Here is a 72,089-nt window from a genome sequence, read left to right on the forward strand (position 1 = left end):
CTGGCTTTAACAATTCACTGGTTCCAACTTGGGGCCTAAAAGCAGAGCCAGGCTTCCCCAGGAGAGGCTGTAACTCTATGTAACTATAAGAGTCCCATGGCCTTCCCCACTCTAGAAGCCCACCTCCAGAGCCTGCCCCCAGGAACTGCTCCAGAACTGTCTGCAGAGACCCAAGAGGAAAATCCAGAAAGCTCTGACCAGAGGGAGTGAGTGCGGCATAAGAGCTGAGCACACATGCTGTGAAGCAGTCTGTGTGTCTGTTCTTCACTTTAGAATTACTATTAAGTAATGTGACCCCTGTTAGCTCATTTATTTGTTCATGTATCCATCACATATGTTTCAACGGTAGAAGAAAGAGAGATGATCATGAAGTCCAGCTTTGAAAAGAAGAAGGTCATAAGCAAGCCACCAAAATATCAAAGAGGACATATATTTTCAGCTTATGTGGAAGAAACTAACTCTGTCTGAGGGAATCAGAAAGGAATTATGGAGAAGGTCTTTTTAAACTGGGTCATGAAGGATGAGTAGGAGTTTGTGGGGGTGGGGTGGGGAGTAGAGAGGCTATGAACAGGGTTGGTGCATTCTGAATAGAAAGAAAAATATGCCAAGCAACAGGGCACATGTGTGTTTTCATTAATAATCCCTAAAGTTTTATTAAATAACTACTAGGTGCCAGGTCATTGGTTAAGTGCCAAGAGTGCAGAAAAGAACAAGGCAGACATTATCTTTTCCTCTTTCTAGTGGAAAAACTAAAATTAAAAACAAACAAACAAACAACAACAACAGAATTACACAGATAACTATGCACTGACAATTGTGCCAGGTCTGTGAAGGGGAGGAAGGAGCTATGGGAACATGAAGGGGTAGGGAGGGCTCATTAGCTCTGGGGATCAAGAAAGACCTGCCAAAGGAGGTGACAGCTGAGCTGACTCCTGAGGGCTGTGTGGGAGTGGCCAGGCCAGGCATCCCAGGTCCAAGGAGCATGAGTCCAGACCATCTGAAGTGATCCAGCATGGAGGGAGGCCCAGGCTCCCTGGAGGCCAGAGGAGTGAGGTAGCAGAGGAGTCCGAAAGGCTGGAATCGTGATTTTAAGGGCCAGGGGAATGACACAATGAATGTGCATTACAAAGAAGACTCCCAGACTGCGGTGTGGGAAATGGAGCATAGCTGTAATGACTGTGGGGAGACCAGTTAGATCAGTGATTCTCAGCTCCAGATGCAAGTTAGAATTACCTGGGGAGATTTAATAAGGATGTCTGGAGCCCACTCCCAGAGATTCAGCTTTCCTTGGTTTAGGATGAGGCTCCCATACTAGCAATTATTTTGAGTCTTACAGGTGATTTCAACATATATCCAGGGTTTAAAGCTGTTGGGTGAGAAGGACATTCCTTTAAGGAAGAAGGAGGAAAAGGAGAGGAGGAGGAGGAGGAGGAGGAGGATAATGATGATATTACTCTAAATGATAAAAGATATACCTATGGTCCTACTCTAGCTTGGCCTAGAGTAATGGTGATAGATAGCAAGAATAAATAGTTGGCAACCAAGAACTGCCATATTTTTGGTCTGGGTGGGGTGCAGACACAAATTCAAGTTTGGTCATGTTGGGTCTAAGGTCCCTGTGAGTCACCTAAGTGGACAGTGGGCAGTTGGAGTTACAGACCTGGAGCTCAGAGAATTCTGGGTTACAGTTATACATTTGAGAGTTACAGAGGTAGAGATAGTGTCTGCAGGAAGCAGGGGATTGCCTAGTGAAATGGCAAAGCACAGGGCTGGGAGGACAGAAGAGGGCCCGGGTCCTTGCCTCGGAGGCTGAGGAGAGGCAAGGAGCCAGCAACTGAGTCTATAAATGAGAGGCTGGGGAGAGTCCTGAAGCCCAGAGCAGTCAACACATGACATGTTCCTGAACATGAAAGAGGGGAGGTCTGAACAATGTTGATTTGATTTAGTATCTTGTATGCCATTGAGGACTTTGGAGAGAGAGGCTTTGGCGAAATGGGCAGGGCTAAAGCCAGGACTGGAGTACACGGGAAGGGAGGGAATGCAGAAGCTCCCTCAAGAGTTTGGTTGAGAGAGGGAGTAGCAGTTGATAGAGGGGATTGTGGCACCAAAGAAATGTTTGTTAAGATGGGAGGAGAGCCAAGTGACTTGAAACGTTATTAGAAAGGAGAGGGGGTTGAAGATGCAGAAGAAAGATTATTAAAAACATAGGGGGGGCTGGAGATGTGGCTCAAGCGGTAGCGCGCTCGCCTGGCATGCGTGCGGCCCGGGTTCGATCCTCAGCACCACATACAAACAAAGATGTTGTGTCCCCCGAAAACTAAACAAAATAAAAAAAATAAAATAAATATAAAAACATAGGGGGATGTGATGGGGTCTAATCCCTGGAGGGGGCACTGGGATCAGCTATCAGGACTCATCTTCTATTGCACCAGGAGGGAGGATTGCCAAGTGATTAGTGTTAAAGTGTGGAGCTAAGGGACAGCTTTGAATGCTGTCAGGTGGGAGTCACATCCAAGGGGGTCACCTCCCGGGTCGGAGGGAAGTGTGTATGTTGGGGAGATCTTGAGAGGCCATTTGTACCAACGTAAGGATTTGAATTTCATCCTATGGACTATTTTAAGTTGGGGTGATTTTTAGGCAGGCAGGTGATAGATCAGTTTGTCAAAAGTCTCACTCTAAGGATAGGGTGGAAGATGGTGTGGTTAGGAAGAGAGAAGAAGCCGGAGTAGGGGGCTAGGAGGCTGGGGCAATAGGTTTGAGAGAAGATGGTGACTGAAACTGGAGGATAGTGAGGAGGAAAACATGGATGCAGGAGATCACGGAATGATATTACAGGTTTCTTAGCCAGCCTTCCAGGTTGTGAGCACCAGCCCTGACGAAGAATCGCACTGGGCCCTTGGGTATTGCAAACCTCGGGAGGAAGGACAGGGCTGAGGCTGCACCACACACCAGGCTCTCATCTCCGTGGCAGGAGCACGCGCTGGGGTGGGAGTGGGGAGTTTGCAAATGGACTGAGTCATCCAGCCTAGGGTGGGGGCTTAGAGCACAGGAGCCTTAGCTGGGGAAATGCAGGTTGTTGAGAGGCCAGGGATGAGTGGGCTGATTCAGAGTAACCAATTCAACAAGAAAACTTGAAGGCTAAGAGAAGGAGGAAGCAGGAAGGAGGGGCTGTTGGGTGGAACCTTGGCTGGGCAGGCGGAGGTGGGGCTCAGCCACAGAGCTGAGTGGCAGGGCGACTCAGCCCAGGAAAGCCAGCTAAGACTGGGCTCAGGCTGAGGGGGCCGGCGGCAGGCAGCTGATGACCACCTGCCTTTCTATGGCATGTGACACCTGGCAGATCCTTTCCACAGAGGCTCCATTGTTAAAACCTCACGACAGCCAGGAGAGCAGGCAGGGCGCCATATAACCTCCATGGTAGAGGTGAAGGAAGAGAACAAGGGACTCCAGTACTTGGCTACGCAGCTGGGACATGGCAGAGCTGGAGGGCAAACTTGTGGTTCCTCTCCACTCTGCCACGCTGCCCAAAATCACTCCTTGGGGAACCCTAATGGCCAAAAGGGAGGGCTTCTTCCAGATCAGAGGAAAGGCCACTGTGGAAGATTCCCAGGAGTGACGCTTTACAACTCAGGAGAAGCCGACACGGCTCTAGCTCCTGGAATCCAGGGGTGGAAGCACTGGGCCTCTCCTGGAGGCAGGGACCCTGGAGTCTGAAGTGGTTAGGAACCCAGAGGTGGTCTTCTTCCCAGTCCATCCTCCCACCCCCACCCCACCTCTATCTCTGTTCTTTCATCACTCTTCACCAACTATTTTCTCTGCTTCTCTGTGTGTATTTGTTGGGGGGTTGGAGGGGGGTGCAAAAGGGGCCATCTCATGGCTCCAGAGGACACATCACAGCTCTAGTAGCAACTGACCAGACTCTCCCTAGACTCTTCTGGAAGAGAATCTGAGAGACCAAGGGACAACAAATGCAAATGCCACCCCTGGTGGCTCATAGAAAATGAGGTCACTGTGAACTGGGACCCAAGAACTGCATCCTCATCAGGCAGTATGAGATTGTTCATAATGTTAAGAGGAGTCAGCCCACAGGGACACATCAGAGACCTCAGCCAGGCGTGGGCAGTCTCAGAGCCTTTTGTACATCCAGACACTTCTCTTTGGAGTATCACACATTCACAGTTTATCCCCTCATACTTTTCAGATCTTTACTAAAATGTGACCTTCTCCATGAGACCTCTGACTGCCCAATCTGAATTGCACCTGAAAGCTCCAATCCTTATTCCACGTTCCCTGCTTTCTTTTTCTCCACCACATACAGCAGTTAGGCCCACTGTGTTTTGCCATTTCTTTATGTTCTATTGTCTAGCTTCCTGTTAGAATATAAGCTCCATGAAGGCAGGCAGGGACTTTTGATTGTTTGGATCACTTTGGTATCCCCAATGCCTACACACAGGATAGGTGCTCAGTGGTGATTTTCTGAACGAATTCATAAATAAAATCCATCTTCTCTTCCCATATGCTTCTCCCTGCACAAGTGAATGTGCACGAACAGTGCCCCATGAATTGGGTGGGGTCAGAGTAGCATGGGGAGGGGCAAGTGGGTTTCCTTGAATTGGATACAAAATAAGAAAGATTCTGCATCAGAGGGAGACCCGTAGAAAGGAACCCTTTCCTCGCTCTTCTGGTTCTTTCAGGCTGGTAGAATTAGCAAATGGTTCAGGAATGAATACAAATAGAGCCCTTCTCATAAAATCAGAAAAATCACAGCTGTAGCAAACTCTATGGTGTGGAATTAGGACTAATGGCTGTTGTGGGGTGGAGTTCACAGGGGCAAACACCCAGCCTCTTTGTGACTAATGCTGGTCTTCTTCCACCTGACTCTTTCCCTCAGTGACACAAAGCATGCTGCCAAGTGTGGAACTCATGCCCCAAAACGTTCTTGCCCAGTGTGCCATGGGGAACAATCCAGCCAGGTCAGGACTCGGGCAGGGCAGGCCTTGGGTGAGCAGCCAGGGGCCCGGGGCACAAAAGTTAAGGAGGCACTCATTCTGGAGTTCCTGATGGCACGGCTCAGTACTTGCAGGAAGCTGGAAATGAGAACTTCCTTAAATCTTGTGCCCAGGGCTCTGCAAGATTAATAGGGGGCCAGGGATTCAACTCAGTGGTAGAGTGCTTACTCCAGTATGGCAAACAAAACAAAAAAATGAACAGGAAGCTCACTCTCAGAGCAAGGACCACTATGGCTTCTGGGGGCCCTAAGCACTTTTGCCTTTGTGGACCACTTCCTCTGTTGAAAAAAAAAAGTGTGTATGTGTAATTTCATTTCAGAACTGTGTTGATACAAAGACAAATACAATCCAAGATGGATTATAATTACTTTTTTTCTGATTATTAAAATAAATTAAAACATGTTCAAAGGCCGGAATTATCCTGGGCTCTGGTGTTGCCACTGCACGCAGTGGATAAGTTGTCCTTTGCAAGGGTGTGATGTGGAATATGGGAGGGAGTTCTCCATATTCCATACCCTAGGTGTCTCACTTGTCTCCCTTGTCCTAGTCCTGGGCACAGAGATTTACAATCCCAAAGTTAATAGCCTTCCTTGAGGGAACTGATTCCCTTTGTTTTTTTGAGCTTCAGTGTTCCCATGCTTAAAATGGCTGGAATAAAGGAACAGTTGGTCTGGGGATGGGTCACTTAGTGGTAGAACATGTGCTTAGCATGTGCAAGGATCTGGGTTCAATCTCCAACATCAGAAAAAAATAAATAATTGGATCACAATATAAATACAAAAATAAATAGAATTGCCATATAACCCAGCAATTCTGGATTAGCATATACACAAAGGAATTAAAAGTGAGACTCAAACATACTTGTATATCAATGTCCATGTCCATTGACAGATGAGTAGATAAACAAAAAGTGACTCATACACACAATGGAATATTATTCAGTCACAAAATGAATGAAATGCTGACACAGCTAAAACATGGAAAAATCCAAACACATTATGCTAAGTGAACATAAACCATACACAAAGGACAAATGCTGTATGATTTCACTTGTATGACGACATACCTGCAGTACGCAAATTCACAGAAACAGAAAGTAGTTGTGTTTCTGTTGGAGAGAGGTGAAAGTTCTGGAAATAAAGGCAATGTTGTACAATATTGTAAATGGGCTTAATGCACTGAATTGTATACTTATTTAGCTGGTAAATTATATGTATATTTTCCATAATAAAAAGACGACATCTACATGAAAATACTTTCTACGGGGTAAATAGGCAGACAAATCATCATTGATATTTACTGTATTGCTATGGTGAAGAAGTGTTCCAAAGTTCACAGACAGACTGGCAGGCATGAAACTGCTGTGTAAACACAGACTTCTCCAGTCCGTACATGCTACTCACCACCCACTACAGCCCACAGAGCTGATGACCAACTTGAAGAATGAATGGATGGTGGCCAAGATTCTGGAAGTACTGAGCATCACAGGGCATGCACTTTCCCCTGGAAATATATTATTCCCTATTCTCTAATAGCTTTCCCTTTGGGACCAGGGATTATGGTTTTGGCTGAGATATCTAAGATAGCCCTGATGTTGGAAGAATAAGAATGACCTGGGAGAGGCCAAGTTAGCCACCAGGCCCCAACCATGGGCACTTTGTGCTGAGGTTGATCTGATCTGATTTCCTAGTGTGAAAAGAATGTCTTGATCTTTGAAATAGTTGAAAGGGCAGCTCCAGGGGAGGGGTGTGGTGGTCACAACTTGGGACAGGGACCCATTGGTCTCAGTAACTGAGCTGCTTCTCATTCCATACAGCAAACCCTACTTTCAAAGATGAAGTGTTTAAAAGCACATATGGAAGGGGTGAAGTGGGATAAGGGATTCCAGGGTACCAAAGGCACTTCACAAACACATTCACCATAGGGTTTGCTCAGATCGAAGACTGTCAAGTACAATTTGGGTTCCAGGAATGCCTCACCTCCCAGGGGAGCCTGTGAACTCCCTGGGCTTTCTAAGCGATATGTTGGTTTCTGCAGGGAGAATGTCTATATCTTCCATCAGATTCTCCGAGGGATGCCAGCTCCAAATGCTCTGAAACAATTGTTTCTGTGAATTTAAAATGTGACCTTGGAGATGCACATTGAACTTATGCCCAGGTTTTGGGAGCATGTGAATTGCTTCACATGCTGTTTTGGGCTGTACACACCTGGGGGCAGGCCATGCAGTGCTTCAGTAGGGGCCACTGCTAAATCCTCCTACTCTCTTCTCAATAAATGTAGAGATTCATTTTTAAACAAGAAAACTGCGACGATAGAGCTGTTATTTCACTTCTGCGTGAAAATGCCAAATGGCAGCAATGTGTCCTGGTTGACTGTGATTCCTCCTCTTGCTACCTGGCTTTGGTATGTGTGTGAATGACATGCCCTACTCACCAGTTCAGCCCTGAGTATGGAGCAATTGTCCACAAAAGAATGACCCTCTAATCCCCACTGGTCTCTTTAATAGCTTGTTGTGGTCTCTGTTAAGCCCACAGAGTTGTAGGTGGTCTGCAGCGTCTGGCCAGGTTGTGAAGCATCTGGCAAATGGCAGCCTAGATGGTTCCACCCCTTCCCCTGTAGGGAGGGCACTTGGTAAGGAGAAGGGTCACAGTGAACGGGTAATTCAGACTCTGAAGAGTGACTCAGACATTCCAGTGGAGCTTTGATTTTTCCTTTGTGTTGATGTGTGAAATGTAATTGTAGTCATTTTTTCCAATGAGTAGATAAACAGTGATTATCCATGGCAGCTTGTGAGCAGGGGCCATTGAGAACAATCCATGTGCCAACATTTCTCTCCCCAACCCCCCAGCACATAAGATAACAGCCCCCAAGCCTGGCCTCAGAGGTTTCTGGATCCGGAAAATTTGAAAACAAATGGGGAGATGGAAGCTTGTGAGCTCTGGCCCCAGCCCTACCAGACACTCCTTTGTTATCTGGGATAAAGAGAAATGGTTTGTTTGCCAAGCTGGTCATCAGGAAAGAGACAGAAGGCAATGTTCAAGGAGCACCTCTGTCATTCTGTGGGCAAGGTGCTGGGCTAATCAACCCTTGCCATCAGCTCATTTCATGTCATCCCCACAATCATACAGAAGTGGCTACCAGAATGGGCATCCACGCCTATTTTTACTATGAATGGTTGACCCTCTGCATCTGTGGGGGTCCTACATCCTTGGATTCAACCAACTCTGGATCAAAAATATTCTATATAAAATTGCACTTGTGCTAAACATGTACAGGTTATTTCCTAATATTATTCTCCAAACAATATAGCATAACCATTATTTATACAGTATTTACCTTGAATTTGGGTATTATAAATTATCTAGGGCTGGTTAAAACATGTGGGAGGATTGTGAGCATTATATGCAACTAGTACTCCATTTTATATTAGGGACTTGAGTGTCCTCAGATTTTGGTCTCCCCAGGGTATTAGAGATCCTAGAATCAATCCCCTGCAGATACCGAGGAATGGCTATTGCAATACAAAATACAGTACAAAATAAAATTATTTTACAATAATTCCTCTAATGAATTATTGCCTTTTCCTAACTTACAGATGAGGAAACTAAAGCAAAGAGAATTAAGTCACATGGCCACTTAGTGAGCAGGGAAGGAATCAGGATTTGGACTCAGGATTGTCTAACTTCAAAATCTATTTTCTCACCATCACACAAAACTGCTTCCTGTCACAGGCTGGCCTCACCAGCTCTAGTGACCCTGTAAAGAAGGCAGTCTTTTATTCTCAGCTGCGACAATGTAGCAGAGCCCCCAGGGAGGTCCTTCTCAGCAGTTGCAGTCACAGGCTGCCAAGGAGAATCTACCTAATCAATCAACTGGTTGCTTGTTGACAGACCTGCTGGGAATGGCAATGGTCAAAACTGGCTCTGGAACCAGGCTGGGTGTCACTGCTGTCTGCTGTCCTTTTACCTTCCCAAAGCAAGTGGAGAGGAGGGCAGTTCCTTGGGGTAGCATCACAATTGTATTAGTTAGAGGTCTTCTGAGAAACAGAACCAATATGTCCAAAGAACATTATCAGAGAAATTGACTCACACAGTTATGGAAGTCAAGGTCCCACAATCTACCATCAAAAGCTAGAGAACTAGGTATAATTCAGTGGTACAATTCAGTTCAAGCCTGAGAGCCATGGGGCTGAAAGTGAATGTCTGAGTTTAGTCCAAAAGCCCCAAACTAGGATGCCAATGTCTAAGGGCAAGAGTGGATATTCCAGCTCAAGCAGAGAGAGAAAATTTATCCTTCCCCCACCTCTTCATTTTATTTGGCCCTTAATGAATTGGATGATGCCACCCCCACTGGGGAAGCCTGTACTCATTTCACCAATCCAAATGCTGGTCTCTTCGAGAAACACCCTTCCAGAGAGATACTCCTGGCAATAATGTTTTACCAGCTATCTGGGCATCCTCTAGTCCAGTTAGGTCGACTTATAAAGCTAACCATCACAGCTATGCTGAGATGTAGCCTTCATCTCTGTGGGGGAAATTCTTTTTGGTGGCATGTGGGAATAGCAATGCACAAGACTTCTGGGGGACGTCCAGGCTAGAATGCCAGCCCAAATCTCACTCCTGGTGCTGATAAAGGATGAAGAAGCAAGCTGGGCCTGGGGTGGTCCTTTCGGGGGCTTTTATGTTCTACCTGGACTCCTCTCTCTAACACACTTCTTGAGCACCCCTCCTATAGTCTTGATGTACAGTGGTGATACAAAGTGAGTGGACAGAATCAGGATAGAAGGGACACTGGGAAAGGAAGAGTTGGTGAAGTTTAGGCTGGATAGGGCAAACAGTTAGGGAAATCAGATGTGAACAAGTGATCTGAAGCAGAGATTAGGAAAATGAAAGGACCTTAAGTTTATACTAAACATTACATGGGGCTTGACCTCCAAACTAAAATTTTAATTAGCTCCAAAATCTTGCTACTCACAATTGTACAAAATAGATTGAGTAAGGGCAAGTAAATGATTTAATCAAAAGAGCTTGGGGTTGGGCTGGGGTTGTGCGATAGAGCTCTTGCCTAGCAAATACGAGGCCCTGGGTTTGAGCCTCAGCACCACATAAAATAAAATAAAAGTATTATGTCCAACTACAACTAAAAAATAAATATTTGTAGAAAAGAGCCTGGGGAACCTTGGGGTTAGAAATGCCATGAACATCATGAAACTCTGAGCTACAGTTTAATGTTATTAAAATAGGGGCTCTACCCCCTCAGAGTTGTTGAGGACAATATTTGGCACATAGAAAGCACGTGATAAATCCTTGTATCGTTTCTGGCAAGGCAGGTAAATAGGTAATTATTTAAGTGGGTGAGGAGCCATATGTTTAAGAGACACTGAAAGATAAATCATTTTAAAATATATTTATGTGGAGAATTGGGAAGGAAAAATACAGAATGGTTTTCTAGATTTTTGCTGCTCAGAGTGTGGTTTGTGAATCAGTACCCTCTTCATCACTTTGTAGTTTGATAGAAATGCAGAATTTCAGACCTCACCCAGACCTGCTGAAACAAAATCTGCATTTTAACAAGAGGTCTTAAAGATTCACAGGCACTGTAAAGTTTGAGAAGGGCTTCTCTTTCCAAACTTGGCTGGGAATACTGTTATTACTTGAGGAATTTTAAAAGTACCAAGGCCTGGGTCTCACTCCCAGAGGTGGAGTGGTCTGGGACTCAGCCTGGCCACTGATATAGTCTTAAAGCTTCCCAGCAATTTTGACATGCAGTTAAGTTTAAGAACCACCCCTGTGTATCCTATCAAGGTGCGAGGGGTATTTGGCAGGGGTGAGGCAGAGGAAACAGAGGGCACCCTCTCAGCCCAGGCAAAAACCTCCTACCTAGAAAAAGTTGGCCCTTGCTTTCACTCGGAGGGCACCTGGGGGCTAATAGAAAGGAGGTTGCCCTGGGATTCTGAGTTCAAATCTTGATTTTGCCTGCCCAGCTGGTGGTGTGTCTCTGCATCCAATCAAGTTAAAGAGTGATCAAGTGAACTGTCTCCGTCTTAATCCTCAGTGTCCTCACTTGAAAATGAGGCCACTTAATTTCCCCAACCAAGACATCCTTTGTTTCCCCATTTTCTTCATCCTGTTCCTGCTTCCTGGTCTCACTAAAGTGGTATAGTTCACAGCCTACAACGGATGTGTTCCCGAAGGTCACAAATGGCCTCGTTCCATTGACGTGAAGGTCAGCCTCAGCTATGGTGATAGGGTCAGAAGAATGGTTAACCCTCAGAGGTCCAGTTGAAGGTGCTAGGGAGGTTTCCGGGGTGGGAGAACATTCTACATCTTGAACGCAGGTAGTGAGTAGTCTCATGGGTGTATAAATATTGGCTGAGTTAGTCACCTGGGAATTGAGCACTTTATGTAAATTATACCTCAATTATCAACAAAGCCTGAGTAGCGCTCCACAGGCCCCTAGGGGAAAGACAAGTAGTCAAAGCACTTGGCAGACATTGGCAAGCCTGGGAGCTAGAGCAAAAATTGGGTAGAGGGAGAGACAGAGAGAGACCCAGACAGACAGTAAGGAATAACTTGACCCAAATTCCAGGCAGTCGAATTAATCCTAGGTGGAAGGGTGGGGTTTGGCTTCTGAGTAGGGTGACCAGCTCTACTGGTCCAGCTTGTCCTGGTTTTAGCAAGTTCTATGTCCCAGGAAATCTCTCAGGCCAAGATTAATGGGGACAGTTCATCATCCTGTTCCCAGGCTGGGGCTCTGAGTGGCGTCTGTAATGTTGGGGAGGAAACGAAACAGGCCCAGTGAGCAGCTGCTCCCACCCAGGCCATGGAGTGAGCAGTGCAGGAGGAGTTCGAGACTGGTCAGCTAACGGGTCTACTCCTCCCGAGCTGGAAGTGGTCCATGCACCCACATCTGAACTGAGGCAATGGACACTCACTTCTTGACACTCCAGATCCCACCAGCCCCCATAGACTTTCCCCAGCCAGTCCTCCATCCTTCCATCTTCACCTGCACACCACCATCAGGTCAGTGTGCAACTCTTTATTTGCTTATGGGTATTTCTGTTGAGCTTTGAAGCCCTTGGGGTATGGGCTGATCCTTTTCATCTTTGCACATTACAGTAGTTCTGCTTAGGACCACGCCAGCTCCTTGGGGATTCTTAAATCTTTTTGTGCCATGGCTCTTTTTGTTAGCTTGAAGAAGTTGTAATCCCCTTCTCAGAATAATGCTTTAAATAAGATACAGAGGTGGCAAAGAAAATCAATTATGCTAAGACATGGCTGTCAAAACTTTTTTAAAAATGAAAGTATTTGTAAAAAAGTCATAAACATCCCTCTTTATTAAAGCTTTGCCTAGTGAGTTCCAGCAGCGGGTGTATATTGAGGTAGCCATGACTACAAATGATATTTCATGATACCTGCAGCAAGTGCACTGTGAAAACGAAAATACTCGTGATTTCTATTGGTGACAGTGGCAAGTTCTGCTGACACTACTGTTTTTTTGTTCCCTACACTCCTAATAACAGGAAATGTTACACTTTACTTGGTAGTGTGTGACAATACAGATGTCATTTTTTGTTTCTTCCAATTTCACATGCACCTCTGAGTTCTGTGCACTCTAGTTTAAGAAATGCCTATAAGGGAGTAAAAGATAAGAAGCATGCTTCAAAAACTGTACAGTGCCGTGTCCTGGTGAACACGATTGGTCTTTGCTGGATGTGGATGTGGTCTTTCCTATCCTGGGATAGGAAAGCTAGGCTAAGAGTCAGGCTTAAACCAAATTATTAGTCAGAGCTTTCTGAGACGAGAAGAAAATAGCAGACTTGGTCTCTATTTCTCAGTCACCTGCTGATTCTCAATAGGTCTTGTAGTAAAAGGACATTTGTTGTAACCTCCTCCCCACATGGTTCACTAGTGTGCAGAGCTCGGGCACTGGGAGGATAGAAGTTTGTCTCCTTGGTCTGAAGAAAGGTCTTTGGGGACTAGTGAGAGGTATGCTTGGGTCAGCAGGGTCAGAGTCAGAGCCTGCCTTGGCCAAAGGACAAGGCAGGGCTTCTGGGAAAGCCTTGTTTCTTCATAATGCCCTGAACACCTGCTTGTGAGAAAATCCTTTGGGAAGAAACTATTGGGCTTTTTGTGAGGCTGCGTCCATCCTGGAGAGGGATGCATCAAGACCTCAAGGTCTTGGCATAAGAGATTTTTTTTTTTTTTTTAATATCACCCTGAGCAAGAGAACAAGGGAACAGAGACCCTGTGAGCAAGTAGTTTTATTCCTGGCCCCAGCCCAAATAACCTTGGACAGGAAAACTGACCTCTAATTAGCAATCGGGAAATGAAGGCCCAGCACAACAAGTGACATGACCACAGCCCTAACTTTGTGACATTTCAGCCCTTTGGACAGTACACCCTTTCTCACTTCTACACAGCAGGGCTGAGACCCCGGGTTATTTTTATGTGATGGTGCTACTGCTGGCTGCCTGGGAGCTGCTGCGGTGGGCTCAGCCTAGCAGATGTGCAGCAAGAGGGCCTGTGCAGCCTCTTCCTCCTTCCTCATGTGAGGCTCCCTCTCTGCTCCACGGCTCAGATCAATTGCTGCCTGGAGCCTAATCTTGGCCTTGCAGGAGACCAGGGGCATAGTGGCCTTCCTAGGCTTGTCCCTTACACATAGGCCACCCAGGCTCCACCCTTGGTTGCCCCAGCTTAATTTCCGCTGCAGAAAAAGCTATCAAAGTACTTTTCATCGTTGCTTCTCTCCCACCCACAACTCTACTAAGTAAAAGTACAGCTTCCTGGAAAGCCAGATTTGCCAGGCTGGCTCTTTGCCAGGCTGTCTTTTGACCATGAGCCACAGGAAAATAAATGTTTTTTTGTGTGTGACCCAGTACACATATTCATCCACACGTAGGAATAAAACAAAACAGAACAAAAATATAGGGAATAGCATTTATTCTTCCTCTGTCTGCTGCACTCTGACCTTTCATCTTCTATTCTAGTCTTTTCTATTTGTTCTCTTTTTTTTTTGTTTAAAAAAAATTCTGGTTGCACCCTGCAAATAAATTGATTTCACAACCTAATAATGAGTCATGATTCAGTTTGAAAAATACTGGGCCAGATTAACTTTCGGGAGCTGTTTCTCTGTTTGAATAAAGGAAAGGCACTGGAGTTTATAGAGGCCCACCGACCTAGGCACTGCCCTGGCTTTTGAGGTATGCTCATTTGACAGAAAAGGAATTGGAGCCCATGTTCTTATAGTTTGGAAGGGGAGGATCAGCGTTTGAGAGACACATTGAGCAGGCTTATTTCAACTCCCATCTTACCTCAGTTTCATTAAATCAGTCATGGTGGGAGCACTTACACCATGGAAATGGGCAAAGAATGCTCTCAGAGAGTTGGCTGTTGCACATTTACAAGCACATCATCCATTCTAATCCTGTTCTTTCTGGTTCCAAATGCAGCATATTATGAAGCCCTCTGATCTCAACTTCTTAGTCTGTAAAATAACATTAAAAAAATGCCCACTTCATGGGGGAAAAAAAAATTATTCATTGAGTACTTTCTGGTAAGTAGGAGGCAGAGTGACTGGAAGGAAACCAAAATGCAAATAATTGATTTATTATCATAAAGGGATTTTTATATACATGAAAACTCACAATTTGCAGAAGTGTGGCAAGAATGAGAAGAAATGGAAGGAAAAGATCACTCAGAAAATGGCAGCCACTAGTGGAAAAGAATGAATTTGTGTTTTTCTGTCTGAAAATGGCAAAGAAAACCTAGAAATGAATTGCATTTCAAAGTAGGACTTCTCTTCAAGTAGACAGAGAGAAGGGAGAAGTCTGATGAATATTCTGGTTCAACGACTATACGGATGAACACATCTAATTCTCAAAACCCTAGAGAAAGGACTTTACATTCTCAAAGTTATCCAGTACCAGACAAAGGCACCCAAAACATACATTGGAGAAAAGATAGCCTCTTCAACAAATGGTGCTGGGAAAACTGGAAATCCATATGTAGCAAAATCCATATGTAGCCTAATAGAAGAAAAAGTAGGCCCAAATCCCCACCAGGTTGCCTTGGGAACTGACTTCCTTAACAAGACTCTTAAAGTACAGGAATTAAAATAAATGAGATGGAATCAAACTAAAAATCTTCTTCTCAGAAAAGGACACCATCAATAATGAGAAGAGAGAGCCTACAGAATGGGAGAAAATCTTCATCACATGCACCTCAGATGGAGCATTAATCTCCAGGAAATATAAAGAACTCAAAAAAGTTAATACCAAAACAAAAACAAAAAACAAATAACCCAATCAATAAATGGGCTAAGGAACTTAACAGACACTTCACAAAAGAGAAATACAATTGATCAATAAATATATGAAAAAGTGTTCATCATCTCGAATGATTAGAGAAATGCAAATCAAAACTACACTGAGATTCCATCTCACTCCAGTCAGAATGGCAATTATCAAGAATACAAACAACACTAAATGTTGGCAAGGCTGTGGGGAAGAAGGCACACTCATAAATTGTTGGTGGGACTGCAAATTGGTGCAACCACTCTGGAAGGCAGTACGGAGATTCCTCAGAAAACTTGGAATGGAACCATCATTTGACCCCATCATCCCACTCCTAGGTTTATACCAAAAGGACTTAAAATCAGCATACTACAGTGACGCAGCCACATCAACGTTTATAGCAGCTCAATTCACAATAGCTAAACTATGAAACCAACCTAGGTGTGCTTCAACAGATGAATGGATAAAGAAACTGTGGTATATATACACAATGAAATATTATTCAGTCTTAAAGAAGAATGAAATTATGGCATTTGCCAGTAAATTGATGGAACTGGAGAATATTATGCTAAGTGAAATAAGCCAATCCCCAAAAACCAATGGCCAAATGTTTTCTCTGATATTCTAATTCACAATAAGGTGGAGAGAATAGAAGTACTTTGGACCAGACAGAGGTGAGTGAAGGGAGGGGAGGGGATATAGGGGTAGGAATGATAATAGAATGAATTGGATATTATTACCCTGTATGCATATAGGATTACACAACCTGTTTAACTCTACATGTACAACCAGAAGAATGAGAAGTTATACTCCATTTATGTTTGATGTAGCAAAATGCATTCTACTGTCAGGTATAGCTAATTAGGACAACAACACAAAGTTATTCAGTCTTGGGAAGGTTGCCCATTCATCTGACAGATGCCTCTGCCTGCTGACACCCGCAGTTCCCTGAACCTAAGAAGGCATGGACTCTGACTGCTGGAGAGTGGTCTCAGCCCTGTTTCATTTTTCACCACACTGCTCTCTGAAGCCATACAGGAAAAGTCTACTGCACTTTTATCACCATAGTTACGATGACCACAGTTGAGCTGGTTTCCTATTGTGGCTGTAACACATTGTCTCAAAATTTGTGGATTATAATAAAACAAATGTATTATCTTATAGTTCCAGAGGTCAGAAGTCTAAAATAAGTAGTTAAAACCACTTTAGTCTGGGACAGTGCTGAAGAGATTGGCCAAACATAAAAATGATGAAAGAACTTTTCTCAAATGAATCCTTCTTCTCTTTAAAAGGTTACACGGAGAGAGTGGGAGACTGAAATGGAGACTCATGTTTCCATCCCCAGGGCCTCTTTGCCTATGGATGTCCAATTTTTCCAGAACATTTGTTGAAAAGATTATCGTTTCTCCATGGAGTTGCCTTGGCACCATTGTCAAGAACAGATTGAGCAGAGTGTGGTAGTGTACACCTGGAATCCTAGCATCTCAGGAGGCTGAGGCAGGAAGGCAAGTTTGGGGCCAGCCTGGGCAACTTAGTGAGATCCCATCTCAAAATTAAAAGTAAAATGGCTCGGGATGCAGCTCAGTGGTAGTGTGTCCCTGGGCTCAATCTGTAGTACTACAACAAACAAACAAAAACCCAATTGACCACATATGTGTGGGTTTATCTCTGGCCTCTGTTTCATTGATTTATTTGTCTGTTTTGATGCCAATAGCACACTGTTTTGACTAATAAGTTTTGAAATCATGAATCGCAAGTCCTCCAACTTCATTTTTCTCTTTTAAGGTGGTTTTGACTATTCCAGATCTTTTGCATTTCCATATGAATTTCAGAATCAAATTGTCCGTTTCAACCAAAACATCCAGCTGAGTTTTTTGTTGTGTTGAGTCTAGAGATCACAACAACATCAGTGAACATGGTATATCTCTTTTATGAATGTCTTCTTTAATTTCTCTTAGCAGTGTTTTAGAGTTTTTGTTAACCTGACTTTAGCTGTCAGTCCCTGGCCTACTCAGGTTTTATATATCATTTATTAGATTTATCCCTAAGTAGTTATTATTTTTGATGCTAATGTAACACTATTTTAAATTTCAAATTGTTCATTACTGGCATATAGATATATAATTTTATGTATTGAACTCACATCCTATGACCAGGCTACCCTCCCATATCAGTTCTCATAACTTTTGTTTGTTTTTTTGGTAGTTTCATAGAATTTTAACATAGATGATGTTATCTACAAATAAGGACAGATTTCTGAGGGGCTGTGTTCAAGAAGTCTACACTGATAAACTCCATTCTTAAGTTGTTGGAGAGAAATAAAGGAACAATCCAATATAAGGATGGACAAATCCTCTAAGTTATTCTCAGGGCAGAAGATCCATAGATCTAGTGGCCTCATGAAGGCTAATGTTAATATGGATTGTTATTCTACTAATATCAGGAGACACTCTCAACACAAATCACTTGATTATCTATGCCCACCATGATTAGGAGCCCAGATGAGTGAAGGCAAAAATATCCAGGTTGGGTTAGAAAAATGTCCACAATTCCTTCTACGGTACCACCTTCTCTCACTCTGTCCTTCACGAAGCCCCCTTCCTGGACTTTGGCTTCTCATTTTGTCCTCTCCCATCCCATCTCCATTGAACCAGGTTGTGTCAAGTGCTAATCATATCATGCTGGGCCCTGCACTTCAGATATAATCCAAACTCCTCACCCAGTCGAAGGCTTCCTGTGACTTTCCCATCCATGTAGGTCAAGTTGACTCCAAGCTGTTCTCCCCACCAGAAGCATCCTCTCCATGCACTCCAAACCCCTCTCCTCGCTGCTACTCACTACCTGCACCCCTTGCCAACTCCTCGTCAATTCTCCTGAAGCCCTTCCTGACCTGGCCTTTTCCTTCCTTCCACTTACCATGCTTATTACTCGATTTTACACTCAAATAGTGCCACAAGAGCCAGGACCAGCTCTTGTGCTCCCCCCACCCCTATCTCTCATTTGAAAGGCAATGGGCCTTTGATGAATGGTTTGAACGACTGCTTGACTCCTTCATTTATCGATATCTGTGCACAACTACCTGCCCCCACTCCACCTGTCTTTGTGAGCAAATCTTAGGATGATACATTGGGGGTTTCTCTTCCTTAGGAAGGGTAGTTCAAACCATAGCTGCAGGCTAAAACCTCTCCAGGTGATTCTAGAAAGTAGTAATGCTTAGACCCCACCCCAGACCATTGAAACCCAAGTCTCAGCTGTAAAGCCTCAGCATTTGTTTTTAAAACTCCCCTGATTCTAATGTGCATCCAGAATTGAGAACCAGTGATACAGAAGGAAAAAGGCTGCTTTCATTCAGCCAGGGATGAAAAGCCTTGGGTGGGCTCACGTGAAACACAGGAGGCACCGCACTGGGGACTTCCCCACCCCGGCCTCCTGTGCGCGCTCATCTTCCTCCTGAGCTGACTCCATTCCGACGCAGCAGGAAGAAAGAAGGGAACCAGACCAGAGTGGAAAGCATTTTCAAACTTTATTTACAACTGTCACAGTGACAAAAAAGTAGTTTGGAAAAAAAAAATATGCTAGTTTCTCCCTGAGCCTCAAAAAAGAACAGATAGAAGTTACAGGAGGTTCATCTCACAACAGGCGTTTTACTGAAGTACTAGGGTTTTTTTTTCAATACGATCAGTTAGAAATACACACAAATTACTAAAAAAAAAAAAAAAGAAAAAAAGGAAAGAAAAATAAAAAGGAGGCCAGACAGGAGCTCAGCCACTTGTCCATGAGCAGCTGGTCCCCCCCCCCCCAGCAGGCCCAACTGCTGAGAGGCCTGACTTTAGGTGTCAGCCCCTGGCCTGCTCAGACCACGCAGGGTCGTACAGAGTGGTCTAGTGACCAGCAAAAGGAACAAACCACCCCCATAAACATACATATACACAAAGTCGATTTGATACGCAGTTTACAAGCACGTTCCCATCACACAGCAAGATCGGGACAGAGGATCCAGGGTGGTGGATGAGAGAGGGAGAGACACCGATACACAGGAACTGAAAAGGCAAAACCCTCATCCACAAAGGGAGGCAAGAGATGAGGAACACTGCGCGGGGACGAGGGTAAAGGGGAACAAGTCTCTGTAGCCAAAACAGAAGGACAGGGGCAACAGGAGAGAGAAGCCCCTCAGAGCGCAGACTGCAGGCCTCTCCCGCTTCTGCCAGGAGCTGGAAGAAGTTATTGCCATCGGTATTTGTATCACAGGCGGACGACAGAAGGAAGGGGGAGGGGCAAGGGGTGGGGGGGGGACCATGGGCTTCCCAGAACCAAATCCTGCCGACTGCCTGGTCAGTCCCCATGCTCCTGCCCCAATGTGCCTCAGAGCCACACTGCCCTTGAGGTATTAAATACAGCTAGACACACAAGTCCAAAACCGGGGGTCAACCTGGACTGTCCAGAGACCTGAGGGGACATTGTAGATGCCTTGGTTGGTCGAGCGCAACCCAAGAAAGGTTCTGGGTCCACCTCTTGGCTGCACAGTTCTGCTCCGATATAGAGATGTGGGAGAGTCTGTCCTGCAACCTGCTGCTGCAGAAGGTTTTCAGCTATGACGAGAAGCTCTAAGTCCAGAGGCTGATTTCTTCAGGCAGCCGCTGCCCTTGCCGGAAACAGGTGGGAGGAGGACAGGGATGAAAAGCCATCTTCCACAGGGACACAGAGTTCTCCACCCCCACACCTTCCTCCCACCTGCTTCCAGGAACTACATGGGGAGAAGCAAGGATCTCATGATCTGATCTCAGCCTGGATCCCACTGTTATTCCTCGGGAGCCTTGGTACCCCTGGGTAGTAATCCCAGGCTGTGTCAGTCCCTGGGATCTGCACAGAGCTCCCCCTCCACCAAGAACACGCTCTCCTTCTCCTCCCACAAGAGAAACAGGCTAAGAACCTACACGGGAGTGGCTGCTAGTGAGCAGGCTGCAATCCACAGCTGGGGAGGGTGGTAGAGGAGAAGGAAGGGCAGGCTGGGAGCCCCCCTGCTCTGCTGCCTCTGTCCCCCTGGCTCCATTGAACTCTGAGAGCAAGTCTTGGGAGGGGGCAGTGGAAAGAGGGGCCTTCTTGCCCAGGCATCAGCCTTGGGGCCTCCAGCAAGGGCAGGAAGTGCTCTTGCCACTCTGCAAAGTGCCAGCAGGCAAAAAGGGTCCTTCTGGGGAGTAAAGCTCAAAAGCACTGCCTCTCACAAACCTCCAGTCTCCTGGGCTCGGAGAGCAAGCTGCAGCTGGGGGCAAATCCAGGGAAGGACAGGTTTCCTTTCCTGCACATCCCTCCAGCTGGCCCTGCAAGCAGCTCCTTTCTCTTTCTCCCTGTCCTCTCCTCTCCGTCACTGACCAACACTCCTGAACAAAAGGGGAAGGCTGGCAGTGGGTGAGACAGCAGAGCAGAGTGAGATGAAGACTTGGTTTTTCTGATGCCCCAGCAGCCAGTGCAAATCCGCCAAGCACTTCCTGGGTGCAGATCTCTGCTCAATGCTTTCTTAAAAACCAGTATCTTTCTCTCCTGGTGTTGGCTTTCTTACACCAAAGGTTCCTGGCCGGCTTGCCCATCCCCCTCACCTTCCTGGACCCCCACTGCCTCTGGCTGTTGGAGTTCAGATACTGATCTCAGAAGCAGCACCCCTTCCCCACACCCCCGCCCCCCTGCTCTCTGCAGCTTCATTTCTCAGAAGGCCTTGCAAGTTTTTGTCAGAGGGCTCCACTGCTCAGCGGATTTAAAAAAAAAAAAAAAAGACAAGAAAAGAAAACCAATTTGGTGATTTGCAGGTGCAAAACGGAAGCCTCGTTTGACATTTTCAGAACGATTGTGGCTCACTCTCTTCTTCCATCCAGATGGGAAAAAACACAGTTCAGGAACAGACGCTGGCTGGCAGGACCCAGGGCACCCACTAGGACCCTACTGCTCCTTGTTTTCTTTCGCTGTCTCTTCGCAGTTGTCGTCCGGCTCATCCTCCTGAACCAAGAACTCCTCGGGGGGCCACCGGAGCTCCCCGCTCTCCACCTCCCCCTCGGTGGGTTCCACCACTATGGAGGGCAGGCGGTCCTTCAGTTTGCAGCAGCGGTCAAAGTCTGACGGGTCGGGGAAAATCTGAAATAAAAGCAGAGCAGGCACCTGGTCACACACACATTTGAAAAGAGAAATTCAGTTCCTTCCTTTCACACACGCATGGCAAGCTGAGTGCTGGCCCTCTGCCAGTGACCGTGCTAAGCCTCTGGGACCCTGGGAGGTAAGGCTGGAGCCAGGGGAATAAGTTTTGAGGGAAACTGTCCCTCAGGCAGACTTTGTTTTAGTCCTGAAGCAAAAAGTTTGCGGGGCAGTAGGAGAGAGCTGGAGAGAGGAGTCCTGGTCTGGGGAACTGGGCTCACCAAATCTCAGACACTCTGCACCTTCAAGGCCATCTCCTCTCACCTCTCCATTTCATAACTGAGGAAACCCAGGCCCAGAGGGGTCAGGAGATTCACTCAAGGTCACACAGCTTGTTCATAGTAAGAAAACAAGTGGAGTCGGGGGGGACACATTAGAAGAGATTCTGGCAGGCTGCTCACTCCTGCAAGCATGGAGACAGGCCCATGGCAGCCTGAGATAGTGCTGAATCTCTAACTGAATTCTTTATTTCCAGATAAAAGAATTAGAAATCATGTCACCACAGTCTTTCTTTGTAGCAAGTATTTTATACCTGCAGAGCAAAGCATGCAAGTACCCAATCATAAAGCTCCTGCCAGAATCGTTAGAGGCACCCAGTAGAAGCAGACAAACTACTAGGTTCTTTATATTGATAATTTCAAACCAACACAGTTGAAAACAGGTGTTACCCATGCTATCTTAAAGAATCCCAGGCTTGGGCAAGTAAGTTGACTGAGACCATACAGCCTGGAAATGAATGATACTCAAACCAGGTGTGCTTGACACCCAAGCCACAGTACTGCCCTGTCCCTCAAGTAGAGGGGTCCTGACCCCATTGCTACTATCAAGTCAAAGCCAAATCCGGATGAAGGCAGGGCCCCCAGTCACAAGCCTGCTGGAAACAAAATCCAAGGCCCCCGCCTTTTGCACCTGTGAACAACTCTTGGCTTCTTTCCAGCTCTACACCTGGGAGAGTCCACTTCTCGTCCCAGAGTCCCATCAGGAAGGCTGCATTTGTTAACACCTACTGTGTGTCCTGCCCAGAACTACAGAAACCCCGAGCCACGCTATAAAATCAAGGGCCAGTCTGGCTCTTTGGATCCCTATGCGCACACTGCCCTGTGACTACAGCTGACCCAATTTCTTTGTCCAGCAGCTTAAGTACTTAATCTACGAGGCTGCTGGTCCCTTGCCATTCACAGCTCTTGGTGACACACCTGAGAGCAGGAGAGAGGAGTCCTGGTCTGGGAAACTGGGGCTCACCAAATCTCAGACACTCCACACCTTCAAGGCCATCTCCTTTCACCTCTCCATTTCATAGCTGAGGAAACCCAGGCCCAGAGGGGTCAGGAGATTCACTCAAGGTCACACAGCTTGTTCATAGTAAGAGAACAAGTGGAGTGAGTGGAGAACACATTTGAACAGATTCTGGCAGGCTACTCGCTCCTGCTGGATGGAGACAGGCCCATGGCAGCCTGGGGTGGAAATATTCAGGCCCCCCCGCAACTCCTGTGCTGCTCCAAGGACATACAGACTTACTGCACCCCAACTCCAAGCAGTGCTTTCCCAGCCAAGTCACACTCTGTCCATGTCGCAGGCCATGTGGGGCTTCTGGGAGTCACAGGCCCCAAGAAGCCTCTCCAATCCCTGCAGACCAGTGATTATTAACCATTTATCCAATAAAGGCCTATTGCTGGGGATTAAGACTTAAGCCAGCTGCACAGCCAGGCATCATTAAAGACTTAACAAGCCTCATAAAAAAGGATCGTAATAGCAGCCAGAAAGAAAACAAGCTAGAGGAGGGGCTGGCCTGGGGGGGGTCAAAGGAGGCCCAGGGAAGCTGACCCCCATTCTGGGCTTTTCCTTCTGCCTGGCCAACCCTAACGCTCTACCCTTGGACTGCACTGTGCACAGAGGAAGGCAGGTACAGAGCAGGGAGTGGATTAGGTGGGCTATTTGGGCCCTTTGTTCATTCTCCTGGGGAGTTGAGCCCCACCTGGGGGTGAGGACACAGGCACCTTCCAAGCATGAGCTCTGGGCATGAGCCAGGGCACCTCAAATGAGTGGAAGGCACACAAAGTGCTTTCAGATATCACCTTGCTGAGGACTCATGGCCACCCCTGGGGTAGCAAGACCCTGGGATTCTGAGGGTTGCATGGCAGAGCCAGGATTCCAAACTTGATCTGCTTGTTTCCTGTGCCTGTGCCTTTTGGAAAATGAACAGAACCACAGAACCTAGTTGCCACTAGGTCAACACCCCATTTCCCAGATAGGAAACTGATTGGGAAAGGTGAGCAGGGCTCTGGGTCTCCACTGCCCAGTCAGCTTCTGGATGCCCCAGCCTGGTCTCCAGGATGACTGTCTGGCCAGCAGGGCCCAAAAGATGAGCTTCTCAGTCTGGACACTTGTCCTCATCTCCTAGAACCCGAGGCAGAGCTGTGAGATATCAAGAGGAGATGGCTACCTGGCCCTACACAGCCCCTTTGCCCTGTCTCCATCCTCTGTGGCGGGCCTCCTGTGACAAGGCTGGGAGACATGAAAACTCGATTCTAATTATGATCACCCAAGCCAAGGAAGAGCGAAAGGACAAGAGTCAGGGCCAGGCCAGCAGGAGCCAGAGGACTTTGAAGTGTGGAAAGCATGTGATTTCATTACAAGCTAGGAATAGGTTTTTACCTAAAATAAGGGGAGGAAGACTAAAATAACATTGATGATGATGGATGAGATTTGTGCTAAGCAGAATCTCCATCTTCACAATAATTCTATGAAGTGCTACGATCTTTATTTTATAAACGAGGAAACTGAAGAACATAGAGGGCATATGACTTGCACAAGGCCAAGTCCCTAGAAGGTGGCTGTACTGGGACCCAAATGGCTATAGGACTTCAAAGATGTGTTCAGTTGAGAACACTGGGTCAAGCCACAGAACCGAGATCCTCACTATGTCTTAACATCCATTGCATTTCTAGTCCTCTCAACCCCTCACCTCAGTTTCTCCTTTTGAGAAGTGAAGTGACCTTCTCGTCTCACTAAGTGAGTACAAGTTTTTGACACATGTAGAGACTATAAAATACTTTGAAGACATCAGCAATATTCAAATCGTAATACCTTCTTTGGAGCAGTCCCAACAGGACTACAGTAAGTGTCCAATCTCCAAGCAAGAGGCAGTAATACTAACACAGTAATTAAAATAACTCCAAACAATGCTTTTCATACCAAGAGCTCCACAATTAAGTCTTTTAAGTCCTTGGGGGAAGTCTGAGCATTGAACTTCTGATACTGCTTCGTTGCCAAAGACCTTTGCTCCCTGCACTGCTCAAAGCAGCAGCCATTAAAAAAAATTGGGGGTGGGGGGGAGACAAAGTTTGCTAATTATATACTTTAAATCACTGTAATAATTACTCTAATCCATCAGATTTTATTTTATTATCAGATTATAACAAATTGTGCCTCTCAAAGTTGTAGCTCTCTCCAAAAATAAACAGAAAGCACTCAGAGCCAAACAGTGCTATGGTTTCCTTGCAAACAGACAGAAAGCCGGGCAAAGGGTTGCTGAGTCTTTTTCCAGCACAATCTTATCTCCGACAGCTGCTTAAGAGGCTGACCCCAAGGAGGTCAACATTTTTCCACTAAGTCATGCTTTTTAATCATCTAGGCAGCAGAAAAATGAGAGGTTGCAACTGCAATTTGATGGGGTGGGGAAGGCAGTGGAAAAAAGAACTCCTGAGTTGGACTTGCCAAGCACATGACAGGTAGGGCGAGGCAGCCGGCCAGCCCGGCATGCTGCCTGCCTGCAGGAACTGGCAGGGAATGAAGAGCTGCCCCTGTTCCAAAAAGAAACGGCTTCTGGTTAGACCTCCTAGCTCCAAGAGTCCCCCTTTTTTTTCTGGGATGAAAAAAAATCCTTCCTTCCCTCTGTAGCAAAGGCTCATCTCTAAAAGGGTCAGAAGGAAAGATGGGGAGGCTCTAAGAGGCATTTCCCACCTCATCCCTGGGCAGGGCAGGTCTAGAAGCATCGGCTGTGATTCTCCCAGCCCTATACCCCCTCCTCCTGCCTGCGCTTCCCTCTCTATTGCATTCGATTTCCCCAGCCAGTGGCTTACATCTAACTAATGGGGACCAAGTTCCCTCCTTTCCAAATAGAATAAAGTTTATCAACCACACACACCAAGAGCATCCAGGTCCTGCATATCTGCGTCCCCCATGTGTGGGACAAATAGGCATTCAACTCTGGTGACTGGGAATTTCACAGGGGACCCCACTGAAGAAGCATCCTTTGCCAACTGGCTTTCGATCCCAATAGGTCCTGAATGTTGAGGACATAAACAGATTCCCAAGGGAGCTTCGGGACAATTTAGGAGGAAGAGACCACCTTTGAGACAGAGTTTGGATGCCATCATACTAGCATTTCTGGCTATAGAGGGCTGCACCATGACCAGATGCTCTCAGTAACGAGAGCATCCCTATGCTGTCCCATTCAACAGCCACGGGTCACTGGTCACTGTGACTACAGCGCACTTGAAATGTAGCTAAAATGTTAAAACTCATGAATATAAATTTATCTATTATTTAGGTAAATATAATATAAACACACATTTAATAAAAATTTCAATCGCTACCTGGGACTAGTGGCTACCACATTGGACAGATCATGAGCACTATGAAAGCAGCACTGTCCTGGAAGACTGAGAAAGTTTGGTTAGCTGACCAAGACAGGTGGCCCCGGAGCAGAGAACTACAGGGCCGGGGGCAAGCTCCTTCTGAAGATGAAGGATTCATCGGCAGGCTTTTTGTGTGGGCATGGAAGTCACTGGTGAGCCAGCTCCCATTTCATGCACTGAGGGAAACTGAAAGGCAATACCCAGGCTCCAAAGGCCCCAAATTTGGAGACCTAGCTATCAACTGTCTGCCTTTAAGCCAGGTGACCTAAACCTGGCCGCCTCAGGGGTGGGGAGAGGAGAGAGATGTCTGGCATCTCGTGTGGAAAATGTGAGTGGTACGGGTCGGAGCCACCCTCCCCTGTGTGTGCATCGCTCAGCCATCGTCTTTGACAAACAACCCGAGCTGGCCACAAAGAGGGCGGAGGACTCTGCAAAGACAGGAGAGATGCTAATAGGGAAAGCAGACACCAGCAGGTGCAGGAGATGAAAGGTGCTTAACTGGACACAAAGGGCTAATTACCAGCTCTGCAAGCTGAGCCCTTGGCAATGTGGGCACCCTGCTCCTCTTTGCAGGGACGAACAGAGGAAAGAAGTGCTGGGGGTTGGTGGGGGGTGGAGGGTCGGGGGTAGAGGGCCTGAGACAAATAGCCAAGCCAGCTCCTCAAGGCACTGTGCACAAAAACCACACAGTAAATCTCCACCCTCTCTAGTTGCAGAGAGGAACAAAGAACCCCAAAACTGCTGTGGAAAATCACCATTCCCACAGGTGGAGCAGGAGTCTGGAAGATCAGGCATTTGCCTTGCCCCTCTGTCTGATGTCTCTGTGACCTTCGTGGAGCCATGGTAACTTCTCTGAGCCTCAGTTGCCTCCTGAGTGAAACGAGGGAGTCATTTCCACAGCAGTATTGTGGTGTTATACCGCGCTGGGTGTAGACAGCCAGCCCCCTGCCCTCCTCGCTTCCTCTATAAATTGGAATTCATGCTAATTCTGATCTTACAGGGCTTTGGAGAGAATCAAATACAGGTATGTGTGAACAAGCTCTGTAAACTCTGAATTCCTAATGCTGGTTCTTATTACGTAAAGCTGGGGTCCCCAAGGACCCTTTAGAGCGAGAGCCTGGAAAGCTGACAGCTGTAGCCTGGGACAGGAGCACATGAGCAGCACTCTGGGCCTGTACTTACATAGCCCAGGCCAGGTTCTTTGGAGAAATGACTGACTTCACTGCTTTCGTCCCAGAGCCCCTGTTTCCCCAGGGCAGGGATGGGGCCAGCTGGAATGGAAACCATTGCCTTCCCCAGACCCTGGCCGCTCAGCAGATGGTTGGTAGCCAGAGGCCTTCCCGCTACGGACCTCCCTCAGCCCACTCCAGGGACCTGCACCTGGGTAAGTCAGGTCCCTCCTGACCCCCAGATTCCCAAAGTCTAGATTTCTTATTTTTCCTGGACAATGGATTGGCCTTGTGTGTTCATTCCTTCCTAGTGGGGGCTGGTTTGTAACAATGGGCAGATCTCTCCCAATTCCTGCTCTTCGAAAGGTGGAATGAATGAGTAGCAGCTAAGACGAATGAATAACCCACCGTGCAGTTTGCCCCCTAATAATATGTGAAGGGAAGAAGTACTGTCTTTGAAATGCTCACCTCCTATTCTCTTATTAGCATTACGTTGTTAGTATGTTTTTGGCATCTTGCTGAAAAAGTGGCATGTGGCAGGTAAGAACAGAAATAATGGTGGCTCAGGAGCAGAGGAGCAACTGAAGGGGTTCAGGGAGGGACGGGCCATCTCTAGCTCTGCTCAAAGCCCCTCAGCTCACTGTCCATCTCTGAGACTCTCATCTTGTTTTCACTCTTCTCTGGCCTGGAGCCATGGAACACCCACCTCACCCTATCCTGCCATATCCTGGTGTCTCTAATCCTACAGGGCACTTGGGCCGAGATTTGGGCTTTAGAGCAACTCTGGATCTCCTTCCTTTGGATCAAAGATGCTTAAGCCTCTAGCCTTGAAACTTAAAAGAAAAGGAAATCCTTGGGATAAACACCATCTTTCATAAACATCTCTCAAATACACACCCATCCTGCAAGTCCGGGAGTTCCAAATTCCAATTAATTATCACTAATTGCTACTGATAATGCTGGGCCCAGGGAACTGATGAAATTTTTAGAATGTTAGAAATTTTTCTCCAAGTTCTCTGGGGTAGTGAGGAAAGACTGCAGTCTTGTGGCACAGATGATTTCAAATGCTTGTATCTTATTGACCACATCATCCCCCCCTCTGACAACAGAATCCCCAGTCTTCTGGATCCTTCTCTCTGTCTTCCATTGGTATCACTCAAATGTCCCATGGCCACACCTCCTCTCTGTTTTAGAAAGCTCGGACTGACCTAGCTGCCATTTCAACCAGCCCCTTATTGTTTGTTTTGGGGACAAAAAAGCTTGAATATTTAGCTGGTCCCACAGCCTTCTCATCCTCGTCTGTTCCCTTCCTCACCCCTACATGGCTTCCAAACCCACCCCAGAATAGAAACGACTCTTTCTCAAGTCTCTGAGGACTTCCTTGCAGCCCTGTCCCATGGCCTTTGCTCAGCTTTCGGTCACTTCAGCAGCACCCTGCCAGGCCAATTCACCTTGTCCCCAAAGTGAGGTCATCAGCTAATTACCCATCTTTTGTCCAGTTTAAAATAATGTTTCTCCCCCTCAAACAAAAACTGCCTGATGGTATAGTTCCTGTCAAAGACACCCGGGTAGTTAACCCCAACACAGCACTGATGCTGACAACTGAAGCAAACAGGGCCACATCCTAGAGGGACACCCATCTCTTTAGCCAAGAGTCCTACTATGCTCTCATCAGATGGATTTTATGTAGGCTAAAGAAGTGGTTCTCAAAGCTCAAATCTCCCAAGGTCCTTTCAGGGAGGGATGCACATGGTATTAAAATATTTTCAGAATAATACTAAGAAGCCATTCCTCTTTCACCATGTTGACACTTGTCCTGATGGTCTAAAAAGCAATAGGGACTAAAACCTCTGGCACCTTCCCAAGGATTAATGCAGTGGCTTCAAATTGTCCTTGTTGTCATTGTATTGTTCACCTCATTCTGACAATTAAGACAAAAGCCAAACAACCAAAAAACACAGAAACAAAACAAAACAAAAACCTTAATGTTCTTGGTGAAGCAGTAAAAAACAAATTTTTATTTAATACGGACTCTAAAATAAATGTTGTTTTAATATTTGGAGGGATGAAATGAAAAGTACTTCTGCTGCTTACCAAAATACAACGTCATCCCCAGAGAAAGCCTGTTTGAGTTGCAAGCTGAACTAGCCACACTGACCAACCAACAAACTATGGTTACTTCAACTTGGGTACTGAAGGTATATAATATATATATATATACACACACACACACACACACACACATATATATATATATATATTTTTTTTTAGAGCAGCTATCTATCTTCTTTTCAAAAATCTCATTTTTTTGAGCTCTGGATAGATATATATATATTTTTTTAAAAAAATGAACAAAATAAGTCTGTCACTTTGAGGAAAATGACTGTTAGTATTTGTCACCAATGATAAAAATAGAGCTTTAAGTGAAAATTATAATTCCGGAAAACTTGTATCAGTGCCCATGAGCTTGATAACTTCCTAGTACTTGAGGCTTTCTGATGACACTGGTAGAGATGTTAACAAATTTGACATTTTGCTACTGTGTAATGAAACGTCAACATTTGGAAGATCTGCATAACTCAGTGAATCTATATTTTCCAAATGATGAATACAATACACCACAAAACCAAGCATGGGTAAACAAATCACTCCAAATGCCAGACAGAGGAATGAATTTTAATGTAAGAGTAGAAAAAGCTCACTGATAAGATTTCTGCTATCACATAATGGGTAAGAAAGTACCACTTGTTAAGTTTTGGAAAAATATTTAAAATTTTTTTTAAAAGATTGTTAAGATATTTCTTCATTTTCTAACTACAGATCTGCATGGTCCAGATTTTCATGTACTTCAACCAACATCTATTACAATGGATTGACTCATGGAGGGTGCACATGAGAATCTAGCCAACTTCTATTAAACCAAACACAAAAGAGACTCTCAAAAAAATGTAAACAGTGCCTCTCTTCTCACTGAACTTTTTCTTTTTTGGAAAAATATAGTTATTTTAATGAAAAATTGTTATTTATATTAACATAATGGTTTCATTGTTATTCTGAGTGAATTGATATATAAAAAATGAAAGATTCTGTTTTGATTTCTAAAACAGTAAATATCCGGACATACTCCACATACACAAAAGCTCCTTGGGAGATCATAAATAATTTTTAAGAGTATAAAAGGGACTAAGACCAAAAACTTGAGAACTGTTGGCCTGGAGGAAAAACAACAACATCAACAACATACAGAGACAACCATGCATGCCAAGACATGGAAAGACAACATGTATCTTAAAGGTGAAAAAGACCTGAGGGGAACAGCAAATATGCCCTCAAAGCATCTAAAAGCTGATACAAGAGAGAGCGCACATCAATCCCATGTGAACCTCCAGCAGCAGGACGGAGGATTTCACCTCATTATTCAACCTTCTAACAAAAACAATCGGGATTAGAGGGAAAATAAGGTCCAAAGAAGTGACGCAAGTGGCCTGAGATGGCACAGACAGCAGAGAAGCCAAGATCAGAGTCCAGTCCCAGATTGTTAGTCCATAATCCCTCTGAGCTGAGGGATTCTGAGCTCTGAGTCCCTGGCAGTGTCCAGAGAACCCCCGGGTGACCCAAAGTCATGCTACCATAGAAGATGTTTCATGTCAACACTACTGTCCAGTCTCCAGGCTGCCCTCCTGCTCTGAAAATCAGCAGTCCTGACTCCAAGGGGGACCTCGACACCCAGGGATCCAAACATTTTGTTTGCATACCCCCTAAAATTTTTGAATACTGCATCTCCTTTCACATGTCCTAAAACTCCTGATATAAATAATGGCACCTGAAAATAAAACACGTATACCACTCTTTTTTTTTTTTTTTCCCAATGTACTTGCTGGGTTATAAAAACTACAGCAGTTTGATATCAACCATCTCCCAATGGAAAACCCCTGACCAAGCTCCTGTATTTCATAGTACTCCTTCCTCTCCTTGAATCAATATTTCCATCCCACTTCTCCATAAAACTTTTTCTTAATGTATTTTTATGTTTGCAAGTGTTTAGCCATTAGCTTTTCATACTTCTTTGCAATAAAAAAGTAAATTTATATATTTAAATGGACATTATTAAAAAATGTTCTGTGACCTTAAGTTTTTGTTGATTAAAAGAAATCTGGATTGGCTTATTGCAGCTATTAGTATCTAACTGATTGATGAATGTATCACAAACAATTACTAAATACAAGAATTTTTTTTTTTTTGGTACTGGGGATTGAAATCAGGAATGATTTACCACTGAGCTACCTCCCCAACCCTTTTTATTTTTTTATTTTGAGACAAAGTCTTGCCAAGTTGCTAAGGCTAGCCTTGAAATTCCAAACCTCCTGCCTCAGCTTCCCAAGTCACTGGGATTACAGACATGTACCACCATGTCTGGCCATAAAGGTAAATTTTTACTATACTGCTTTCTTACTGTGAAGGAGGGGTGGGACTCATGGGGCTACCTGGACAGTACATTCTGAGTGGTCCATGTGTTTGAAGTCCCTAAAGTTTCCATCCTGGGGAAGGCAACTTGAAAGAATTCAGGAGGGTGGGCGGCAAGGACAATCTGGACAGAGGGGTAGGAAACGGACCCTGGTGAGGCCAGTCCGCAGGAACTGCAATTTGAGAAAAGCCACCAGAGGAAGCTAAAGGTGTAGACATGGATTTCCTGAAAATGCTTCCTGCTGTCATGTCCCCTGGAAAGTGTCTGTGAACCCCTGGGGCAGCTGCCTTCCTGTTTTAACACTTTGTTCAAATGTGAAGTACACAGACACATTATCAAGAAGTAATCTGGCATGAAAATCTCCAATACTACAGTGCCAAGGAAAACAGCCAGGAAGGATCCTGGTACTTCTACTGCCACATCTGAGGGGGCAAATGACCAAAGAAAGACAGAAATTGTAATTTAATATTAGCTGTCTTTATGGATATTTCTAAGGGGACTTTTGAAGAAAACAAATTCCTTCATGATAACAACAGTGATGTCCCCTAAAAGAACTGTGTTGAGGAATTTCACACACAAGCTCGTGCCTGGGATTGCCAGCCTCAAGGGACCACCTTGGTCATCCCTATCCAATCCACATGCCTGTTAGGTTTTTTTTTTACTTACTTATTTAAATAATATTTGCTTGGGCTGGGGATGTGGCTCAAGTGGTAGCGCGCTCGCCTGGCATGCGTGCGGCCCGGGTTCGATCCTCAGCACCACATACAGACAAAGATGTTGTGTCTGCCAAAAACTAAAAAATAAATATTAAAAAAAAAAAATTCTCTCTCTCTCTCTCTCTTTTAAAAAAATATTTGCTTAAAAATAAAACTCTATCACTACATAAATTGGAAACTAATATTATAGATCATAAGTGGTTATCATAAAATGTGCTAACATTTAAAAAAGTTGTCTGTGTAACATCTAAATTAACTTTGTAAACCACGAGGAACATGTGGACCCTACTGGAACACTGGCTGGGACTGTTCACATGCTTCAAACACCTGCAGCTTCACAGGCTTATCAGGTAGAAGGTCCTTGGATGGGGTACAAGATGTCCTTTATGTTTCATTCTACTTCTAAGAGTCCAACCCAGCCTTAATTCCAGGGAAGCACTATTTTTCAACAATGAGCATTCCATGAACCAGATATAGAGCCCCAGGGATGCCAAGAGCGGCATGGGCTAAGTATGACTCTGGTCAAATTTCGGGGTTCTTCAGGCCAAAGCGATTTCCCTGGTCTTTTCATCGTTACATGGTACTCCAATGCCAAAGAAAAATAGAGACCCATACACATTTGGAATCCAGAGTGCATCAACGTACCTACCATGGGTCAAGACTATCATCATTAGCAGACAGGTGTGATGGTGCTCACCTGTAATCTCAGCAACTTGGGAGGCTGAGGCAGGAGGATCTTGAGTTCAAAGACAGTCTCAGCAAGTTAGTGAGGACTTAACCAACTTAAGTGAAACCCTGTCTCAAAATTTTAAAAATATAAAAAGGACTGGGGATGTGGCTCAGTGATTAAGCACCCCTGGGTTCAATCCCTGATACTTAAAAAAAAAAAAAAAGAATATCATCACTAGCTATTTTGCAATGCTGTTTAAATGGCGCTTAAACATCATCAATTATTACATGCTTGAAATAATTAACCATGAAAAGATGTATAACACCTTCTAAACATGCTAAAATACCCAAACACCTTTCTAACTCTACCTGCAAAGCTTCTCCATTACTCCATCTCTATAGATGTTACACCCCTGTGATGCTGTTTGCTAGAACTTTCAATGCTGGAAGCATAATAAACTCTTTTATTTACATTTTCTGTTTTTCAGGGAATATAAAATCAAAAGCCTAAATGATGTTGAGTTTCTTTAAATCAAGAATTCTACTTCCAGGAATTTATTCCAAGGAAATTAATTAGACCCGTGCAGAGGTTTATGTAAAATGATGTTCAGAGCAGTATTCTTTGTAAGAACAAAATATGCCACAACCTAAATATTCAGCAGTAAGAAATGGTACATAACAAAATGCTATATTACAAAGAAAACCAAATGACAAGAACATAGTCACAATATGTTAAATGACAAAAGCATTCACTACAGCACACACGCTATTATTTCAATTTTATTTTTAAAATATAAGTACACAGAAACCTGTTGAAAGAAAACATACCAGAATGTCTCAGTGATAGGAATATGGGTTATTTTTCTTTTTTTGGTACGAAGGATTATTGAACCTGGGGTACTTTACTGCTGAGCCACATTCCCAGCCCTTTTTATTTTTTGAGATAGGGTCTTGCTAAATTGCTGAGGCTGGCCTTGAAATTCCAATCCTTCTGTCTCAGCCTCCTGAGTCATCGGGATTATGGACATATGCCACCATACCCAGCTAAATATTACCTTTTAATGATAATGTACACTCACAAACTCACATTTTTACCTTTGGACTCAGATTATTCTAAAGAAATAGTATAAATTATGCACAGGTTGATTGATAGAATTATATGTAAATTATCAAATCATTTATAAGGAAATAATATGACCTAAAAATTTCAACAATGGAAAATAGTGAAACAACCTTATAACTTTATGCATATATTAAAAATGATAGCTTTGGGTTTTTTGTTTTGTTTTGTTTGTGCAATGCTGGGGACTGAATCCAGGGCCTCACACATACAAGAAAAGTGCTCCATCATTGAGCTATATCTCCAGTTCAACTCTGGAGTAGTTTTAAGGTTAACTTGTAATGACATGGCGCTGGTGATAGATGCTGTTAAGACTGCAGAACAGAACAACATATAATTATTGCTACATAGAGTTCTAAGTACCTTGGAAAAAGAAGGCAAAAGATGCTCAAGTGTTAACAGCTGTGATTTACACATGGTAACTGGAAAACAAAAAGTTGAATGAAGAAAATAAAAATTTTATAATGGGTATAAAAATTTGAAAAGCCTAAAAATCATACAATATGCACTTTATCCAGAATGATATGAAATTACTAACAAAGAGGGAAAGAGAAGGAAAACATTTCCTATAACTACAACACTCTAATCTTTAACAACCACTACTGTGTTAACATTCTGCCTTCCAACTGTGTGTGTTAAATGGCTCTTAAACGTGTGTATATGTGTGTGGTGTAGAGTGTCCGCAGGCAGTGGGTTCCGTCCAAAGGGCTGGACAATTGCTTTAAGCTCTACAAAGTAAAAATAGAAGATGATTCCAAGGTATATTTACAATTCTGTCTGTAAACCACCCCAAGTCAAGCCAGGAGAAAGTCAGGCAGGCCTAGAGACCAACTATCTCGGGAAAGACATGTGACACCTTCTTTGCTCGGATCTACCCTGCTTTATGTGAGAGATCTAAAACCTAAAACCGTCCTTCCTATTGACTCCAGTAAACTTTCTGTTCAAGAAGCAAGTAGTCGATGCTGATTCAGCTACATGTTTGGGGGCCTGTTCTCCAGTTCACCTAAGATGAGCTGCCCACAGAGCAAGACAACTAAGCCCAAAGGGGAGAGGGCCAAGGGAGCTCCCCAACTCCCCAGGCTGGCTTGACAACAATTTGGAGAAATTTGGGGCAAATTGTTTTCAAGATGGATCTGTGCAATAAGGAACCATTGCCAAGTCAAGGGGAGGCAGCTGGCACAAGATATGATTTGCTGACACAGAACCTTCCTAAAGTGGGAAGGGCAGGTGGGGAGGAGAGAGGCAGACAGAGGTGACGCTGTGGCTACTAGACTGGAAAGAAGGGAACCTCAGCGAGTCGGGGCCCTGTGTGAATGAAGGGCCTATCTTCATGTTCTCTGAGGATTATTTCAGGATCAGGCCTGAAAGATCACTTCAGGACATTCGCCAGACACCCAGGAATAGCTCTTGACTTCAGTCACAAGATTCGCCACCCAAACTCATCCCTTTCTTCACGGTACAACCCTCCATTCTATCCGACATGGGGGACTGGGTCGACTCAGAAAATGCTGACCCTATAAAAATCTACACTATGGGACTGCCAAGGCACAGGCCTGGTTCTCAATGCAGGGAAAGGAGAGAAAGGCCCGGCCCATCATTCAGCGCTCATTAAGTGACTGTTTATAGGACACCGTGGCCGGTACTGTAGGAACAAAGACAGTCTAAGACATGGCCCCTGGCTCTGTGGTGTGACGAACACCCAACCACTGTGAGCGGGAGGCGGCAGGGCCAACACGGGCCCTTTGAGAGGAGGCTGTATGGCTGTAGTGTGCAGCCGGCTGGCTGGGCAGTGAAGGAAGCTTGTTCTCTCCCTGGCTGGGCACAGACCCACTGTTGTGCCCACAGGGGAAGGGGGAGAGGGAGACTTCTCCCATGGGAACAATTCCAGCCTTCTGCGGCCTGATCCAGGGGCCTTCCACAGCAGGCTCTGAGTATAGGAAGAAAGTGCTGGATCCTCATGCAAAGTGGACTTGAGGTGAATAAGGATGCAGTGTGTGCAGAGGCAGCTCAATGCCACTCAGAGAAATGGGCTCCTTGTGCTTCCAAACCCAGCGGCCAGAGCTGCCTCTCATACATCACACTGGTGTGATTTTTACCCAGAACGGTGGAGGGAGTTGGGATGGAGAAAGAAAACTTGCCATGATTCCAGTAACATGTCGTGTCTGTGGCTGGCTGTCTCCTGCCAAGTGTTTTGGAATTTTAGCTTTATGTCTCTCCAGGGACTCCTGTGCCTTTTTAAAGTCTGATGTTGTGAAAGATGGTTTCCTGGTGACCATGGGACTTGTGTGCAGTTGCTCAGTGGGGCCTCTCAAGCTCTGGGGGACATGCAGGGGTAACCAATGAGACAAGAGGACTCGGGAGGAGGACACAAACAGAGCTGATAAGTTATTCCCAGAGTGACCTACATGCAGGGGCTTGAGGGGGACAGTAGTATGTTGCTGAGCAGCAACCTTCCTGAGGCCCTAACCCAGGAACAGGGAAGCTAAGCCCAGCCCTTATGTAGACACATGCATCCCACCCTGATGGGAGCAGCACAGTGAGCCAGGCTCAGGACATTCATGAAGGCGGCTCCGTGTAGGGTGCATGAGGACAGTTCTGAAATGCTGCTGTTCAGTGCTCTCCTGGACCAGAGAGAAATCACTGTTCCTGGTAAAGAACAAGGGGCTCTGAAGAGAGAGCAGCTGGCTGTGGATGAGCCTCTAAGACAGAAGGGGCCAGAAGACCCTGTCCAGGGCCCAATTCCCTGGGAGCCGATTCCCAGCCCCCATGAGTCCTCCCCAGGACAGAGTGAGACTGAGGCACTGAGATGTCAAGAAGCAAATAACAGGCAAAGGCAAAACCATCTGGGCCACTTCTATCCCTCCTCCTCCCCTGGATTACTCCCTCCTGCCCTGGGAGATGAAGGGGAAGATGGAGAAGCTCTCTGCTCAGTAGATCAAAAGGAACACACAGGGAACCGGAGCAGTGCATTCTGTGAAGAAGTCGCTCCTTCGGGTTTGAGAGTGGCGTCCCTTGACTCCCTGAGAAGAAAAGTCTGCTGCCAGCCTGCCTGGTAGATGATATCAAGTAGCAGAAGTACATGATCAAGAGCAATGGCAGGTGGAATACCAAGGCAACCAGTCAGGAGTGTGCTCTGCTTGGAAAGGGATCCCCAGAAAGAGTCCCCAGGAAGGATACTGATATCAGATCTTATTTGGGATGCTTTAGAAAGGACAATTTAAAACCAAGAAGCCATAGTTATGTCTTGACCTTGATGTGGGTAAAACTGTGGAGGCCTACATGCACTGGGCTGGGGGGGGGGGGCGGGGCGGGGAGTCAGGCAGCAAGATCAGAATCCCAGTGCCTCTTGGGTTTTAGCAACAAAAGAGCCCAGAAGCTCCCCTAGGATGCTTCCCTGTACAGAGCCCAGACCAATGCAAGCCTAGCATAAAAGGAGACCCAGTCAGAGATCCCCAAGCACCACATGCCTGGAATCCTGGAGCCATGGAAGGAGCAGGCTTCTCAGGCAGCCGCTGACTTGTTTTGATGGCCAGCAGACATTCCTGTCCCACAGGTTGGTGACTCGGGGCCTACAGTGTAGGCAGGAAGCTAAAGCCTTCAGGGTCATAAATGTCCTCATGGAGACCTCCCACTCAGCTCTGAGAATCGGCTGCCACCAACAGCCTGCTCAAAAGGTACTCAGACTTTCTAGTAACTATTTACTCACCCAACCTGTGGGATGACATAATTCATGCCAAATAAATGTGCAGACATGGATATCACTTATCTGATGTGATATCCAAATGGTACTGGCTCGCAATACAGTACTATCAAAAGACAAAAGATGGGGCTAAACTGGATCTTTTAGGATAAAAGGGCATTCACTTGGAACCCTTACTGGCATGGGCCTGAGCAGATCTAGGAAAGAGATCAAAGTGGCCAGTTTCTGAATCAAGAGACTTGCCCACCATCCACTTAGCACCTGCGAAGGCACTGAGCCAGTAGGTACCCTGGGTGGGGGCAGGGTACAAAGGTGATAGTAAGTCATCCCCTGCCCTCGAGGACCCAAGCAAGGAGAAGGTAAGGTAGGACGCATATCCTCAAAGCCCAGCACAACATCCTGGCAAAGTACAAAATGCCACAAGCACTGAAAGAAAGGTCATATCCAGTACAGAGAAATCAGGAAAGCTTCATTCTCAATAGGTCTGAAAGGTGGGGGAATGACTGACAAAGTCCAATGGGCCATTTATTTGATGACCTTGTTTCAAGGTCAAACCACAAGCCTGAGATTCTATTTCATCTGCCAAGTTGGGATTGATGTCTCTTTCCCACTCTCAGTTCCTTGGAAAAGCAGGTCTTAATAAAAGCCACATACTATTATTATCCTCAGGAGGAAAGCCAAGTGCAGAGTTCTGAGATTCCCACCCCCAGATCTGAGCCAAGCCCAAGCATGCAGAGAGACCAGCTCCGGCCAAGAACCAGCCCAGCCAATCCCCAGAGCTCTGGTGGGAAAGCTTTTAATTGGATAGCACTAATTTGAGTGGGTCCAGAGAAATCTGTCACGTGAGAATCGTTAGACCAGCTCACTACAGAGTCTTTCACTTGGCATATACGGGGGTGAGCCAAAGGGTGTCTGCTGCTATAACAATTATATGATACATGGTGTGGCCTCCTGAAAGCCTTCATTTTATTTCAAATCCCAGCCCTATTCTGACTTCCCTCTTCCAGACCTTCTTAGATTCTATAACTCAGATTTGATCATTGCTGCCCATACCTGGATTGACCATAGCTTCTGTATGGTGGCCCATATCTAGAATGACCAGATTGCCTGTGTACTTGGTCAAACAGTATAATTTCTCCCCTTTCTCTTCATTACACAACCAAGAGCCCTTTCTGAAATCATTTTGTTGACAGAGTGCTTTGAAGTTCCAGGCAGGATCTTTTGGCACTGGGCAATAGTCCTCACCCAAGGGGCAGAGACAGATTTCCTGGGGGCTGTGAGAACTGGGCTCTTGGTCCAGCACCATAAGGGAAGACTAGAGTAATTTTTTCTTATTATTGTGATATCACAGGAGCCCAGAGGTGACTTTATTTTCCTTCAGTATTGCAGCCCCAAGTAAGCCTTCCTCACCCAGCATGGCAGCCCCTTCCTCCATCATCACCTGCACCAACCCTCAGATGCTGCAGAAGGGCCTGGAGCACTTGAAGGGCTGAGAAAATTGTCCTGCAGTGCCTGGCCCTTTATCCTGGGACTTGTTTAAAGGAGAGTGTAAAAAAACACATGCAAGAAGTCAATGACTGTGTTTGGAAAGGTTCTATGATGGAAATCTAAAACCCTGAAATGAAAGAAAATCTCACCTGTAGCCACAAAAAGATTCAGTCTGACTCACAGGCTTGGAAACTGATATCCAAAAACAGCCTAGTTGGTAGGCCAGGAACTTCTCCACCTCCCACCAGACCCTGGGGCTCTCAACAGCTTTCCTCAGACCCACTCTGGGGAAAGAGCCTTTTCAGCCCTTCAGGCTAATGGAATCCTCATTAACAGCCCGCAGGAGGGGCCTGACTCTATTGATACAAAACAAAGGGGCCTCCTTGAGCCTCCCAAGGGAGTCCAAGCTGTGTTCCCAACCTCAGCTTTCATCCTGGCCCTTTGATCACTCTCCCCTCATCAGTCTGCACCTACTCTGGTTTTCTATTTGTTTCTTTCTTTACAAAATAAATGCCCCTGGAACAGCTCTAAGGATGACCAGCCAGAGTGAGTCTAGACTCTAGCCAGAACCAGCCCAAGGTGGAGGCATGCCATGAATCAGAAGAGTGAGGCTTGGGGCTGGAGAGAGCCACGTCTCCAACTCAGCTGGGGGCTGTGTCCTCTGTGGAGCAGGGTGAGAACTCCCACCTCTGAGCTGTGGCACAGCAAGCAATGTGTGTACAATGCTTGGTCCACAGCAGGCATGTGGTTCATTCCTGCAGCATGGCCCCTCTCACCCCATCTGTCTTCCCTGGACCAGCAGCTCTATAAACTCCCCTAGCCTCACAGTCTTCCCTTACAAACAGAACTCCTCCTTCCCCCAAATTTAGCAACCTAGGAACTCTCCTAGACTATCCAAAAGCAATTTGCCCCAGGGGTAACAAGTGCTCTGTCACCAGCCTGTTAAGACCCCTGGGGGTAAGAGAGTGAAAGTGTCACTTTGTTCCTTTTCATGGTCTTTATGCATTTTGGATCCACCAGACAGGATGATCTCTAAGCTGGTTGGCAGCCACAGCGGCTAATGTCTGCTGGACACTTTGTGTCCCAGGCACTATGAATGCCTTAAACCCATCCTCTCACCTGCTGACTTATCATCACAATCTTATGAGGTGAAGTCTATTGATACCCCACTTTACAGATGAAGAAATTAAGGTTTCCTGGCATTTGGGGACTGGCCTTAAGGTCACACAGCTCTTACAGGTGGCTTTGGGACACAAAACCAAGTGTGCTTCTGTTAGGAAACAGACATATGAGGATGGTGGGAATCCAAGGTTAAGGGCCCCTTCGAACGGGCCCACTGTACTGAACCCCACATGCTTTCCTTTCCAATAGGCAATTTACTGCAGCCCTTAGTGGACAGGATATGTTACATTCCTCAGCAAACTACCTGTTAACTGCAAGAGAAACGCAGGCCCAAGATAATGTTGACAAGAGGAACTCGGGATATTTTTGTGACCAGATCCTGAAACTCTGGGAGATAAGGGTCATTCCTCCTAACCATAAAATCTGTAAGAATGCATGGTTAAGAATCCAATTAGAACCTGCCAGCATGGGCCAAGGTGACCTAGAGTTGCCATGACAGTGGGATCTTGAAAGTCTGATGTCATCCTGCTGTCAGTCAAAAGTCAAGAGGTGAACCTGGGTGGGACTCTCTGGAAACTTCTCTGGGATCCCCAATAAAACTGGAGTGCAGGACAGGCACACTGTCTTTCTCCTCTCTGAGAGGACCCACTCTCTCCCTTGAGAATGTCCCTAACCCCTTTCCTATTCCTTCAGTAAACTCATTCCTATTACTCTGAGCAACATGTCTAAAATCTTTCTGATTTGATCACATGAGTCAGGGTTTGAAGAGAGGATCTTCACGCTGTCTTAGTTTTTCTAAAGTCCCCAGCTCTGTAACACTTTCAGCCCCAGCAAAAGCCACCATACGCTAAGCAAGAGTACTTAACTCACCTGATAGGAAAGGCCATCCTTCCGGGGGTTGAGGCCAATCTCCTCCATGGATGGGGTGTTCATCATTACCTCAGTCATCTCGGCCGATCTCAGATAGTCAGGGCTGCCAAGAAATCCAGACCAACAGTCAACAAATGCATGCATTTTCCTCCTCTGAGCCTTCACTTGCTGTGAGACCAGGGGAATCTCTGGAGGCAGGATAAGAGGTGCTCAAAACAATGCTTGCACCAAAACAAGCTCACACGCTTCCAAACCTTCCAAACCCATAGCACCAGGGCCCTTGTCCAGTCCAGTGACAAAGTTCCATCTGCAAACCTTCTTCTTCTGACTCTCCTGAATATTATAGTCCCATCTAAGACAGGGCAACCCTGAATTTTTCTTTAAAGACAGAACTAGAATAAACCACAACAGTAGGTGGCTGAGTCCATGTATCCATATTAAAACCAATTCAGCCAGGTCTTCCCTCCACCCCTCCACTTAAAAACAAAAGTAATCCTTGTGTGAATTTCCAAAGGGGAACTGCATGTTATTATTACATAATAACAATAATAGGCCAGCCTCAGGGAGACAAAGTCCAATCCTGCTGCCTTCCTAAATGTCTCTGTCTGTCTAGTGCTCCTTTTGGCAAAATGTCCCACTTAAAGCCCCAAGGGGTCAGCTTTTCTGCAAGCTTCACATCTGCCATCCAACCCCCTTCTTTAGCCCCAGCGGCAGCAGCTGCAAGCTCGCAGCTTGAAAAACATCCCCTGGATTAAAAAGCCTTAAGGATACTGGGACTCTGATTGCAAAGGAAATTTCCAGAGGGGCCAAGCTGGCCCACCAATTGCAGACATGTGAAAGTGCTTTGTACTCTCTAAGCAGGATACAAATGTTCCATTATCCTTGCACAAGCCATGGGCACACACAGGGTCCTGTATGCATAATGCCAAACCCACATACCAAATCCAGGTACCCGCTACACAATACCCAGCATTTTCACCATTATGTCTGTGCACATGGTTTAAAAAAAAGAAAAAAAAAGTGAGGCATGCTTTAGAGACTATATCTAAGGAAGCAGTGATACCAGACTCCTCTTCATTTTTTAGTTACTACACAGAGTAGAAATGGTTTTGGAAGCAGAAGCAATAGGTTCTTGTCTAGGCTCTGCTGCTTAAGAGTGCATGATCCTGAACAAGTGTATAACCTCTGAGCCACAGGTGCCCTGTTTGTTACTAAGATGTTATGTTAAGGGCTAAGGTCTGGGTAAAACTGTTGCAGACTGTGAAGACCTGATCAATAAAATAACCCTGAACTTTAATTTTTCAGGAGCTAATATCCCTGAGGGGCCTTAACACCTTGCAAAATTTTGACCAGAGGCACAAAGCCTCCACCAACCTTCAAAGTCTCACCTATAAGGCACCTGGATACCTGCACACTATTAGGGGATAGAGGGGCAGGGCTTCCGGAAGAGAGGGGTGTACAAGCCTCGGGGGTGGGGGGATTTTTACTTTGTTCTGAGAGTTCAGTCCCCTCTCTAAACAGAGGCCGGTTGTGATGGGGGAGGGGAGACTAAGAGAAGATGCTGGATTTAGATTGAAAGGCTGGAACCTCCCTCCAAGAGGCAAGTCCCTCCCGGGTCCTGGAAAGGCTGCCGCTGACCCTCAAAAGAAAAAAAAAAGTACCAGGGAAGCACCCACAGGGCTAACGCTCGGTTCTTCACCTGATATGAGGCGCTGTCCCCGCTCGGGGCTGTGGCGCGGGCCCAAAAAGTTGAAGTGAGAAGTATGAACTTTCCGGTTCCTGGGCTCGGCTGCGCTTGGAATAGGGCTGCGCCGAGGCTGGAACCCGCTTTCCCCTGGCTGGGAGGGAGCCTGTCCCTAACCCCGGCCGGGCTTCGCACGCCCGCACCTGAAAGCGTGTTCCGGGGCCACCCGCACTCGTCCCCCCTCCTCCACCTCGGCCACTCCTCCACTTTGCTTAGCTCAGGAAGGAAGAAGCAGCCGGCGCGCACGTCCCAGCAACCAGGGGCCTCTCTGCATCCTTCCTATCCCCCATCGCCCGCCAGGGGCAAATCTCTGCCGCCCCCAGCCCCCGCCCCGGCTCCTTCCATTTCTGCACCGCGAGAGAGACTTCTCACTTAAAGGCGAATGGGATCTTAGGGACTATGCAGAGGGCAGGGGTCGAGGAGGGTGCAGCGTGTGCCCTGCTGCTTGTGGCTTACGTGTGGGGAGCGCGCCCCCCTCCCTTCCCCGGAGCTCTGCAAACGCCACGGCTGCACCAGCTCAGCCCCGCTGCAGCCGGCCTCGACGCCGAGACTTGCATGCAAACAAAAAAGAAAAAGGGGAGGGGCTCTGGGAGAGAAGAGCCCCCTGCGCCAGGGTGGGCGCGCGCTCCTGCAGACTCCGCATAAGGGGTTTCATTACCCGGGTTTCGTTGGGACCCCAGGCTCTCCCCACCCACCACCACCACCACACACCACCCTCCAGCCGTCACTTAAGTGAAGGCTCCGAGTTCACTTCCTTTGTCTGGATGCTCTCAGCACCACCTCCCCCCACCCCCACCTTTGCAACCTTGACGCTGACTCCTTCAGGGGCTCCCGGCGGCGGGTTAGCGCTAGGCGCTAGTGTCATCGGAGCCCGCACGAGCGGGTGCCCGGGCCCCGAAGCCTCGGTCTTTAGACCGGCGCCCGCCGCAGGCGCAGGATACTCACCAGTGAATGGGGAAATATACAGACATGAAGTCCTAGGGAAAGCTGACCCACGCCCTTGTGATTTAAAAACGGTCACTGCGTCCCGAGTGAGGTTGACACGGGCGCAAACGGGCGCGGCAGAGGCCGAGCGCGAGCACTGGGCATTCGCCGGTACGCCTTTCCCAGACAGCCCGGCTGCCAGCGGCGTCGGCGGTGCAGACCGAGCGCCCTGCTCTTCACCGAGCTCCGGCTCCCACAAAGAGCCGGGGAAGCTGTATTTATAGGGGAGGGGGCGGGGTTTGGCCCCGAGAGGCCCCGCCCTTCCTCGCCCACTCCTGGAATAACGTCACCAAAATCATGAATGGCTTCAGCGCTCGCAGCTCCCGCGGGCGGCGACTCGGGGGCGCGCTGAGCTCTGTTCCCCGAGGGCCGTGGTTTGCTGCAGCTCGGAGCACTGCCCCCTGCCCACGACTCACACACACGCACACACGCACGCACCCGGCTGGAGTTCAATGTCAACGTCGCTTCCTGCTCACAAACCCGTAGGCATCCGCAGCCCCCTTCCTGCGCACACCCGGGGACTCCAAGGCAGCACCGTTGAGCGTGCGGAGGGTTCGGGACGTGACTGCCCAGGTTGCACCGAAGGAGGGCGCCATTCCTCCACCCGGCGGGCCGCTTGGCCCCGCGCCCTCCCTGGCACCCACTCACCGTCCCCAGCCCACACTCAGGACCCCTCTTCAGCGGTCCTCTCCCAAAGTAGGCCTCCCTTTGGAATCGTCCTCTGCCGCACCGCGATCGCGGCGCCAGACTTGCGACCCTTCCATCCTGGACTAGCAGCGTGGAAAGGAGAGCATCACCAATAAACGCTGTGGGTAGGCAGAAGAGACAGGGAGTCGGGGACCCAGTGCCTGCGGGGTCGCAAGATTTGCGAGGAACTGGTCCGCAGCCTTGGGATCCATGGAGGGTTTTGTTTGTGGGAGAAAGGATGTGGTGTCATTCTTGGGTTATTTCACTGGACAGGAGCGCGCGGACACACACACACACACACACACACACACATCACACACACGGTCCATGGTGCGGGTAGGAGGTGCGAGTGGGCGGTGCTCGAGCGCGCACCACTAGTCTTGGATCCCGTATCTGCTCCAAGGAGTCGCTGTATAACAGCGTAAACAAAGAGCTTCAGAGCAACGCTTCCCACACTGCCCAGGAATTGCAGCTCCGGGTCTGTCCAGGCCTTCGCGCTGCTTAGCCCCCACAGCCACTGCATTCTGTGACCTCTACGTCAATTACTCCTACAAAATAGCTTTACGTATTTTACCTATAAAATAACTTGAGCTATGTGTACACAGGGCTGGGAAAGGGTGGGGGGTGGCTCTCAAAAAACTGAGCAAAAATAATTATCTTGGAAGTATAAGTCAGCTCTTTGAAGAAAAGGCAGTGAATGTATTGAGTGGGACGAGGGAGTCATCAGGTAAAAATGATGATGGGATTAATGGTAAGGGTTTAACAGTGTCAGGGCTTGAGGAATCTGAAAGAGGGGGCCCTCATAATTTTCATCAGTTTTCCCCAAACTCAATTTCAATAAAAATAATCATTAAGAGTAATTTTAAAATAACGGTGCTATTATCAGTCATTCATATATTCACCTGGAATAAAAAGTGTGCTTCTTGATAAAATATGGCTTCAACCAGAAAATTTAGGATCTTGTCCCTATCCCCCAAACGAGAGCAAGAGCTGGTTTGTCCTGCAAGGCACCACCTGTGTGCAGCAGGGTTGGGGTTGGTGTCCTGATGGAGGGCCACTCTTTATGGTCAGACGGTAATGGAGATGTTCCAGGTGTGGGGTTACTGCGAAGAGAAGGGCTTTTTATGCCTTTTGTAAAGGGTGGGGAAGCTCCTCAATGTCACTGACTGGGTATGACATGTTGTCATCTGGGGTGTCAAAAGGGAAGCCAGTGCTTGAAGATCTGGTTTCCTACTGGGACTTTCCAAGGCCCTCCCAGGAGGATGCCTGAACCAGGCCCTGGGGTGAGCAGGATGGAAGCCTTCTGCCATATCTCCCCAGGAACATTCCCTGGCAAGGCCTGCGATGAAAGGTTGTCACATCAATTTTACATATAATAGATACACTTTCATATTTATGAATAATGTCATAAAATTTTTAAAACTTAGAAAAACCCACCTCATTTACACCCCCCACACCCCCACTCGTATCTTAAGTTGAAATGGGCTCCTTTTGGAGAAGAGGGTAGGAAGGAAGGCCTTCACCAGAAGTGATCTGGCCTTTGGGAGAATTCCTTACATTAGAGGTCACTGAGGCAATTATCTGATGCCTACACTTTAGAAAATTTTGCTCACTTTACCTAAATTTCACCGGTCAGTAAATTAGAGTGGAAAATAAGCCTTTGGTTGTGTCCCCTAAATGAAAATATGGAGACATGGTGCTGAACTTGATACAACTAACAAGCAGCCATTTCTCAACCATACTTTGTATAGCGCTTTTCAGTTTTGCAAAGCATTTTCAACACTTTGGTTTCAAAGAATGTAAGAATGTGACAAGATTATGACTGCACAACTTCAGAGTCCCCATATGTGCAAACTGAGGCTGAAATAAATTAGGACACTTGCTAAAGATCATACAGTTAGAAAGGGTTGGTCTGGCTCTGGCCCTCAGGGGTTGCAGACACACCCAGGTTTCCACTCTGTTACATGCTCTCCATCATTGAATTTCCTTCATTTCTCTGAAGATACAGAGCATTTTAACAGGCACAATGACCTTTCTTTCCAGTGCCCTAGGAGATAGGTTTCTATCCCTGCTGCCTTTGAATAAATGAAGGAATAGAAACTCAATCAAATGAAGTTGCTTAGAGTTCCAGAACCTTAGAGCTGAAAGAGACCTTCCAAATCACCTCGTCCAGTCTCCTCATTTTACAGGTGAGAAGACACTTAAGAGATTAAATGGCATGTCCAAGGTCACCAGACTATTAAGTGGTATAGGTGGAACCTGGGCCTTCGAACTGCTGGTCAAATGTTGTTTCCACTCTAACACTTCGCTGTGCACTGTGTTTGCCAAGGAGTCAGCAGCAAAGGTCAAACACCACCTCCATCCGTCACCCACATTTATTGAACATCATCTACTATATGCATATCAGTGAACTCAACACCCAGTCAGAGTTCTCTGACTCCCTCCCTTCTCCCACATTTGTCCTGAGGGATGGAAGGGTTGATTTGCAATTCACTTTCAATAATAATCCAGGCATAATCAGAAGCACCTTGCTTTCCAATATTACACAAGTCCAGTTGTTGAGCTCCTTCTCTACCTTGCCGAAATGAATACTTTTTAAAAGAAGACTAAAGCTAATGAACTTAAGATCTTATTAGAGTTATCTTAGTTATAACTGTGCCGGTATGCAAGGCATGTAGCTATTTTTCATCTAGTTAAAAAAAGAGAGATCACTATCTAAATTCATTTAGCAACATATTCTCACATGGTATCTCTCTCTGACTTGCAAAGACAGTATTGTATTAAATTTTTCTAGTAGCAGTGAAGCTGGTACTTTGGTTAGTACTTTGGGTAGGTTATAAAGTACTTCACGAAGTAGCTTTTGACCTTAGGAAAATAGGGAAGGAAGGGGTGACATTTGCTGCAGTGAACCCAGATCTGTTACATTTATGCCTCCCTACAACTTGGACACCGTCACTACTGCTCCACTTCACAGATGAAGAAGTCAAGGCTCTAGAAAATGAGTAATTGGTTATGGCACCTGGCACTCAAATGGCTGAACCAAATTTTGACTCTGGAGCTTCCTGGTTACAAAGCCTATGTTTTTTTTCTGTTGTTTTTTTTTTTTCCACAAAACAACACTTATTGTGGCCTCTGTGGTTTTGTTTGTTTTAATAGCTAAACTACGAATTTTACACAAAACTGTTGGTTCCAAGAGCAAAGACCAGGACTCCTGGTATCCATCCAGTAGGGCAGGGAAGGCAGAATAAATTAGTTTCCCACTCTGGGAATCTGGGAGCTTCTTAAAGATATCAGTCAAAGGTTTGAGGTTTAAAAAATAAAAGTGAGTAGGAGAGGGGAGTTTGTAGCCAATTTTTGGTGAAACTCATTTGAGTACATAAGAAATCTGAAAGGCAAGAATGTGTGTGGGTTGATGTGGGGATAAAATGAGACAGTGTTGTGAAAACACTTGGTAAACTGGAAAGCACTGAGCAGATGAGGGCTTGTTTTTAGGCTGTTTGGGGGTAACAGGGAGCCCAGCAGAGGTAATTGTATCCGCTTCGGATTTTTTTACTCATGTCAGTCACAGGCCACCCCATTTCCCTCTGAAGTCCCTTATGGATGTTTCCAGGTTTTAGGAAGCAGACATCAGAGGCAAGCAGCGATGTTCTGCCTGGTGGCCACTACTGTGGTCCCAGTGTCCCAGCATCTTCTTCAAACATCCTCCAGTATCTCGCAGATACTGTGTCCATCTGGATACAAGGCATGCAATGAACACACAGGTCTGAGAATATGTGTGCCTTCCCACCTCAGCCATTGGGCAATTAGCAGTCAACAACACAAAGCAACCCAATTCCACCAGACTACACTCCTCCACCCTTCAACTTACTTTGCTGATCGTCTTCAGGAAAGATGCTGGAACTCTCTATGTCTCACACCCCTAAAGCAATCCAAGCAGACAGAAGAAATCTATTTTTTAGGTATCAGGGTGCTGATCAGGCTGAAAAAAGCTGCTTCTATAAATGCTCAAGCAAGGCCAGGCATGGTGGTGCATACCTGTAATCTCAGCAACTCCGGAGGCTGAAGCAGGAAGATCTTGAGTTCAAGGCCAGTCTCAGCAACTTATCGAGGCCCTAAACAACTTAGTGAGACCCTGTCTTAAAATAAAAGATAAAAAGGGCTGAGGATGTAGCTCAGTGGTTAAGCACCCCCAAGTTCAATCCCCAGTACCAAAAGAAGAAAAAAAATGCTCAAGAGAAAGAGTTCTTTGCATCTTAGCATCAGGACTCTGCAGCCCAATACAAAGCCTGAGGATCCTCCTGCCATATCCCCTCTCATAAGGTGCTGCTTTCTTTCCATCCAGACTCCTCTCACCCCCCAAAGAAGCCTGGGATCTGGCTGCCTATGAACTTGCCTTCCCAAATATCAAAGAGATTCAGCCCTGGTTTTTCCTTTATTTCTGTCAAGGGGCCTTTGAAGCAAAGGGATTTTCTGAGTGGGGGTGGGGGGGGAAATAACTCTATGGAATCTTTAGGGTCCAGGCCCTAAAAGAAAACACTTCAACTGGAACCAGTTCAAGGCTCTCATGTCCAATTAAGGAAAGACTCACATTCCTGTGCTAGCTCTGGCTCTGTCTTGCTTTCTCTCTTTCCACATCCACACAGGAATGCAGTTCCACAGCCAGAAAAGAGAGGTTACTATCACCAAGCTATGGATAGCATAGCAAAGTGATCCCTGGGCTGGCCGGGTCCCTCCGGAATGAGACAAAGAGCACCAGACTACAAGACAACGCAAGCTCCTTCCTACCACCCGGCTGCCCCCTTACCTCCCCCAGGTCACTGGTCGACCTTCACCGTACCTGTGGGGTTATGAAATAAAAGAAGAAAACATCACAGCCGTTTCCCACGGAGAAGCACACTTTCAGTTTTCTTTTCAAGCACACGGGGTGTCAGCTAGCTTCCTCCTGGGCAGCTAGTCCCCGCCGATTTCACACCCACCGCCCCTGCTTAGAGGAGCGAGCAGTGTGCAATGCCCCAGAGATGGCTCCCCCTGAGCACCTCACAGGTGCCTGCCAAGCCATAACCAGTAACCCGAGCCCGCTGGAGTCCCCGGTGTATTTCACACCCACACTGCACCCGCCTGCGGATCCGATAGCTGGGTCCATATTATACCTTCCTGCCCTTTCAACACCAATTCCAGTCAGCATTAGCACCTCCTAAGTGGCAGGCAGGTGGCTGCGTTCACAAGGAATTAAGTTAGGAGAACTTACTTTCTCTCCCATCTTTATTACCCTCAAAACAACCCCAAATAAACACAGAGTCTGCATGAGCATAGCGTGCCTGCCGGGTGGACACAGGCTGAGGACAAATTCCTAAGCTGAGTTAGTGATGCCCCCAAGAATTGGAAAGCTAAGGGGAAATGGCACAGATGTCATGCAAGTGCAGTCAGTAGGAGAGTCCACCCCCTCTGCCCTTCCAACATGATTTGCAACCTGAATTCCTGTTGCAAAGAAATGAGGGACTGAGTCTGGTGCTCAGCATGGTGTCAGGCACTGGGGAGATGGGACTGAGATGCCAGCTCCCTCTAATACCCTATGATTGCTGCAAAAGAGACACGTGACCATGGGTGAGGCAATGATTAGTTTTGACTCAGCACAGGGTCAGGGAAAAGGGTGCTGACCATCAGAGTATAAGCTCTGCAAAGGTAAGAACTAGACCTGTTGGTATACTGCTATACCTCACCACTTGGCACACAGTAGGTGCTCAATAAATACCTGTTGACTGAATGGTGGCAGGAAAAGCTAAAGGGCGAGCAGTCTTGCCCCCCAAAACAGCACAAGCAAAGGCTCATGCTGGGAGCTAGGAGTGAGCAGAGAAGTATCTAGACCTTGGGAGGAAGCAGCGGAGACTCCTATGACCCCAAGTCTACATGCTAACAAGAATAGCCATTAGGAAAGGGCCTTGTCCTCTGCGGAAGGGACAAATCAATGCAGTTTCCCTGCCTGCTGTGTTACCTGGGCTACTACCAGCTTCTCTTCCAGCTGGAAGGGGCCTCCCCAGAAGTGTTAAGTAGGTCAAATTGAGTTTATGTGACACATGTCTTCTGAGACTTCCCCTCTGGTGTCACACCTCTCTGCAGCCTGTCCCAGGTGCCTGACCTCAGGAACTTGATGTTCCTTTCAAACAGCCTCCCAAGCTCCAAGGCACCCTTTTCTCTTCCACTGAAATTTCCATCCTGCAGCTTCCTAAGCTCAGGCAGCTGCCAGTCGAGAGAACTGGATCTGACAAATACATTTGCACTATTGGGAGAACCACAGGCCACCTACCTCGGAGGCTTTGCTTGGTCTAAGGGTGGCGTTTCAGGCAGGGTGAGTGCAAGAAGGGAGAACTCTCTGGTGCAGGAGGTGGTTGGTGCTATGATGACAGAGAGAAGGGAGGGAGTCACTTGGAAGGTCTGGGGCAGGTGCCAGCAGCTGGCACATGTGTGAGACAGCTTTCCTCATTGGTCACTGTCCTTCCGGAGGGATCTGATTGGAATCCTTGACCCCAGCTCTAATGTGATGACAGCATTTTAGTGCATTAGCTCTAATGATTAACGGAGAAGGATAAAAGGTCCAGGCAGATCATTTTATTCCTTCTCAGGAAGAAGAGGCAGACCAAAGGAATTCTTCCAAGTGAGCCTCCAAGTGCCCAGTGCTCTCACCCAGGGACGCACCAGCAGAGGTGGCTCTGGCCTCACTGTGGAAGTCCTGGGCCAGTCTGAGTAGATACCAATGACAAGCCATTCCTGTGACAGACGTACTTGCCTTGTCATAGCCCAGGGATGTTTCAGAGCCCAGGGAGCAGGTGGAGTGGCAGACTTTGCACTGAGCTAACTCTTTGGCCCTCACCTTCTGAGAATGCTGGGGGAGCTGGCCACCCACACACCACCCACCTTTACAGAGGGCTTTTACCTTCAGGACCACCTGGGGAGACCTGCCTTGCACTTGTGAGCACCTGGCTCTCTTGCTGGTTCTCATCAGGAGAGGAAAAGCAGAAAGATAGAAAGTGATGTTCCCAAGATGTTTCTACTCATTCTTTAGTGCCTCTGGTGTTATTACTGGAAAAGCTGGAACATTCTCTGATTTGAGTCTTCCTGGGTTGGGGGACATTCCCTACTCCTAACCACCTGCCCTGCCCCCCTTAACCTGGTGGCTACAGAGTGTACCAATGAAAGCACTGGCTCGCTTGCTTCCAGCTCCTCCCATCATACATACTCCTTAGTGTCATATTCTCTTTTCTTGCCTTCATATCCAGGACCCTTCTACAACCTTCCTCAATGCTTACTTCTTTCTCCATTTAAAAAGAAGAAAATATAAAATGAATGGGTTACACACCAGATATGGTGTTGGTTACCTGGCATTCCTGATAAGGACCAACAGGTCCCTTCCCTGGTCAGGCCCCAGTTTCCTCATCTGTAACTTGGGGCTGATATTCCCTGACCTCAGCTTATGATGCAGTAAAGGTACAATGTGTCAAGCACTCGGCTTCCTTAACAGAAAGGTACAGTATTAAATTATCCTCTGTTGGACTTGCTTGAAGGCAAACGGCAGAAAGAAGGAAAAGTGAAACCTGCGGTGACTCTTTCATTTTGCTACTTGTAGCAGGAAAGCATAGCAAAGGCTGAAAAGCGCTTTCTGAGGAGAGGCCAAGCCAGTTCTTTGAGAAGACGAGGATGCTCAGCAGAACAGCTGAAACCCCTTCTCTCCCCTGAAGCACCTTTTTGGGTGTTTTTGTCCTGGGTCTCACACTTGCCAACACCCTGTCTACAATCACACAGAACCATGACATGCTGCATCTATGTGACAGTACAGGGAGGCTATACTAGTCCATGTTGGCAGGTATGTGGTCCCCCACCACCATAGCCTGCCTCTCTGGGCCATGCACTGGGTCATGAGCATTTCCTTCGGCATCTTAACAACTCAGGAGTATCAAGAAATACCCCTGTATCCAGTGCCAGAAGTCACCCGGCTCTTCTTTTGTTCTTAGGACCTCCATGTGTCTGCACAGGCACAAACACTTACACGCCAGGGGCATCTCAGCACTTGAACAAGTGCTCTATTTTTCTGGGCCTAAACTAGGGGACAAACTCTGATCTCAACCCAAATAGAAACAGAAGCTTCTCCAGTTCACATTTTACCACCTTTTGTTTGTGTTTGGGTATCTATTGCAGGCAGCAACCAACACCAGTGTCTTCGGGAAACAGGTGCAAGAGAGAGGCCTGGCTCCAAAAGGGCATTCCTGTCCTCCTGGAGAGCGAAGCCTCCTGTGATGGGCAGCAGCAGGGGGCTTCACTGTCACAGGTTGTATGCGGTCATGAGTGTCTAATAGGAAGAAAGGAGGGGGCTGCCAAGGGGACTGTTGCAATGCCCCATGAGGGACAGAATGTTAGTGGGGGATGTGGGCAGTGGCGGGAGGCAATGCTATGACAGAGCTTCAGAACTTCGGACATGTTTGAATGTGGCTACAGGAGGGAGAGGGAGTTGGAACAGGCTTGGAGATCTTGAGTTTGGATGGCTGAAAAGTGGCAATCCCACCTGGAAAAGCAAAGTCCAGAGGGGGCTGGTTTTGGAGCAGAGGGTCAAGCCTGTTTGAGACAGGTGGAGCTTCCATGTGATGACCATCCACAGAGTAGCAGCTATGGGTCCCAGTGTGGTCAAACCTCTCATGCTCACTGGTCCAGCTCTTGGGTCCATGGCGCTGAGGCTTCAGGTTAGAGATCATGGGCCTGGCAAGTGTCTTCACCATGGGTGATGGGACTGTGGTGCAGACTGGTTTCTGCAGAAGCAGATGATGAGATTAGGCTTTGGATTGATGCCTGCAAAATGGAGGGGAAGAAGCCAAAGGCGGCGCAGAGAAAGAGGTCCGAATGAGATGCAGGCCTAGCAAGTGTCGGCCAATTGTGCCAGGAGCTTTGAAGCAAATATTAGCTGTCAGAGTGATCTGCACTGAGGCGGAGTGCCTGGGTCTTTGTGGCCCTGACACCCTCAGTCCATGCCACGGGCTCTCCTGTAAAGGGTGGCAGCTCTCGGCTGCTGTCAGACCTGGAAGGAGCTGAGAGCTGGAGGTCGTCGGCTGACCCCAGGCTGATCACTGCCAGCAGGTCCTCCCTTGAAAGGGATCTGGGTGGCACATTTCATGTCCTCCACAGAGGAGGACATTGCCTCTCCTCAGTCTGCCATGCACAGGGGGAAACAGGTTCGATGCCAGTCCAACCCTTCCACCTCGCAGGTGACAGGAAAGAGGCCCACAGAGGGGAGTTTCCTCTCCTGGGTTCCGACAGCGATGGTGAACCCAGGACCAGCACAAAGGCCTGGCTCCTCAGCCTCTGCTTGACCTGAGAGAGGAGACTGTTTTGTGCCGAGGGTCATAAGGGGAAGACTGTGGCTCCAGGCTATTTGGGGTGTGCCCTCCTTTTCAATGTCTGCAGCTCTTCTGGGGGCTCTAGTGACTTACTCCCCAAAGCACCGAATGAGGCCAGCACAAGACTTGAGGAGAAGACTGGGTTCACATTCCCAGACAGAATACTTCAAAGCCCCAAAACATTTTCTTTTGACCTGGGATGAAGTCATCTTCATCTGGAGTCATTCTAGAGTCTTCCATAATCATTCTTGCTGGACTAGGCATTGGTGTGGCGCTCAGCCTGTCTTGGGACCCTTATAGGAAACATGCCATGGAACTCCCCCTCGGATTTACTGAGGGCTTGAGGACATTCCATGACATTCCCTTTCTATGGGTGCAGTTAGAATGCTCATGGAGTCCCAGAGCTCGACTTGCTGACTGGTCACCAAGAGTCAGGTCTTCTAAGGGCCTGGAGGGAGTCTCACACTGTTCCCAATTTTCCTGAGTGAAGTGCATGGCCAGGATCAGTCAGTCAGGCTGCCCCACCCTTGCCATCCAGAGGTGATGCAAGTTCCTCCTTGGAAGCTGGGCTTGCACATTCTGGTTCTTCCAGGTATTTAAATATCTCCAGGTGGGTCATTCTGGTTATAGTTGCCTTTACTGTAGAGTTTCCACAGCTGGGGCATTTGTGGCCGCTGTTGTCCTCCAGTCCTGAATGGCCCTCACAAGGCATTCTTTCCTAGCTGACACATCAAAGCAACTCTTCCTGGTTTTAAAAATTTTCTCCATGGGTGTGTCCTACGGGTTAAGACATCAGCACAGGAGACTTGCAAACCAGACACATCCACCTTTCTGAGCAACTGTCTTTGAAGCCAGAGCTTCCCAGGCCAAACACGGATATCAAGGTCCCTGAATTCCTGTGCTTGGCCGTGAAGATTCTGTACAAAAGGGGATTACTCACTCCCAGGTGTTGAGAAGGCTGATCACCACAAGCAGACCACGCCCGTCTCTACCACAGGATGTCTATTATCCTTTGTCTTTGGGTTATTTCAGATCACCGGGAAGGGAGCAAAGGGAGCAAAGAAATCTCTTGGAAATGACATGTAGAAAGCATGAATTAACCTCCCTCTGCTTCCGTTTCCTTGCCTGCCAAGGTAGGGGTGGGGATAACAACACCCACCTTGCAGAGTCGGTATGAAGAGAGTTAAGAGAGATAAATGATAGAAAACACCTGGAGCAGCACCTGTAACCTGATTCAGGGCTCCTCAGATGGTAACTGGTTTGTGTAAAAATGTAGACTGTCATCTGAACAGTAAAACTGCTAATTCAGAGTGTCCCACAGATCTTGCATCATGCATTGTTGGCAACTATTAGGAAGGCAACCTCTGGCCATCCCCACCTGCTGAAACAAAACATTCATTTTAATGAGCTTCGGTATGTAACTACAAGCAAAACACAGTTTGAGAATCATAGACTTAAGGGACAGGAACTTTACCTTTGAACCTCATGGATTTGATGGCATTTCTCTTGGCAACCAACTGACAGTCTATAAATGGGTCCATCAATCAAATTAAGGCAATATTGATCTAACACAGGTGATTCCAGGCTGAACTGGCTCTGGACAGCCCAAGGCTTCCTCTGCTCACCTGCCCTGTTCACCTGCTCCTGCAGTCAGTCACCTGTTTGGTGGCCAGGGCTCTGGAGAGATTGCAGCTCCTTGTTTACTGGACAGGCACAGATAAGGTTTCTCACAGCCCCACCTGCGTTCCTATGCCAGGGTAAACTTGCTCTCCAGAACTGCTCCCTGACTGGAAAATGTGTCAGTCTATTTATTTCTCACTCCCACTGGAAAAAAGGTGGGGTGGGGGGGAGGGTAACCGATGATGTCATTCTTTCCACAGAACTTCTCAAAGGCATCGTGTTTCGAGGTGACTTCCAGGCACTGCTTGCGTTTCTCTGCACAGCACATACAGAACAGAACTGGCCAAGGGCACAGGTTTCTCTTCCTTCTCCCACCACTCTGCCTGGGCTGGGGCTTTTGCTCCCTGGAAGTCTTGCAGGCAGCCCTAAAACCTGGGTTGGGATGTGTGGGAAAGTTTTCTTGACATTTCTCCTGGAGGTGTACTGGGGCTGGCAAACAGTTGCTGAGCAGTGAGGATGGAGGGCAGGTGCTGGCGAGACACATCACAGAGTACTGGAAAGAAAGGGTAAAATGATCTTTCCAAAAGCTACACAAAGAGCTGGCAACAGTTGCATTTGTGGTAATTCTTGTTTACATTTCTCTGGAGCAAAGCTAAGGCTTTCTAATCCGGATTCTGGCTCCCACAGTGGATGGGAGTAGCTGTCAGGGTAGACCTAGTTGTGCTGCAGTAACATCAACCCCCAAATCTCAATGGCTGAAAGCAACAGAGGCTCCTTACTCATGCATCCTCCTGTCCTTTGTGGGGTGCCTGGTCATGTCATGCTTCCTTAGGAACTAGAGAGGAGAGAAGCTTTGTCTCTGGGCTTCCATGTTGGCCAAAGCTTTCATGCACTTGTTTCTGAGATCAGAAATGCAAGTCACTTCCCTTCATATTTCATGGGACAAAGGAAGTCTCCAGGCCACCCCTAACTTCAAAGTGGATGGGGAAATGCAATCCTCTGCCTATGCAAGCCTCTGGCAGAGAGCCAGAAATATTTGGTGGGTAGCATTAATGATGGCCACATCAGCTTTAGCAAATATTAACACACTGCCTTATTCGTTTCATGCCTTATTTGCCTCATGTCTTTTCACTTCAAAGAAAGTAAATATTTGAGATATAACTGAGTTCTTCTCTGTACTCCTCCTCCATTGTCTTCCCGAATCTCCCAGAACTAAGCACTGTTTTGCATTCAGTGTTAATCATTCTCATTCATGTTTTTATCTTTTTACGACATTTGTATGTATTCACAAACATAAAGTATTTTTATGCAGGCTTTCAAACTTTACATATAAATTTGAGGACCTTTTATAATACTGTAAATTACATAGTATACAATCATATACATGGCAGTATAATCTGCAATGTGCGTTTCTTCCTTAGTATTACAGTTGTGAGATTTTATCTCTGCTGACATATGCTGTTACATCCATTGTATAATCATAATACAATTTAGTTCTCCATCCTCCTGTTGATGGATATTTAGGTTGTTTCCCGAGTTGTAGTGAGCATCTTCATACATGTCCTCTTGACTATATGCGTAGGAGTGGGATTTCTGGCCACCATCACCTTCAACCTCACTAGTTACTGCCAAGTGCTCTCCGGAAGACTTGGATTGCCTCTCCATCCCACCGGTGGTGAATGAGGCTCCATGGTTTAATAGCTCTTTCCCAACAATTGCCACCGGCTGACATACATTTTTTGCTCATCTGGTGGGTGTGAATGGTATCTCATTGTTATTTTGATTTGTATTTCTTTGATTAATAGTGAGAGTTGAGTGCACATCTTTTTATATTTGATTGAACTTCTGGGATTTTTCTTCTGTGAATTTATAGTTTGTATTCTTTTGCCCATTTCATATCACAAAAGGTTATCTTTTTCTTATTAATTTGAGATTTACATGTTATACTCATTGCAAATATTTTCTCTCAGGCAGGATGATTTTTTTTTCACTTCATTAGAAAGGCTCTGGTTGTGTAGAAGTTGAATTTAACATAGCCAAAATTATCAGATTTTTTTTTTTTGGTACTAGGGATTGAATTCAAGGTCACTCGGCAACTGAGCCACATCCCCAGCCCTATTTTATATATATAATATATATATATATATATATATATATATATATATATATATATATATATATATATGTTGTGAATGGACATTTATTTACATGTGGTGCTGAGAATCAGACCCAATGCTTCACACATGCTAGGCAAGTGCTCTATCACTGAGGTACAACCCCAGCCCACATTTTGTATTTTATGTAGACAGGGTCTCACTGAGTTGCTTAGCACCTCACTTTTGCTGAGGCTGGCTTTGAACTCACAATCCTCCCACCTCAGCCTCCTGAGCCCCTGGGATTACAGGCATGCGCCTGGCGAAAATTATCAGATTTTTATGGCTCTTATTTTCTGTGTGTGAGAGACGGTGGGTGGATGGATGGGGGTGAGTGGTTTTTGTTTGTTTTAGTGAGACCTTTCTTTATCTTAGGGTCATGATGGTTTTTTCTTGATTTTCATCTTGTGTTTTGAAGTTTTGCTATTTTTCCGCTTAGTTATTTCTTCCACCTGGGATTGATCTAACATAGAATTCTACTTTTGTGTTTTCCATATGGATAAAAGCTGCTTATCAAACACCACTCTTTCTGCCCTGATTTGTGACACTGTCTCCGCTCTGTACTGTTTCTGAACGTGGGTGTGGCTGGGCTCTCTATTCCCCTCCATTCATTTATCCTGAGGACAAACCATATTGTCTTCTTTACTAAATATTTTGATAACAAATCTTGACATCTGGCCGGGCAAGTTCTTCCACCTTGTACTTTTTCAAGATTCTTTCTCAGTTATTTTTGGCCCTCTGCTCTTACGAGGGAATTTTATGATCAGATTGTCTAGTTCAAAAAAAAAAACCAACAAAGAACTCTGGGCTTCAACTGAAATTCTGTAGGTGAATTTGGGAAGAAACGAATACGAATTCGAGTCTTCCTTTTTATGATTTCTTTTTATGTGACATGTACTTATGATGTCCAAGTCCTCTGCTAGACTCCTACTTTCCCTTCTCCTCTCCCCTTGGCAACCCTCTTTACTCAAACATTACTCCCTATTTCTTGTAGTTTCAGTGTCTTTCCTTATGTTACCATCCATCTCTTTTAAAAGTCTACTCATTCTTAAAGCTTTTCTTGGTGAGCAAAAAATAAAACCCAGACACACATTGGAATGATAGGAGGGGAAGGGAGAGGGTCTGGTAGTCTCCTGTGAGTGATAAGAAAGTATGATTACATACGGAGGAGCCTAACAGCCTCTCCTGAACTTTGGAACATCGTCTGCAGAGTGGTTAACACCCCCAGTGTGTAGCCTGCTGGGTTTGAATTCCAGCTCTGATCTTGAGCAAATGATGTAACCTCTCCGTGGCTCAGTTTCCCCACTATAACACAGGCGTGAAAATATTAATTATCTTGTAATATTGTGAGAAATGGATGTGTTCATGTGTGTAAAGTACTTGGGACAATGCCTGACAAGTTGTAGGCTGTGTGCCGTCTGTCCTTGTCAGTACTGAGATCAGATATCTAAGGCACACTGAAAAAGATGGCAGCTTTCAATGTTCAAACTGGATAATGTCAGCAAACTCACTACTCGCTGGCTGGTAGAACAGCACCACCCGAGCCGCTGAAAGTTTAATCATTAGTGATCCCCGATGGTTCTAGTTTCTTGTTAAGCTTGTTGCAAATAAGAACAGAATCAATGAGCTCAGGGTTGAATGGGACTCAAGATAATCCAATCCAATTTTCCACTGTGTGCTTGAAGCCTCTTAACATAAAGCCTCTATAGAAAAGATTTTTATGAGAAGATCAGAAAGGTAGGAATATTGAAAGACCATCAGACCTACTTCAAAAATAAAACTGAAGAGATGAAAATAGCATGAATCGACAAAGGTTCAGAGATGTGGGGAGTGGCTGTTCAGAGTGGGAGCTTTTCAAGAGCTGACAGCCAGCCCAGGTCCAGGAGAGACTCACCCAGGTGAAGCCTGGGCCTTGGGAACCAGGGCAAATGTCCTAAGAGTCTACATTACTCCTAAGGGTTGGAGCTTGGACCATATCCCTCCCTGATCCCCACCACCAGGCCAGCAGGAGACCTGATATTTCTGCCAGTGGTAACACTTTGAGTTAAGACTTTGGATGCCCCTATTGAAAAGAAATATGTAGGGCTGGGGGTATAGCTCAGTTGGTAGAGTGCTTGCCTTGAAGATACAAAGTCCTGGGTTCAATCCCCAGCACCACCAAGAAAAAAAAAGAAAGAAAGAAAGAAAGAAAGAAAGGAAATATGTATATCTTCCAAGGAGTAAGCCCATGTCACCCAGGAGTCCCTTATGTTGAATTCCTCGGCTTAGGCCTTGGCTAAGGGTTAGAGGTACTAATGTAGCACAGGGCACAGAGGAAGAGAAAGGCTCTTGATGGGATCCCCTCACTAACAGGGAAGCCCAGATGGAGACCCAGTGAAACTAGAGGAGGGACTGATGGGGGATGGCGTGGGTAAATTCAGTAAAATGGCGTGATAAATTCACCTATATGGGTGAGGGTGTGGGAGGAGAGGTCTAAAGAATGGATTGAATCACCACCATAGAGTTGCTTTTCCACCTGGTTACAATTGCTTGGAGCCCCTAGAAGGTCTTTTTTCAATGATAACAATAGTCACAGATCTATGGGGAATCTTGTCCCCTCTAAGAAGTAGGATTAAATCAAGGACTCCACATCATCTTGCAAAATTTCCCTTGGACCTTCAGACTTGAGGGCAGGGGTTCCTGTGCACACTGTGGCATAACCCTGCTGAGAGCAGCATCTCCTGTGTGTAGCACTTCACATTTATAGAGCACATAGAGTTCTCATTGGCTTCTCCTTATCTCCTGGGAGATACACAGGGCTGTACAATCTTCTCCCAAGTTATGGAAGAGAAAACTGAGGGTCCAAGAGGAAGACAAGGAGTCAGGTGGCCTTACATCAGGATTACCATAACTGCCAGAATGGAACATGGGGCCAGATGGAGAGCTGGTGGAGTCGAAGGCAGGCACTCCTCAGCCAGTTAGCTTAGGGCAAGGCTGGGCTGGGCTGGGTTGGGCTGGGCTGGGCTGCCTGCCACAGGTGCTCATTCCCACAGGGAGAGGTCTGCTAAAGGGGCTGCCACCCTGGTAGAAGTCATGCACTTGGGTGTGGGCACACAGTAGTCATGAGCTGGGTGCTTGCCCTGTACCCAAGGTACCTCCTGCCCCAGCCCTGTGGCCACCTCCAGTCCTCTATTCTCTTGGTTCATTGATTCAGCACAGTGGCCACTGATACCAAGAGACACAGGACCCTACCCCTGCCTACCCCGTGAGGTAGAGGGAGACACCCAAAAAAGTACCAGAAACAGTTGATGCTCTTTTCAGAGAGGGAGGACAGTATACTGGTTAGGAACCCAGGCTTTGGAGTCAGAAGGAGAAAACAAAAAAATGGAGGGAGATATATTTGAAAGTATAATGCCTGGACATTTCTAAGAAATCAAGAAAATACAAAACTTCAGATTGAAAGGATTCTTAGTGTTAAGCAAGAGAGATGTAGAAAGGAACTGACATCTAGATATTCTGCAGTGAAATTTAAGAACAGCAATGACAAAGGGAAAATTCTCAAAACATTTATAAAAACAAATTAGATCCAGGCAACCATCCTAAAGGAGAAGGATACTCTGAGCGATTCCTTGGCTTAGGGGAACAGCAGCCCAGTGAGGAGGGTCACAGAAGTCTCTCGGCCTCCATCTGGCAAAGACTGTGGACCACTCTGGGAACAGGGAACCTGACGAGATGTTCCAGAGCATGGTTGGCCCAGCCTTTCTCTACAATCCACTCAACAAGCAGACTGGGAGAGGCACTTTGCCCAGGTGCCTGAGGAGCCTCCAAAGGAATTCAAAATATGGAAATCAAACTATGCCCCATCCCAGAGACCTACAGGACTGAGAAGAAACCTCCACCACCACCACCCACCCTGCCAGAGCTGGATAAGACAATAAAGTAGTCAAACACCCAGGAGGAGGGGAGTGATGATGACCCACAGAATGCTGGGAAAGCTAGACTTCTACCAGAAGGGGAGGGGACCTTGGATTTAGATGGCCAAAAAGATGAGCACACCTCTAGAAAGCACAAAGTAGGAACCAGGAGAACCAGCAAAGAAGAAAATGTAGACAGCAACAAATGACGAAAAACTGGGGACTGCTAAACTTGTTGAAATGTGTCCTTAGGCATATTAATTTGATGTTTTGGATTGTTATGACAAAACATCTCCATGCAAGTACATATGTAAATGAACTAATAAGTATTGCCTCAAGAACTTTCCACTGTAAAATAAATTTTTTAAAAAATTTAAAACTTGTATGTATTTAAAACTCAAATGGTGACCTGCCATTGTGAAATCAATAGTACTTGGAAGCATTCTTGTTAATACATAATTAATGAAATGCTTTGAGAGTTTTGTCACATACTTACATGCCAATGTCCTATGAACCTGGTATAAAGGAAGATATTCCTAAAGCAAGTACGCTATAATGAACTGTGCTATTGTAGGGTGTTTTTTTTTTTTATCAGTGTATGTACAGTAGAAATAGATCATAAAAATTAAATTACTCATTCAAAAAATGAAAAACTAGATCAACTAAAAAGGAAAAAATATAAGAATGACACAAACTCTTTGATAACAAATTGGATCCAAGGAGACAGTGAAGTAATATTTTGAAGTGTTGACAGAAAAGGGCTTTCAACCTGTAATTTTATATCCAGCCAAACTATCATTTAAGTAAAAATAAAATAAAAATAGTATCAAGCATATAAGGTTACAAATGACTTATCTAAAACCTCTTTGGGAATATTTTTGTAGTTAATTTTTCAGTTTAGAAATCTAGAAAGAAGAAAAAGAAGGAGGAGGCAGAAGAGAAAGAGAATATTCTATAATAAACCTAAAGAAAAAAAAAGAAGGAAAATATAAACATAAAGTCAGAAATCAGAGAAATACAGTGTAATAACATGCTAATTTTAAAAAGTTAATAAAATATACAAATGCCTGATGAGATTGACAGAGGAGAAAAAGAAAAGATAAAACCATGCACTAAATAGCCACAGACACAACAAAATATTTTAGACTATCAACATTACAAGTAATTGTAATTTTGAAGCTTACTAAAGTTGATACAATTCTGGAAAAATATAAAATTTCAAAATTGAAAAAAGAATAAATAGCAAACTGAATTGTCAAGCATTCAATTAAGAATTATAATATTTTAACTTTTTAATATGGTCTGAAGAAGGAAACAATTCATGATTATCTCAAGAAACTTTTTAAAAAAGCATTTTATAAATCTAAGCAACTTTGAATTTTAAATCTCCCACAAAGCTAAAATAAATACATATTTTTCCAACTGGATGAAGCTATTTACTAAACATCTGTAGCAAATGTAATAGATGGAGAAACTTCAGATTTATTCCTACTATCAAAGGTGCCTTCTCTCAGTTTTGCAGTTCAGGAAAGAACTATAGGTGTAGCCAAAGCAAAAGAAACAGAAAAATAAATAAGACTTACAGCAAGTATAGTGAAAAAACTGACTGGTCCATGTTTAAAACTCAACATAATAAAAAATTCATCAAGTTTGCTGGATACAGATTATATACAAAGATGAATGTATTTCTTCTATATCAGCAAAGGAATGTATATTAAAATAGAAAATACATTAAAACATACATTTCTTTCAGAATAGCAAATATAAAACAAAAACTATGAAGCATTTTGGGGTCATTTTTATATAAAAATATATCTTTTAAGGAGAAAAAAATTAAAGTACATTGAAAGAAGATTTGGAAAAAGTGGAAGAGATACTGTGTTCATAGATGAAATAATTTGACATTGTTAATATAGCAATTTCCCCAAATTAACTGTAAATTCAATGAAATTCCAATTAAAATTCTGCCAAATTATTTTAACAACTCAATGAGATTATTCTATAATATTTTTGAAATAATAAAAATTAATCAGAAATAGCTGAGGGGGATGTGGGAAGAAGGAGGAGGAGGAGGTGGAGAAGAGGAGAAAGAAAAGAGAGAGTTATCCTTACCACAAAGCCATGGTAGTAAAAAATATATATGGTATTTGACACGGGAACAAGCAACTAGTACAAAACAAAATAAAAAACTCAAAGCCAAACTCATTTATGTATGTGAAAACTTAACTTATGATAGAGGTGGCACACCAAAACAGTAAAAATAGAAAGATTAATTTGAATGGCTAATGGTGGGATCTTGCTAGCTTACTCTATGGAGAAAACCAAAGATATATCCTGACATCATATGTAAAGATAATCTCCAGATGAAAATGTAGAATATCTTTGTGATCTTGGAGTGGGAAAGCATAAACCATATGGCAGAAATATAATAAATTTAATTGTATCAAAATTATGTATTTCTGTTTAAAGAAATAGCTGAATGACAGTTCAGAAAGATATATTTGCAATCACGAAGAGCTGCACACCTAGATTACACCTGGATCTCTTGCAAATTCATAAGATAATGATAGTTAACCTTTAGGTAATTAAATAAATAAACAAGAAGAAACCCAAATAGCTATCAAGAATGTGAAGAGATGATCAACTGCATCAATATGATAGGTACCTCTGTACACCCATCCAACTGGCAAAATAGAAGATGGGTAAATTTCAATGTTGGCCGGATTATTGGGATATGGGAGCCCAAAGAGTACTACTGCTGAGAGTGAAGAGAGTGCTGAGTATGACTATTTGGGGAAGCATTCTAGCAATCTTTGATGAAATAACTTCTGCACATACCCCAGGACCCAGTAATCCCTCTGCTGGTATGGGCCGTGAAGAAACGTGTGCACATGACTACAAAAGGATACATATAAGAATGTTCTGGCTGGAGGAAATCCAGGGGTGGATTGCTAAGAGAATATAACTAAAAAGAGATGAATAAATGCACAATGCACAATGGCATACAAAGTAGTTGTCAGAGGTAATGGCATCAGCAAGATTAAATCTTAACAATGAAGCACTAAACCCCAAAGAGTACAAAAAAACCTGTTAGAACTAATATTCATCAAAGTGCTAAGACACAACAATCAATACACGAAATCAGTTGTTTCTATGCATAATAATGAGCAATCTAAAAACGAAATTAATAATTCCATTTACAATAGCATCAGGAAAGATAAAATACAAGACTTTTTACATTGAAAACTGTAAAACATTGCTGAAAGAAAATAAATGGAAAGACATCCTGTGTTCACATTGTAAGTCTTAATATGGTTAAGATGTCATACTTCCTTACATGATCTTCATATTCAAACTGTTGAAATCCCAATGGCAATCTTTGCACAGTTAGAAAAATTCACACTAAAATTAATATGAAATCTCAACAGGCCCTCAATAAAAATTTTGATACAGAGGAGCAAAGATGGAGAATTCATACTTCCTGATTTTAAAACACATTGCAAACCTAGAGTAATTGAAGCAGTATGGTGTTAGCATAAAGACAGACAATAAGGACTGAAAGGACAGTCTTTTAAAAAATGGTACTGGAATAACTGGATATTCACATGCAAAAGAATAAATCTGGATCTTATACCACATACAAAGATTAACTCAAAGTGGACATATATCCATTAGAGCTCAAACTATAAAAGTTCTAGAAGTTCTAGAAGAAAACATCTTAAAAACTTCATGTAGTCAGACACAGAGATGCACATCTGTAATTCCAGTGATTTGAAGGGGATGAGGCAGGAGGATCTCAAGTTTGAGGTCAGCCTTGGCATCTTAATGAGATCCTGTCTCAAAATAAAAAGTTAAAAGGTCTCGGAACGTAGCTCAGTGGTAAAGGACCCCTGGGTTCAATTTCCACTACAAAAACAAAACAAAACAAAAAAACACTCCAGTATCCACAAACAAGCAAGCAAGCAAACAAACAAACGAAACAACTTCATGACACTTATTTGACAATGACTTTTTGGATATTACACCAAAAGCACGGGGCACAAAAGCAAAAATGTAAAATGTAAAGTGGCAAATGGGACTATATCAAATAAAAAAAATTTTAGTACATCAAAGGACATAACTTGACAGTGAAAAGTCACATTGGAACAGGAGAGAACATTCACAAATCATATATCTGATAAGGGGTTAATATCTAGAATATATAGGGAACTCCTATAATTCAGTGACAAAAAAATCAAATAGCCTCACTTAAAAATGGTCAAACGATGATATTATCTCCAACGATGATATACAGATGGCAAATGAGTAAAGGAAAAGACACTCAGCATCACTGATCATCAGAGAAATGCAAATCAAAATCACAATGAGATGATCACTTTACACCCATTAAGATGTTTACACAGACACACACACACACACACACACGTACATATATTGAGATAGCACCTCACACCCATTAGGATATATATGTATATATTACCAGAAAGTAATCAATATTGGTAAGCGTGCAAAGAAATTTGAACCCTTGCACACCGTGGCTGAGTCTGTAAAATATTGTAATTGCTATTGTAAGCAGTATGGAGGCTTCCCAAAATAATTAAAAAATAGAACTACCATTGACCAAGCAATCCCACTTCTGGGTATACAGCCAAAAAAATCGAAAGCAGGGTTTTGAAGAGAGATTTGCACTCCTTGATTCATAGCAGTTTTATTCACTGTGGACAGGTGGGGAAGCAACCTAAATGTCCATCCACCAATGAATGGGTAAACAAAAGGTGGTATGCAGTGTTCATACAACGAAATATTACTCAGCCTTAGAAAGAAAGCACATCCTGTCACATGTTTCCACATGAATGAACCTTGAGGACACTGTGCTAAGTGAAGTAAGCCAGTCACAAAGAGACAGATACTGTATGACTCCATCTATAGGAGGAAGCTGAATCATCAACTTCATAGAGAAGAAAGTAAAATGATGGTTACCAGGGGAGGGAAAGGGGAATTATTTATATGGTATTGAATTCTTCACAATTCTTTATATTTGAAGATAAGAAAGTTCTGGAAACTGATTGCACAACAATGTAAATGTACTTAATAGTATCTTCCTTTAAAAGAGTTTTCTTATTGTAGCAAAAAACACATAAATTTACCCTATTAAACATTTAAAGTGTATAATATACTAGTGCTAACAACATGCATGTTCATGGCACGACAGATCTCTAGAACTCTGATCTTCACAGAAATTCCAACTCAACAACTCCTGGTGCCCTCCTTTCACAGTTAAGATAGTAATTCGAACATTATGTATTTGTTACCATGATTAACAAAACAACAACAACAAAACACTTGAAGGAGGAAATAAGAGACAGGAGATAGCACAAAATTATTGCGTAGATATAAAACACATTATGAAAACATTTTAAAAATTAGAGGCGGTGTTCATTTAAGGGGTCAAGGGGAGGTGTAGGGGAGTGGGAATTCAGATTGGGTATGAAAGAGAAATGAAATTAAGCAAGAAAAGGTCTGTGCACAACTTGATAATGATCATGTATTACAAACTGAGGATAAGAATTATATTTCTATACCAGAAGTTTGGGGAGAAGAAGATGAGAAGAGATGGAAGATATATGTTGGTGGATATATTAAAACCATAAGACCAGGTTCTGAGTTTTGTTTTGTTTTTGTAACCACTGGGTTAACTGGCAAATCAGTTAAGCTTCCTGAGAGTTTATCTTAGAAAAATGGGGTTAAATCAGTCTTTATCCTATCTGCTTCTCAGGAAGTAGATGAATAAAATCATGAATAGGATGTGTAGACTTGGAAAATACTGGTCCCTGTGGTGAATGCAGGGTTGGGGTCACCAGTTGGGGGTTCTGAGGCACCTGTCTCATACTCAGCCTCACAGAGGCGTTTTCAGTTCTGAGCTGGCCTGCCTGCGAGGGGATTCTGCCCACCACCAACCTGAGGCTGAGGGAGCCTAGGTCCCTGTGTCCCTGAGCCTCAATCCTCTCAGCTTCTACACAGGAGGGTTTGGTGCTCTCCTCTGAGGACACAGAACCCCAGAGGACAGGAAGCTCATTTGAAATGGACTACACTGGGATGTTATACTGAGGTCCAGATGACCCCCAACCAGATGGGGGCAGTGACAATCTCTTCCTCCTCTCCCCACACCCAGGCCTCAGTACCAGCCCTGCACCCCTCCCCCAGCTTTGTCACCAGCTCATATGTCAATAAGAGATGCTGCAGGGAGCAGCTGGCGCACCCAACTCAACTAACCTGTATGCACATGTGAGCCTGCAGGGGTTTTACCCTGATGATTCCAACACTTCCACAGGCAGGAGATATCTTCTCTCCATGGAGGCAGAAGCAGGCCCAGAGACGGAAAGGGGTCTCAGCTAAAAGATGGCAGATGGCCTGGAGTCTTGCGTTCTTCCTGTTCAAATCCTGTGCATATTCCAGTTTCTCCTTCTTCCTCTAGGCCTTGGAAGCGACCCCCTGCCCCCCGCCCGGATTTTGGGGCAGGCTACAGAGAGGAAGCCTATTCGTCCGGCACCCCTGTTCTCACATGAAGCCTGACTGACCCTCACCAGAGCAGCGACTCTGGCTCTTTCTGTCCTTTCTTCGGGTTTGCTCTCAGAGAAAAGGTCTTTCTGCCCTGCGACCCAGACCTCTTAAGAGCTCCAAAGGATGAAGCGTCTAGAGCGGCAGGCTTCTGCCCCCTGCTGGTGACTCATGGGCATTGCCCTGACTGCTAACCCAGCCATCAAATCCCACCAAATTCCTTTCTTCCTTAAGATCATTTTCTTTCTTGAGTGTTAGTCATCAGAGGATTCTTTTTTCAGCTCTCACGGTGTCTGAACAGAATACAAATTATGGTATCCTACTATGAGCATCAGACTAAAAATTCATGAAACCTGGTCTCCAAACCACTTATCTTTTGTGCAATACTGGGCAGATCTTTTAGCTTCATTGAGCTTTAGTTTTTAAAATTGTAAAATAGGTATAATAATATCTTCCTCTTGGGGTAGATATGAGGGTTGAGAAATATCATAGATCTGGGGCCAAAAAGAGTCCCAGTTAACACTTGTTAATAATCATGATTTTGCCTTTATGTTAAAGGCAAGCCACAGGGTGGCTTTAAGAGGTCCCTTAAAAGCTCATTAAAGGTAGCCAGCATCCTATCCATTGCTAGAATACTCCTGCCATCCAGCTGACCCCATATCCTCATAAAGGCTTCTGATGGAAAATTCGCCTTCTTAGGAAGCAGACCATTCCCTCTTTGGTCAGCTCTTCCAGTTTCACACTCCCCCTTGCAGGAAGGAATGCCACTCATGGGCACCCTCTGAGGACCAGATATGTGGTCCAGGCTTGAGACATGTGCTACTCTAACCAAATACTTTAAGTTTATTCCTCAGTGGATTAATTTAGATTAGGAGCTGGTTTTGCCTTCATTAAGATATCTCATTCACAAATTCCCTCACACTGGAGTCTCTTCTGGAGTGATAGATTCCCATCTTCCCATGCACCACCCACCCACCCTACCCCTGCCACTCTCTACCAGTAATTCCTGCTGGGCATGAGGTCCAGCCCAGCTGATTGACACCTGCAGCACAAGGTCAGAACTGCAACTGGGAGAGATAACTTGGGGGCAGGAAACCCTGGGTGGGTAAAGACTTGAAATAGTAAGAGGACCAGCTGAGGGCATCTGGAAAGAAGGGTGCCCAAGGCTGGTGGCTGGAGAAGTATTCAGAGGAGGGTAGGAGAAGGAGGATAACTTGGTTACCTGCAATTTGGTCATAGAAGCTGCTGAGAATCATCTTGTGCTAAGCCCCTTCCACTGGTGGAACAGGTTGTGCATTCCTGTGTTAAAAAGTCACCCAGTCTGGAAAGCCACACACCTCGGCCACCCACAGCCCTGCCCAATCTTCCCAGGACTCAAATACAAGAGCCAAGCATCTGCATCTGTAGATCATTATATCCATCTTTAATCCCTGTTGTATCCCTTCTGGAAGGGAGAGCAATGATGGGGGTACAGGCAGCTTCCCTAACTCCATTCTCTTTTGTTATTTGGATCTAAGAGGCAACATTTCACTCTTCATGGAGCCTCAGGATATAATGAATCCCTCTGCTAGACTGCGTGTATTTTGGAGATTGGGACTGGGACTGATTCACTCATCTCTCTGTTTTCTCATAGTGCCTGGCATATGACAGGTGCTCGAAAATATGTGTTGAATTTAAATGAACAGAACATCACTCGAAGGGTTTAAAGTTGGAAACTTGACATAACTTAGTCTAGTGGTTCTCAAGCCTGGGAATACACTAGAAGCATCTAGGGGAGCTTTTTAAAAATATATGAATGTCTTAATCCTGCCTCAGGTCAATTAAGTCTGATAGACTCTGTGATAGTCAGTTTTCATGGTTAAATGCCCACAAAGAGCTCATCACTTGAAAGGATTGCAATGGTTTGGATGTTGAATGACCTCAAAAGGTCTCTATGTTAAAGGTTTTGTCCCCGGGATGGCATTGTTGGGAGATGGTAGAACCTTCAGGAAGTTGGGCTAAGTGGGGGTGGTCCTTAGGTCACAGGGGCATCCATTGTATTATTTTTGTTATTATATAATGCATTTTTAAAGTTGAGCCCATGTGCACAAAATATGTAGAATTTGATTCTTTTTTTAAAAAGGAGGTAAGTAGGAGTTTTAGAAAGAAAAAATAATTTTCACAAAGGTATTCATAGACTTGCCCATTTGTGGAATGGCAGAAGATTCAGTGTAATAGCATAATGATTGAGCTGAACATAATTTTTAAAAAGACTATCAATGGGGCTGGGGTTATGGCTCAGCAGTAGAGCTCTTGCCTCACACGTGCAAGTCCCTGGGTTCGATTCTCAGCACCACATTAAAAATTAATAAATAAATAAAGTTATTAAAAAAAATAAGACTAACAAGCCAAAGTGATAGGTTTGGTTGAGAGAAGCCAGCCCCCCATTTCAACTCCCCATCCTTTTCCTAAGGTTCATCCTGTGGCGCCTTCTTTGGAAATTTGTATATATCTGAAAATCCTTCTGTTTAAATGGAGCAAGAGAAACACAAATCTGTGTGGGATTAAAGTGTCTGCTGAGAGAAGCTTGCTTGGCCAGCATCTTGCCTGCAAAGACCCAGCTGCTAGATGGAGAGTAGGAGGGTTTACAATCCTAACTGAAGGATCAGGTGAGGTGGACACTGGGCTCCTCCAAGCCTGATCCGGAGCAGCAGCTTGGACCTGGTCTGGGGGACTCATTAGATACTGAGTCTGATCTAGACCGTAACAGGATCGCTGGATGATTTACAAACATGACGAAGGGTAAGAAGCATTGCTTTAAAGCCTTAAAGAGCACCTAACCCCGTCTCCGTGTGATGATTGCCACAAGCTTCCCATAGAGATCTTGATCTTTTCTTTCTCACCCCAACAGTCAGTATGTAAGTCTTCCAATATTTTCAAAACCTTTCTGTTTCCTCCTGACCTTTTTTCTTTATAGGGAAAAGAAAAAAAAACTTTAAAAAAAATGAAATATCTGTCACCACTGATTTGAGGTCCCAAGGGAGAGTGGCAGAGATCAAAAGTCAACATCTGTGATTCTGCAAATAGAAAATGAAATGTTTCCCAGGCGAGCTGGGAAGTGGCTCTAGGTTTCTTGGCTGGTCCTCTGCGGTCCCGTTTGAGGTGGCTGTGCTCAATCTAAAGCCTCTAAAGGAAGCTCTGAGGCTGACTGGCTCAGGTAAGCAGGTGTGCTCAGCCACACTCCCATGGGTAACTTGAGGTGGGTCTGCAAAGGCCTGGGGACCAGCAGAGAAAGCCACAGGGAGCCCTTCTACTTGCTGGAGACCTTTCAGAAGGAGCAGGATGACCTATCCCTTGGAATCAGGACACTGTACAGGGAACACACTAGTCCCCTCCCAACCCCCAGCCAGTACCTTGCCCTTCCTCTATCTGGGGGCATGGTTTATCAGGGACGTAGGAAATGATTCAAAGCTCTGAGATTTCTTGCTGGTGTCTATGCCAAGCTGTTAGAGAAGAGCAGAGAAATCAGGTGGAAGAGGACTCAGGAGCCAGATACTGGGGCTATCCAAACATGGTAAGCGTGAAAAATCCCCTTCCCTATACCACCCTGGATTAGAGTTGGCCACAAGAGAAACTTGTGAGGTTAGGAGGT

At 45.4% G+C, this 72,089-nt stretch overlaps 1 protein-coding gene across 3 annotated transcripts; it reads right to left on the minus strand.

The window, feature by feature from the left end:
- Window positions 1–18,804: 18,804 nt before the first annotated feature.
- Window positions 18,805–48,911, minus strand: Lbh (LBH regulator of WNT signaling pathway). Of its 3 annotated transcripts, none has more exons than XM_015479802.2 (3): window positions 48,890–48,911; window positions 41,440–41,542; window positions 18,805–21,423 (listed from the first exon to the last, which is right to left on the minus strand). In XM_015479802.2, exons 2-3 carry the CDS (start codon window positions 41,515–41,517, stop codon window positions 21,232–21,234), a joined length of 270 nt encoding a protein of 89 aa, XP_015335288.1. In that variant the 5' UTR covers window positions 41,518–41,542; window positions 48,890–48,911; the 3' UTR covers window positions 18,805–21,231. The 3 variants fall into 3 exon arrangements, with proteins under 3 accessions (XP_015335288.1, XP_015335286.1, XP_015335285.1); XM_015479800.2 differs by lacking the exon at window positions 48,890–48,911 and adding an exon at window positions 48,723–48,743; XM_015479799.2 differs by lacking the exon at window positions 48,890–48,911 and adding an exon at window positions 44,129–44,377.
- Window positions 48,912–72,089: the final 23,178 nt, after the last annotated feature.

The sequence above is a fragment of the Marmota marmota genome, unplaced genomic scaffold (genome assembly GCF_001458135.2).
Source record: "Marmota marmota marmota unplaced genomic scaffold, marMar, whole genome shotgun sequence".
In the NCBI taxonomy this organism is placed as follows: domain Eukaryota; kingdom Metazoa; phylum Chordata; class Mammalia; order Rodentia; family Sciuridae; genus Marmota; species Marmota marmota.

What these genes read in the sequence shown, in the direction of transcription:
- Lbh (XM_015479799.2), bottom strand. Translation starts at nt 44,154, where the DNA reads ATGTCTGTATATTTCCCCATTCACTG. An exon ending in GTATATTTCCCCATTCACTG is followed by an intron (nt 41,543 to 44,128) that starts GTGAGTATCCTG and finishes ATTTCTTGGCAG; the next exon opens with CCCTGACTATCTGAGATCGG. An exon ending in AGGATGGCCTTTCCTATCAG is followed by an intron (nt 21,424 to 41,439) that starts GTGAGTTAAGTA and finishes CTTTTATTTCAG; the next exon opens with ATTTTCCCCGACCCGTCAGA.